This window comes from Phragmites australis, chromosome 6, assembly GCF_958298935.1.
Source record: "Phragmites australis chromosome 6, lpPhrAust1.1, whole genome shotgun sequence".
Lineage (NCBI taxonomy): Eukaryota > Viridiplantae > Streptophyta > Magnoliopsida > Poales > Poaceae > Phragmites > Phragmites australis.
Window position 1 is genome coordinate 35,591,274 of NC_084926.1, and position 71,729 is coordinate 35,663,002.

Consider the following 71,729-nt stretch of genomic DNA (forward strand, 5'->3'; position numbering starts at 1 on the left):
TCTTCTAGCTAACTACCTTTAGCGTCTAATAGAGGTGGTAACGGATGTATATGCTCTAATTCCTCTGTAGCCCGTTGGCTCCATGGTTTGTATGCAACACCGCTTCACACGGCACGTCGACACTCGTTATGTATGTACTGTAACCTGACACCATACTAGCTTTGCACATCTCACACGTACACCAGCCAGTATGCGGCGACCTACACAAATACACTAACTATATGCAAAGGAAATAAACATGTTAGACAATAGGATCCTCTATTTTCGGTAATGTAGCACGTTAGTTAGCACGCCAACCTCCTCCGATCCTATTTCCATAAATCGGTTATAGAGATATGGCTAGAGCCTGGCTATATATGTAACATTGCTCCTCAATGGAATACATCGCGTGATTATCTCTCTAACATGGTATCAGCTTTCTACGCTCCTGCGATCGCTTCCGCTCAACCCTAGCTTCTCTAACCCATGGATGCCACCGCTGCTCGCCGCGCCCAAGAGGCAGCTGACGCCCGCCTCGCGCATGCTGAGCAGGACGCCCGTGCGGCCGTCCGGGACACCGATGCTGCCTTGGCTACTCGAGAGGCCGCGCTCGCCGCCAGGGAACGCGCGTTTCAGGAGGCCTGCGCCCACGCCTCCTCATCCGCGCCGGCCCTCGATTCCAGTATTCCCGACGTGCATGCCGCTATCCTCGCGGCGCGCGTCGCCCCATCCGTGCCTGAGCTCTCCGCTCCAGACAGCGCGTCATCCGCTGTCATCGACGCCCTTCACGCCCAGACGGTTGCCGTCCTCAACATCAAGGCGCTCGTCCCGGTGATGCTCGACCTTCGCTCCTCCAACTACACGATGTGGCGTGGCTTCTTCCTCGTCACACTCGGCAAGTATGCACTCGCCGACCACGTGCTCACCGCAGCCGCAACACCTGATGCCGATTGGACTCGCCTCGACTGTGTCATCCTGTCATGGCTATACGGCACGATCTCCGCCGAGCTTCTTGAGATTGTGATGTCTCCTACGGCCACGGCACGCTCTGTTTGGTCTAGTCTTGAGCACCAATTTCTCGGCAACCGGGAGAGCCGTGCCATGCACCAGGAAGCCGAGTTCCGCAGCTTCCAGCAAGGAGATCTCTCCATCTCGGATTATTACTGCAAGATGAAAACTATGGCTGACGTCCTCGGTGATCTCGGCGAACCCGTCAGTGAACACACTCTCGTCCTCAACCTTCTTCGTGGACTGAATGAAAGGTACTCTCACTTGGTCACGTTGCTACCCCTGTAGCGTCCATTCCCCTCCTTCGTTGAGGCGCGCTCCATCCTCCTACTGGAAGAAATCACCAAAGGCAAACCCTCCGGTGCTCCCTCCTCTGCGTTCATCGCCACGGCTCCCGCCGAGCCCAAGGGGTTCGGGGGCGCTTCTTCCTCCACCAGCACCAACAATGGCACGTCCAGCCAAGGCTCCGGCGCTAGCCACTCCTCCGGCAAGCGTCGACGCCGTGGCCGAGGCAATGGCAGCAGTGGCAATCAACACCAACAGCAGCAACCCGGCGGTTCAACGAGCTGGCCTCTTCTTCACCAACCCTGGGTCGGCACCGTTCTGGTCTGGCCTGGTCCGGGTCAACCTCGGCCTGGGTCACGACCGCCACTTGCTGCGCCGCGCCCTCACGTCTTCTTCGTCGGCCCTGGAACCGTGCCACCCCAGCACGGCACATGGGGACTCAATCCCCATTGGTCGCCCCAACCACAGCCGGTGTGGCAGCCGCCCACACCACCGGCTCCGTCGGCCTGGGAGCCCGCCACGCCGCACTCCTGGAATGGCTCTTGGGATCAGCATAGTCTGGTCAATGCCTTCAACACTATGACCCTCACTCTACCGACATCCAGTGAGTGGTACATGGACTCTGGCGCTACATCTCATATGACGTCCGACGCCGGTATTCTTTCCCATTCCCATCCTCCCACATCCACCACTCCTTCCCATATCATTGTCGGCAACGGGTCTTCTTTGCCTGTTACTTCTGGTGGTTACTGCTCCTTTAATTTACCTAGCGGGCAACTTCATCTTCATAATGTTTTGGTCACTCCTAACATAATCAAAAATCTTATTTCTGTTCGTCAATTTGTTCTTGATAATTGGTGCTCCGTCGAGTTTGACCCATTCGGCCTTTCTGTGAAGGACCTTCGCACCAGGAACGTAATCGCCAGGTGCAATAGCTCCGGGCATCTTTATCCTCTCCGTCTGACTGATCCATCAGTGTTTGCCCTCACTGCCGGCGCTCCTTCCTCCAACCTTTGGCATCGACGCCTTGGTCATATTGGTTCAGACGCCTTTTCTAAGTTAATCAGTTCAGCTGTTATCTCATGTAATAACAAAGACCCCCCCCCCCCCACCCTTTGTCATGCCTGCCAACTTGGGCGGCACATTCGGTCACCTTTTATTTCCTCCAATTCTCGAGCTATCAAAAATTTTGATTTAATACATTGTGATCTCTGGACCTCACCTATGGTCAGTGTGTCAAGTTACAAATATTACCTTGTTATTCTTGATGACTGCTCTCATTATCTTTGGACATTTCCTCTACGGCTAATGTCTGACACTTTTTCTACCATCTCTCACTTTGTCGCGTATGTTGCCACGTAGTTCGGGTGCACCATCAAGAGCATTCAGTGCGACAATGGTGGAGAGTTTGACAACTCCACCGCTCGCACTTTCTTCCTAACCCACAGTGTCACACTCCGCATGTCGTGTCCACATACATCCCAACAAAACGGTAAAGCTGAACGGACCATTCGCACCACTAACAATATTGTTCGCTCACTTCTGTTTCAGGTTAGCCTCCCCCCCCCCTCCTACTGGGTTGAGGCGCTTCATACTGCCACCTATCTCCTAAACCGCCACCCTACAAAGGCCCTGAAAAGCAACACTCCGTTTTTTGCTCTCCACGGTACTCATCCGTCCTATTCTCACCTTCGGGTTTTCGGTTGTAGGTGTTACCCTAATATTTCCGCCATCGTACCTCACAAATTACACCCTCGTTCCACGTCGTGTGTTTTTCTTGGCTATCCTTCCAACCATAAAGGATATCGGTGTCTCGACTTGTCATCCAACCGCATCATTATATCCCGGCATGTTACCTTCGATGAGTCGTCCTTCCCGTTCTCCAAGTCTCACACACCACCTGCTAATGAGGACTTTGATTTTCTGTTTGAGTTCGGTTCGGCACCGACCTCTATTGGTCCGCCTCGCCGTGCAGGTTCAAGCTTCACACATGGTGTTCCTGCTGCGACAGCTCCACCACTTGTGTTGGCCCCAGCCCCTGCTGTTCGGGTGCCACCGGCCACCTTGCCTGCTGTGCCGGATACTATACTTCGGTCACCCACGACATCTTCACCAACGACTACATCGGCAGCTTGGGCTGGTGTGCCCATGGCACCGGCGTCTCCTTCACCCACTACGTCGGCAGCAGGGCCTAGCGTGCCCATGACCGCCTAAACAACCAGGCCCGGCGCGCCTCTACCATCGACTGGTGTGCCTCTGGCGTCGGTCCGATCACCACCAGTGCCCGTGTCCATGGGGTCTTCACCATCGATCGGCTCAGTGCCTCCATCCGCTGTACCGATCACACCTGTGATCAATGACCACGGTATGACCACCCATGGAAAATCAGGGTTTTGTCAACCTAACCCTCGGTTCAACCTCCATGCCGCTCCACTGTCGCCCATCCCAAAATCTGTTCGGGGTGCTCTTGCCGACCCAAATTGGTGAGCAGCCATGGATGAGGAGTTCGAGGCGCTTCAACAACATGGGACTTGGGATCTCATCCCGCATCCTCCCGGTGCCAATGTTGTGACCGGCAAATGGATATTCCGCCATAAACTCAAGTCAGATGGCACTCTTGATCGATACAAGGCACGTTGGATTCTGCGTGGATTTACTCAACGTTCGGGTGTTGATTTTGATGAAACTTTCAGTCCCATGGTCAAGCCAGCAACAGTTCGCACTGTTCTTAGTCTCGCCGTCTCCCGTGACTGGCCTGTTCATCAACTCAATGTCAAGAATGCTTTTCTCCATGGCACTCTCACAGAGACTGTTTACTGCTCACAGTCCACTGGCTTTGTGGACCCTTCATGCCCGGACTTCATCTGTCGTCTCAACAAGTCTTTATATGGACTCAAACAGGCACCACGTGCATGGTACAGTTGCTTTGCCACTTACTTATTGTCTCTTGGATTTGTGGAGGCCAAGTCCGACACCTCTCTCTTTATTTATCATCGTAATAGCGACATTGTCTACTTGCTTCTATATGTTGATGACATTGTCCTGACAGCATCTTCGGCGAATACACTTCGATGGGACATTGCTGCCCTCCAACAATGGTTTTCTATGAAGGATATGGGACAGTTACATCACTTTCTTGGTGTTTCTGTCACTCGCTCTGGTGGTGTTTGTTTCTCTCTCAACGCCAGCACATGACGGACATTCTTGATCGTGCTGGCATGACAGATTGCAAGCCCTCCAGCACTCTTGTTGACACTCATGCCAAATTGTCTGCTAATGCTGGACCTCCTGTTAGTGATCCCTCACAGTTCCGCAGTCTTGCTAGTGCACTCCAGTACTTGACGTTCACTCGGCCTGATATTACCTATGCAGTTCAGCAGGTGTGCCTTCATATACATGACCCACCAGAACCTCATCTTACCGCCCTAAAAAGGATCCTCTGCTACATCAACTTTACTCTTGATCATGGTCTTCATCTTCATCGGTCCGCTTCACAAGACTTAGTTGTCTACTCCGATGCCAACTGGGCAGGTTGTCCTGATACACGCAAGTCCACCTCAGGCTATACCGTGTTCTTAGGTGATAACCTTGTCTCCTGGTCATCCAAGCGTCAGACTACAATTTCTCGTTCCAGTGCCGGAGGCCGAGTATCGGGCTGTGGCCAATGCAGTTGCCGAGGCCACATGGTTACATCAGCTCCTGGATGAACTTCACAGTCCTCTACGTCATGCTACGTTGGTGTACTGCGACAACATCAGTGCTATGTACCTGTCCACCAATCCAGTACAACATCAACGCACCACGCACATCGAGATTGATCTTCATTTTGTTCGGGATCGTGTCGCATTGGGAGAGGTTCGTGTTCTCCATGTTCCGACCTCCTCTCAATACGCGGACATCTTCACCAAGGGACTACCAACATCGGTCTTCACTGAGTTTCGATCCAGTCTCAACGTCTCACCCGTCGTTTCAACTGCAGGAGTGTGTTAGACAATAGGATCCTCTATTTTCGGCAATGTAGCATGTTAGTTAGCACACCAATCTCCTCCGATCCTATTTTCATAAATCGGTTATAGAGATATGGCTAGTGCCTGGCTATATATATATGTAACATTGCTCCTCAATGGAATACATCGCGTGATTATCTCTCTAACAAAACATGCAGAGATACAAAGTATCAAGATTAGTTCCAACACTCACTGGGGAAAGTCGGTATTCAGTTATTCACAGCGACGGCGCACACCAGCGTGGGCTCACTCATTGCAGGTTGGCCTGGTCGCGGGAGACGGCCTTGGAGCACGCGACGGTGAGCTCCTGGTAAAGGAGACGTAGGCGGGCTAGAGTGGGCAAGTTACAGCCTCAGATTTGAGATGAGCTCGTCGAGCTACTACGGTTCACGGGCCTTTGCAGTTGGTCAGGCACACGACACCGAGATGCAGGTTCTTCGGCGGCGACGCGGCTGCGCACGTGCAAGCACAGACTGGAGGGTGTTGGCGCAAGCTCCATCTCGAGCTCGATCTGAACCGGGGTATGGAGAAGGTGGCGTGCGTTCGGGTAGGAGGGCGGATGATCTTGCTTGCTACTTTTGAGGTGGTGTTGTGAGAGAGATAGGGAGAGGACAAGAAGTCCTTGAGACTTGAATGCAGGAAAGAGGATGTGATAGGAGCACGAGGTGGAAGGTGGCCGGTGGACTTTTTGCCGCCATGGTGTGTAAAGATCTGAGAGGTGTGAAATGAGAGAGAGCTGGGCTGATGGCTATGTAGAGGAGAGAGAATAGAGAGATCAGAGAGATGAGATTCTTTGGATGAGGATTCAATTGTACGTAGATGAATTTACAAACTGGTTGTAATAATTCAAATGAAATTGGATTTGGAACAATTCAGATAAATATATTTGAATTAGAAATTGGATGTATGATTATTTGAATTATGAGATTCGAACTTAGAACTTGATTCTAATCGATTTGAACTTAGTTTGCGAAGCAATTGAATTGGGAAGAATCGAATATATCTCAAAGACTCGAATTGCATGTAAATACGAATTTGACGATGATTTGATCAAATTTGGATTCAGATATGATTTGATACTAATTCAAACGAGTGCATTTGAATTAGGATCTAGTTTGGATTTGAGAGAGGTTCAAATCAAATCTCCACTCAAAGAACCATAAGAGCAATTAAACCAAAAATGCATATACTCAATTTATTGCAGGGAATAATTTAGAAGTTAACTAGGTGCACTTTGGAATACTTAGCCACAATAATATATTTGAATATATACATAAATGTATATATATACTTAAATATATAATTCCTTGATTTATGATGTTTAAAAAGTTTTAATTTGGAGTGAATTTTACTATATTCTATATGCTAAAACTCAGGAGGTTACAAAACATATCACAAAGGAGTGTAGAAGTCGACATTGTTATCTTGTGTGTATTGAAGTAGTGCTGAAGCTTTCACGAAGCTATTACCACGGCGTATGCCATTTTTTTACATTTTAGAATAGAACTTCTTTGGCCCTGCCAATGCCTCTGACACATAGTACACTGGAAATTGTTTCAACTTCTCGTTGAGTTGCTTTTCTTGCACAAGCATGGCACTTACCGCCGAAGAGGAAGCTGCTATGTAAAGCAATAACACGTCCTTCAGATCCAGGCTAGTCAAAGCTGTGAGCTTCATCAAATACTCTTTCAGTTTGTTAAAAGCATTCTGTTGCTCTGCACTTCATCTGAAAGGGTCGGAGCCCTTGAGGGCTTTGAAGGAAGGCAGGCTTCGCTCAGCAGACTTGGCTATGAACCGGCCTACAGCTACCAATTTTTCGGCCAACCTCTGTGCCTCTCTTCTATTCTGTGGAGGCCTCATATCAAGTATTGCTTGGAATTTTTTTAGGATTTATCTCGATGCATCTCTTCAACACCAAAAATCCCAGTAATCTCCCTAAGCACACACCAAAGCACATTTCTCTGAATTCAATTTTAATCTCACACTTCACAAATTGGCGAAGGTTTCACAAAGGTCATCCAGATGATCCTTCTCCTTGTTGCTCTTCACGACTATGTAGTCAACATATGCAGATACATTTGTGCTTAATTGCGTACTCAACACAATTTGGACCAATCTGGCGAATGTTGCTCTGACGTTCCTAAGGCCAAAAGCCATTCTTACATAGCAATATATTCCGAAGGAGGTTTTGAAACTTATTTTTGCTTCATCCTCCTTCGCCATCTAGACCTAATGGTATCCAGAATATGCGTCAGGAAAGCTTAGCATCTCACAGCTAGCTGCAAAGTCCACAAGCTGATTGATGTGTGGCGATCGAAAATCATCCTTCGGGAAAGCTCAGTTTAAGTCCGTGAAATCAACTCACATTCTCCAACTGATGTTACTTTTCTTGACTAACACCGGGTTTGCTTACCACTCCAAATGCAGTGCTTCACGCACGACCCTGGCGTCGAGCAGCTTCTATACCTCAGCCTTCGCAGCTTCTTCTCTCTCTTTGGAAGTTTTATGAAGCATTTGCTTTTTTGGCTTCACGTTTGGGTCAATATTCAGAATATGCTCAATGATATTTTACTGACCCCTTATATATCCTTTGGTGTCCAGGCGAAGATATCCTTATTGTTGTGGAGGAATTCTATCATCCTTCGTTCGACTTCTCATGTCATTTTGTCTCCAATGACCACTGATCTTTCCGGCCTATCCTAACACAACAACACTTTTTAGTTTGGCCCTCGGCCTTGGCCCTCGGCACTTTTTGTACCTGCTAAGAGGTTCAACTTCCTGAGGCTTCGACAGTGGTTCTATTACAACATGAACATTGCAGTGGCCCAGAATGTATCCCACTTCAATTCTACGGGCTACCTGTTGATCTCCCAACATCGATATTATGCCTCCGGGGTTGGGCATCTTGATACATAGATAACCATGGTGCGGTACCATGGCGAACTTGTTCAGCACCCCTCTTCCGAAGATGGCATTGTATGGATAGCTCATATCAACCACATCGAAGGTGATATCTTATGTCCAAAAATTGGACCCTTCGTCGAAAGAGACCGGTATTTGTACCTTGCCCAAAGCATTATTGTTTTTCCTCCGAAGCCTAGCAATGGTGATCTAGCCTAATATAAGACACTTTGCTCCAATCCCATCCTATTGAAGGCATCAGCAAAGATGATATCTACCGAGCTTCCACCATCTATATGGATCATATGGACCTCGCTTCCTAAGATGTTAGTAGTGATGGCAAAAGCATATCTGTGTGGGTAATCCAAAACCCACATGTCCACCTGTGAGAATGTGATGAGGACATGGGACCACTTCGAGTGGATGTAGGGAGGGTTTACACCGACATGGTGAACCCTTCACACATACTCTTTCTGCTGTCTCTTGGACTATATTTTCTGATTTGAGCCACCAGTGATTGCCAAAACCATGTTTAACCTGTGGGTTATCGTGTTCACCGATCTGCTAGTTTTTGGTAGGGCTTCAATTGTATGCTTTGGCAGAGGTGGTTGGAGTGCTGCTTGAAAAGCCGCTGACTAACCATAGGATTGGTCTAGTGGAGCCGAAGGTGCTGGGACATATGGCTCCATCAAAGCCATTGATCGCCACTAAGAAGCAAACACCAAAGGGTTTAGCCCATGAGGTTGAGCATGGGTCTGTAGAAACTGCCACGCACCGCTCAGCCTATATGGCGCGGCATGATGCACTACCTTGGCAGGATCGAAGAGCTATTTCCTTAGGCTTTCCTTCATGGCTACAACATGTGGACACTGTTTTGTCATATGATCAGCACCTTCGCTATGTAACTCATAGTACAACGTGCTTGGATCACGCGGAGCTCATCCTCCTCGACCACTTCGGCCTCCGCCGGTCTCTACCGCTTCGGCCTCCGCGGGTTCCACCTCCGTGGGCCTCGCTAACATCTATGAAGGCATCTTCTGAATCAATTTCTATCTGGTTAACTTCTTTTTGTTTGGAGTTATACCCGAAGGTCTCGTTCTTCTTCGAGTGCTTTGGCATGTCCTTTGGCTGGCCAGCATTTGTTTCCTTGTTTGAGGGGTAAGTCTTTGATGTTTTCGACGCTGTCATTTCGCTTTTCCTTCAATGATGGTCGACCTCAGACCTTGCATACTCCTTCATTTTGTTGAAAAGTTCATGGACACTCTGCGACCTCTTGCACGTCAACTTTCCTGCCAGCAGCCCTCCTCTAATGCCATGGATAGTGGCATCAATAATCATGTCTTTGCTCAGGCCCTTTGCCTTACAACGCACATGTATGAAGCAGCGCATATAATCTTTCAGTGACTCTATCGGTTGCTATTTTACTGTGAAGAGGTCTCCGAATATGATCTTCTCGGCTTGATTTCCTTAGAAGTTACAGAAAAGGGTATCGTGCAACTGCTCCCATGAGTATGTGGACCCCGGAGATAAGGTGGAATACCAAGATCTTACTATCCCTTTTATCACCAGCACAAAGACCTTCGCCAATGTTGAGTCATCTCCACCGGCAGATTCAACTACCGCCTCAAAACTCACAACGAATTCCCTTAGATCTAATTCTCTATCAAACATAACCACTCTCGGCATCTTGAAACCCGAAGGCCATGGTTGGTTTTGCAAGCCAATGGAGAGTAGTGATTCTAGATTGCCTACATGCGACCTATGCGAAGATCATGCATATGTCGTACTGTAAATGATGACGAAGGGGTGATGACATTCTGTACTTCTTCGCCCTCTCGTTGTAGCATGTTAATTTGGTCCAGCATTTGCTCCAGAGTTCTTCTGGCTTCTTCTCCTCTCCAACAAAATTTAGCCACCTTTCGACTTGCTTCTAAGCTCTCTTGCGTACGCTTCTTTTGTGCAATTTGTCTCTCTAGGTCCTTGGCTTCTAGGCACGCAACCCTTTTTGCTTTGGTTTCTTCTTCATCATCGTACTCCTCGAGTTGTTTGAATTCCTTGAAATGAGAGCTTCCTTAACCCTTCGTACTCCTCGAGTTGTTCGAAGTCCTCAAAGCTTTGAAACGAGAGCAAAGGCCTTCCTCAACCCTTCGTATAGAGGCATTTGCATCTTCTTGGTAAGTTGGGTCTTCGCAGTTTTGACCCTCGCCATCGGTCACCGTAGCCGCCTCACGTTCTTCTTCTTGGACCTCTTCATCTACCTCGATCGCGGTGATGTTTGGCTCCACAACTACTGAAGGGTTGGTCGTGGTCCCCCCCCCCCCCCCCTCCAAAAGTTGTTGCATCTGGTGCGACGATTCTTTGACGCCCTTCGGCTTTTTCTTGGGTGGCATGTCTTCACAATCCGTTCGATCCCCACAGACGACGCTAACCGTTCAAAACTCTCGTAACAGAACAAGGAAGGGGCCTTTAGCCCACTGGAATGGTCCGGAGGCAAGGTGAGAGACACTCATTGAATGGGGAACTGTGTATTGTAATTAATGTCACCCACTTTTTAGGTTACATCGCCGCCCTATTTGTAGGCTATACACAACCACTCTCTGTTACAATGTGCAATAATACCCCTCTAACTACCACAATCCCACCATATTCCTAAGTGCATGTACCCTATTTAAAATAATACCCTTATGGGTCCTCGATTGCCAGCATCGGTTTCGCCTCTGTTGTACTCCCGAAGGTCTACGGTCGATGGCACCTTCGGAACACCCTCAGTCTTCGCCTTGCCTCCGAAGGCTTGCCGAGGGCTTCGCCTGCGATGACGCCTCCGATGTCCATTTGGTTGACTCTCTCGCGAAGCCCATCAGAGATCTTCGGTCAACTCCCGAAGGCCCACCAATGGCTTGTCCAATACTAGCGTCTGGACATGCTTTGGTGGCGCCGAGCGTCCGCAAAGTGCCTTGGGCTTGTCCAAATGGTTCCTGCAACATGTCAAACCCACAACAACTGTAAGCTGTTAGTAGGCAGTAGTTGCAGAGGCCTTTGACCCTTTTTCGAAGGGGCCTGTGAAACCATCCCCCAACGCCAACTAAATCTAGACTCAATTAGGTTAAACTACTACTCTTAGCCTTTTTTATCGTACGGTCAAATAATAAAAGAGAGCATATGTTATTCTAAGAGACATTCATCTCCTTGTGACACTTAAACTAGAAGGTCTTTAATCTTAATGTTCACATTATTTGATCGTTCAACCATTCAATTAAGTGACCAAGATCACTCAACAACATTGTAAACTAATCTTTTAATTACTCTTCAAAACAAACTTGTTAATCACAATAATATGATTATCATTAATTACTAAAACACTTTCATTTACCTAGGGGCCTAGATACTACAGTGATGTACCTGTTGATAGAAATTCGTCCGTGATGAATTCGTCAATCTTCAAACTCTGTATCTCCAGTCTTCAGTAGATGTTGTATGAATACGTATGTGATAGTGTGAGTGTGTCGTTAATCTACTAATTGTAATGTTGTTTTAAAAAAAAATCGCTTTGCAATTGATGGCAGGCGCGTCCGGGCTATACCAAGGATCTCGTGCGGCGGTGGAGATTTGTGAGGCACTCCGTGTGGTCGCGATCACAGTTCTGGAGGCTTTCGTGGTTCGGATGCACTTGTTTACGGTTTACCAGTGGAGCATTATTGATTAGTGATTCCTACTGTTTGTTCATCTCTGTTAGGTTAGCTTAAGCTAGGGCATTCTTGGTTCTAATCAATCCGGTGCGAGATTTATACATTACTATTTTTTTATCTAAGTTAAGAACACTTCTATAAGACTACTTGAACTTATTGACTGGCAAGCTCTACGTGCCAATGTAAGCAATTGTTCTCGTTTCTGCATATGTGCAGCGATCTATAAACATGTCTTATCTCCGTAGCGCTTTTTAATTGATTTTTATGCAATATAGCAAAAGGTATCAGAAGAGAATGTACCTTCTGATGATACATATCTACTTGGCCACCTTCGAATCTGAAATGACACTTCATTTTTTTTAAAGGGCTATCGTAGTTTGCTTCACGCCAAGGAAACGAAGAGGGCGGGTTTCGATCGGTGATATGCATGGCGTGAAGATCTGAGCGTGAAAATGAAATTACTCTTTCTTCAGATTATTTATCATGGCTATTTAAAAAAAACAGACAAATAAGATACAAAATTAGTAATATGTTGTAACATAGCCCGTCACTTATAATAATAAGGACGGATCGTAGCATGACCTGTCATTTATGAGTGGTGCAAGATAACTCGTCACCTATGACAAGTAATAAGTGACGGGTCATACTTTGACACGTCACTTATGACTGGTCTAAGGTGACACATTACTTATAACAAGTAATAAGTGATGGGTCACCTTGGACACTCATAAATGGTCGGTTAATTTATGATCTGATATCAGTGATGGATCATGTTATGATTCGTTACTAATGATAATAGTCATAGATACTTCACTAATATTTTTATTTTTTTATTTTTTTTCTTATTTTTATCACTAAGAAGCATTAGAATAAAAATATATACAATTTTTGCTCAAGTTTGATGAAGGGATGGTGGTTATAGACACAAACACGTGTTCCAAAAAAGATGCAAAAATTTTAGGGGAGGGAGAACTCAATCTTCTAAGCCGTCTTTGGCCTCAAAAAATTCACCGAACTCGACAAAGTTGGAGAGAAATGGATGTAATTTTTTCTGTAGATGTCCGTAGAGTCAAAAAAAATTCAAAGTCTGAGTTCGTATGCAAAAATTATACCGTTTTACCATATGCATTTGGGGGCACCTATCAAATTGCGAACATTTTCATGAGATGTTCAGAAATTCATAAAATATCAATACAATTTATAGGTAAATTATAACCAGTCACCTATCAAATTTTATATGTAAATATTAATCCAAATTTTATATGTAAAATTAAAAAAATCAGTCATTAGTGACGAGTCAATATTACGACCCGTCACCTATAACCTTCATCAGTGACGGGTCACAGTTATAAATAGCGACTCATCACTTTCAGTTATATAAGAACCAACAATGCGAATGTATCATTGTCGATTCTTAATCTTTCATGCTCGAACCACATTGAAGCCGTTAAAAACCGGCTCTGATACAGAGTATTAGTATCGGTTTTAAATACGAACTGGTATTGATAGTATCACTATCGGTTTTAAATACGAACCGATACTGAAACATATTTTGGACCTAAAGTTTCAATGCAATGGGGTTTTGGCTCGTCATCTGGCGTTTGTTCGGCTCGGTAGCCCATGTTGTCTCTCTTGACCTTATCCTCTCTCTCACCCTCACGTCCTCACCCCCATCTCTCCCCTTTGTCTTCTCTATGACCCTCCCTCCCGATCCAAATCCGCACGAAGGGTGTGAGAGGAGGGAGAGAGAGGGAGACGCTGGAGAAAGGCCGACTAGTGGATCGTGGGCGTGTGAGGCTCGAAGAAAGAGAGAACAGAGAGTGAGAGAGGAGGGAGAGAGGGCTCATCGATGACGTTATCTCCACGCATGCGCGTGAGAGAGAGAACAGAGAGAGAGGGAGTGGAGGAAGACGTCAGGGAAAAGAGGTCGATCGGAGGGGAGCCAACCGGTGCGGCTGGATCCGTGGGGTCATCGGATCTGGGTGGTTGGATCCATGGGGTCACCGGATCCGTTAGCACCAGGCTCAGGTGAGCATCGCTTAATAGTGGCTCGTCGGTGGCGCATGAAGCTAAGGCAGCAATGGCGGCGTGTCTGTGCGAGGCAGTGGCGGCGGCGGTGTGTCCGTGCAGCGACGACGTTCCTCCGTCAACTGAGAGCAAGTCGTCGTCGCCTCTCTCGCTCTCTGCCGCATCGGGGAGCTCGTCGTTGGCCTTCGTGTGTGTTGTGGTAGCGGCCTTCGTGCTACTGCCTTTTCTTGTGCAGGGCAGGATTGAGGCGAGGAGTGCGATGGCGGGTGGATCCAGGCGAGGGGCATGGTGGTGGCGGCGGGATGCAAGCGAGGGGCACAGTGGCGGCAGGATCCAGACACATGACATGGTGGTAGCAGCCGAGCGGGCGCAATGGTGGAGCGCGCTTTGTGCCGATGGGATCCAGGCATCGGCTCTGGCTCAACCGACTCGACATCAAGCCAGCTCGATTCATTTTTTTTTCTCCCCATAATACTATCAAAGCCAATTGTAGATCTGACAGTGATAATACCATCCTGTCGGTTTTAAAATTGATAGTGATAAGATTTTGAAATAAGATTTTGAAACCGACAGTGATCATGGTTTCTTCAGTAGTGCGTGACTGTCCAGTGAGTGGTAACCGATAATAAACGTGGTACAGATCTCACCACATCATGCATATCGACCGAAAGAAGACGAATATGAGAGGAAAGGCTGGCGGAAGAGAGTGGCAAAGCGAGCACAGCAGCTCACGAAACCGGAGCATACGGAGGGATTAGCAGCGCCGCAGAACTTGGAACCGACGTCCACAGCCAGAAGGCGGTATGTGTGTGTCAGTCTACAGCTCCGCAACCGCGATCGTGAGCTGCTCCCTCCGCCGAAAGCCAAAAGCGCCGCCGCGCCCGGCAATTGTCACAGGCCCACAGCGTCACGGCTCCTCCCTCCGCTGGCCCACAGCGTCACGGCTCCTCCCCATACGAATATTTTAGAGCAACATCTATCCCCTTTCGCATCATATAAACAAGTGAAGAATTTATTTCTCTGATGCAAAGTTTTATTTCACATCTTAAAATATGTGTCGTATCTAAGTTTAAATTGGTTCATATTTATTCGCTTGTTTCATACGACATATAAACGACATATAACATAGATATTAAATACCATAATACATTTTTTAGCTTATTTATTGTGTTTGATATTATGACCGGCTTATATCTTATGGAAGACAGCAACTCTCTCTTCTTTAAATCTTTGTCACATCATCAGAAATTATGATCATTTAGATAGTATTTGATTGGAGAGCGAAGTGGGATGAGATGAATTTATTTATATATTTGAGAATGAGATGATTTCATTCATATATATATACTTATTTAGTGGATGGAATAGAATGAGTCTATTTTAATAACTCGGGTTCGCCGTCAGTATCACGTTCAAAGTGGAATGGCTGCGTTCCACCATTTCTTTTTGAACAACTCCATCCCAAATTTTAAAAAAATATTTATTAATTTCGAACTATTCCATCACACTGCTCTCCATCCAAACTATAAAAACAGAATAGATTCCATCTATCTTATCCGGTTTCACGAACCAGATACTATACTTAATGTTAAAAAACAAATCAAGTTGAAATATTATGAGTGGCCTAACTCCACTATAACCTCCCAATCAACGCACGGTTTTAACCAGCGCTCATGGTTAACCACGTGGTGATTAATCAGTTTGTTAGTGGGTGATCACTGAAGCGAGTGTTGGTAGTCTCTATCTATATCTCTGTCGTCGTGTCGCGTCTCGATTGTCACGCACTGCACAGCCAGGAGTTGTCAGGAATTCGAGTGACCCGGAGCAAACTTTATTGTTAAAATATTAGACACGGCATAACTAAACATCGAACCTAAATAATCATTAAACATAGGTTCAAGCTATCATACTTTAACTATCATGATCGAACAAATAGGAAATAAAATAAAAAAGATTCATATGAGTACCGATTAGGAGTCAAGTTTGCCTACTTTGTATTAACATTAGGAATCATATTTGAACGAAAAACTATGATTGTTGAGTCATACGTGGTGCCTTAATGATGCACTGCACATTGTTCACCGCGCCGCACGGCCGCATCACCTTGACATGGATGCTCTCAAATTCCCAATCCTCAGTAAACGATGGCAAGTGAAATGTGTTGCGGCAAATGAATTTGTCTATGGTGCGCTTGTCGTTTCCCAACCCAAGAGCACCTAGGTTAACTTTTTTCAGTCTTGTGATCAAAATATAGAGCGCTTTCGACCTTGGTTAGCTTCGTTGCATCAACAAGGGTCGCCATCAGGACCTACCTGCTAACTCCGGCGCACCCGGGGCAGCTGCCCGGGCTTGCCTTGCCACCTGCTAGCTACGCCCAGCACGGGGCAGGAGGAGACAAAGATGGATGGTCCAGTGGAGCCCGGCCGGCTCCAGGCACCGGCACGCTCGTCCGCCCGGCGTCGGCACCGCATGGCCTCGCCCAAACCCAAACCGTGTTGACCTTTGGAGGTTCGGGGTATGAGTGTCCAAATGGGTCTCTCGGACCGGTCTGATAGGGGCACAACAAGGCACGGCCTGCTATGGTACGGTCTGATAGGTTTATTTATTGTAATGGTCTGTACTATGCTAGTTTGTGTGACATGCTCTTAATTCACGGTATAGTCTGTCATACACCGTTTCGTGTCGAATTAACTCGAGCACGATGCACATATCAGTTCAGCAATACTTTGAAAATATAATTTTTTTAAAAAATAACTATAAAATCAAAGAATTATAGAAAATAGGTAAAATCAAATCTAATCGAATCAAGTCGTGGTCGTGTCCGTCTGGACTGGACCGTACCTATACTGACACAGACACAACCCGTAGCTTTATGTCATGACAACTCAACCCAATTTATTTCAAACCATGCTTACAGTACGGTGCATCTGACCGATTCAGTAAGCACGGCTAATTTAGATAGCACTTGTTCGAGGGCACGAGGCAGCCACCGCTCCAAAACAAAACGTCTCTGTACGGGCAAATGCTTACGTGTACACGGGCGAAATCGACAAGATCTAAACACACCTGCAAATACCGGCAACCGTTCTCCATGCGAGCAGATGTCGGCTCACTAGGAATTTTGAATTAGTCTGCGCGTTGATTTTGTTTAAGGTGACTCTTCTCGCTTCACCGCAGTACCTACTCGGCACCTGATGCATTTTTGGATTTGTTAAACATTTATGGTTTGATGCTTAAACTAACTCATCCTACGGCAGATTGGTTCTTGGAACAAATATATTTTAGTCTACTCGTTTGTACACTCGACATGTGTCTTTTATAGAGTTGCAAGTTTCTTTTTTAAGAAATATGCTTGTCTTTTTGTAAGTACCTTTCTTCATACTAATGTTATATAAAGTTGTGCTATTGCCCAATTTGACATGCCTTTTCTCTGCAAGAAAGAGGGTAATTGAGTTCCTTCTAAGTTTCATTATTATGTTAATAAAAAATAATAATTGAGCTCCACCCATGCCAACATGCATTTGTTTAACCATGTGACAATCTTGTGTGAATCTTAGGCTCAAAACCAGTAGATTAAAAATGTAATAAGTTATATGTTTAGTTAAAGCAAAAATCTAATGAAATGCAGGAATATTACCAGATTAAAAATACTATGTTAATGGTGTATACAATTTTTGCTGATATCATCTAGGCTATATTATTATCTGATTTTAGGATGCAATTTATAGTCCATATATATCTTTTTCAATGACTCGTCATGTGCATATCTAGTCCATGGGAACATATATAATGCCAAAGCAATAAAAAGTAGGAATTCACCTCGCAAAATTAAATCAAGCAAATGAATGATAAAATCAAACCAGACCAATGATTAAACACTTCATTAAGAAAGATTAGTAAAGGTAAAAAAGATAAATGCTGTAAGATTTAGATGAATCAATTTTAAACACATTATAAGGCACTTCATTCATTGGGCATTTTCAATCATTAGATTCCAGCCCCACTTACGACACTGTAGGCAGTTGGTTTATTCATGTGGCCTGTGGGTGGTCCTAACAATATCTCCCCAGCTTCCCCTCTTTTTTTAGCTTTCCCCAACTTTTCCTGGGCCTCTCTCCAAAACTCTCATGGAATCCATAGGAACGCAGCACCCCTCTGTCTTCCCCACAAAAAAAGTCAGAGGAGATAGAAACAAAACCAAGAAAAAATAGTACTAAAACACCTTGACCTTTTCCCATCCTCAGGGCACTTAACTTTTTTTTGTCACTTTTACAGGATGAGTAATAACAAATTTATCACTTTGATCTATATTCAGTGACTTAGATAACTCCAAATATCAGTGAATAGTTGAATTAGCACACTATAAAAAAATAGCAAATAGTTAAATAATTCTCCCTCCTCCACTGCAGCCAGCAGCCAAAGCACTGGGCACAGTTCACACACACCACACAAACAAATCCATCAACAAAATGGCAAAGAACAATAAAAAAGGCAAGATAGATAGAGAATTAGAGATCTCAATCCTGAGAAGAAAAGGTAAAAATTGTCATTAAAGGGTTCTCTTCAAGCTTACACAGCACAGGAGAAGCTACATGCATGAAGCAAAGTTGTTGAGCAGAGAAAGGAAGAAACAAGAAGAGCCACACAAGCACACCATCCTCTTTTTTTCTTTTCTCCCTTTATTTTCTCTCCTTTTTGTTGGTTCATCATCAACTACTTTCTATTTACAAATGCAAAAAAAAAAAAAGCAGACACCTAAGGAAAAGAGATGCAAAGTCCCAACCATGCCTAAAAAAAGAGCAGGAAAAAAAATGCAAAGATGTTGTGATCAGTGAAGAACTGCTAGAGGATTGACGATGGATCAAGCTCTGTACTGGACTGGACTGCCGATGCTAAAACTAGTACTAGTATTATGATGCTGCTAGTGGTCGATTAGAATGGTGGATCCGATGCTCTCTTCTCCTCTCTTCCTTTCCCTTGATTTCATCTACAAGAACGGCACGTCATGGTCTTAGTCAACTCCCGGCGCCGGCTGCTCCTGCGGCCGGCTCGCCGGCGGTGGCCATGGTCCACGGGGAGCTCAGGAAGGGCTCGTCGACGGCTTCGAAGAGAGAGGACATCGGCTCCAGTTGTGCAGCGGCGTCGCCGGCGTCTCCGTTGAGGAACAGGAGCTCGTCCTCGCCGGCCATCTCCATGTCCTCCACGAGCAGTTCGTCCTCCTCGTCCTCGTCCTCCTCCATGGACGGCGAGCGCAGCGGCGTCGTGGGCGAGAGCCCTGCGGTCGACGTGAACGTCGGGCTCGGGCTCGGATGCTGCTGGTGCTGCGCCTCGCCGGGACCGGCCACCACCACGGACGGCGGCGGCTGCTGCGGCGACGCTGAGGAGGGGAACTTGTGGCGGGTGGTGCCGGCGAGCGAGTTGCGGTGGGTGGGCGCCGCGTGGTTGTGCTCGTTGGTGTAGGTGAGGATGAAGGTGTTGGGGTCGGTGCGGCTGCGCTCCACCTGCTTCCGCGCCGCGCACCCCTTGGAGCTGCTGCACCGGTAGTATCCCCTGTTCAAGAAACAGAGCAGCTGGTGAGATCGATTTGTTCGGACGCCGGCGGCGACGCTTGCCGGTCTCTTGCTATGAGAAGCTAAAGGAGGAGCAAGCGACTTGGCTGACCTTGGGTAGGGGGAGCCCTTGATGGGCTTCTGACCGTACTTGCGCCATGCCCACACGTCGGAGGACGAGCCGTCTGCCGGAACGTGGCACACCACCTTCTTCACCTGGTTCTTCCTGGAATTGCACAGCGGCGAATGGAACAGAGTTAACAACTCGTAAAAATCTGAGCTTGAAGCCCAAGAAACGAAGAATCGCTGCCATTTCCTTGCAGAGCACTCAGTGAATCTTACCTTCTCTTGGATCTTGGCACGCCGCCCGGCACCTGCCGCCCGCTCGGCTGCGCCCTCGCTGGAGCGGCGCGCGCCTGGATGGCCACGTCCGCCGGTGTCACCACCGGCCGCTGCTGTTGCTGGGGTGGTGAAGGCGGAGTCAGAGTCGGCGGCGTTGGCAGAGGAGGCAGCAGGGGAGGATGGGCGGCTAACAAGGCCCTGAGGAGCTCGTCGCCGTCTTGCCCGTCGCCGCCACAGAGGTCCGGAAAGCGCCACCCAGCATCTGCCTCCCGCTCCTTGGCAGGCTCCGGCGCCGTCTTCGGAGCAACAGGCGTCCCCTGCTGCGGCGGCGGAGGAGGCGGGAACGAGGCGAAGGGGTCGTTGGCCTGCTGTGGCGGGGAGAGGCGGCGGCGGCAGGCTAGGCGCACGACGGCGTCCAGATCCCAGTTGTTGAAGCAGTGCTCCTCCTCCATTGGCAGCAACCGGACTGTAGAAGAGACGCGACGCGGAGTGGCTGGGTTCTTGGCTTTGGAGGAGAGGGGAGGAGATAAGGGGGACGCGCTGACTTCTGCTAGTTTATTGATTGTTTTGGAAGAGAGAGGAGACCAGGGGAAGAGTAAAAGGAGAGAGAGTGAGAGGAGAGAGAGGGGGCAATGGTGGGCAAAAGCATTGGATCCTGTCCTAAAAAGGGTGAGGGCTACTCGTCTATGCTGTGGGGTTTTTTTCTTCTGGTTTTTTTTCTTTCTTGGGGCTTGGAGCTTTATAGAGGTGCAGGCAGCCCACTTGACTTGTAGGATGTCAAAGGGGAGAGAATTTAAAAGGAGAGAGAAAAGAGAAGGTACTTCTATAAATGGAAACTAGGAAAACTTAGGCACTCTTCTCGCTGAGATTTCTCATATTCGGTTAAAATACACATTTATAATTGGTTTAAATGAGATACATGTACTTCTGTATCTACAATATTTTGACAATAAAACTTTCAGCTTGAATAGGATATGTACACGTTGGCTGCGATATTTGTCTGCAATTTATAAACTAGGTCGGATTATACTAAAATATCAATTGTTAGTTGACGTTTGAATATGTATACGTATGTATTTGCAGTATTTGGTAATAATTTACAAGTTACGATGGACTGTATCATACTTATGTTGCTGGTTGATGCTTGAATTGGATATGCATATGTGTCTACAAAAACTGGCTATGATCTATTAGGCTGGATTTTATAAAATCTTTCATTGTTGTTTTATGCTTTAACAGGATATGCACATGTAAGTATCTACAACATTTGGCTACAGCTTTTAGGTTAGGATGCAAATCATCCCTTGTCTGTTGATACTTGAATAGGATATATGTATGCATGTGCTGCATATTTGGCCACAATTATAAATTAGGCTGGGTCATATCGATCTTTTTTGTTGCTAGTTAACGCTTGAATAAGATGTGCATACCTTGCTACTTTTTATTACTTAGGTCGGATTGTATCAAAACTTAAATGTTACTTGATGCTGAATAGGATATGTAATGTATGTGTCTGTGATATTTGGCTACGGTTTATAAATTTGGTTAGATTGTATCGAAACTTCCACTGTTGGTTGATGTTTGAATAGGATATGTATAGACACGTAAGCATATCTTTTCACAGTTTATTGGTAAAATTATGAATGTTTATTTCAGTTTTAGCTTATTCACGAGACACCAGATTGTATAAAATATCTTTTTTATGGTTGATGATGAACGAGATATATGTGCGTGTAGGTTTGACCATTGCTAAGACTTTGAGGTTAGGGCCTCTCGTGATGAATTATTGTCACAATCATGATAAATGCATAGATAAGTATGACTTTGGTTAGTGACATGAAACATCCTTTCTAATGTGAACATGTTGCTCACAATTTTTTATCTTAGGTGGAACTTCACTATGAAGCCACATGGTGGTGAATATCTTTTCATAGATTCATGGTAAATGCATGGAAGAAAGTATGATTGTTCGGTTGCTTGTGGCTTATTCATTAGACCACATATATAAATAAAAAATAAAAAATCCTTCGTTGGTCGATGACTCAATGTCTTCCTTGATTTTGAGACTCAATGTCTTCCTTGATTTTGAAAGTGACATGCGCCAATGACATTGTCTTATCTTGAAAAGTTCTACGATTATGTTGTTTCCAAACAATCTATTAGAAATAAATTGATATACCATAAAACTCACTTCTCAAATGCTTTGTACCATTTTGTTTGGCCCTTGCCACCGCTCCTTGATTGTGGAATGGTCACTTAAGTTTGACATCCTATAATGCCAATCCAACCTTCAATTTCGCTCAGACATTGTTGGTGAAGGTGCAGTATTTTTATAGGTGAACGGGTGTTTCATTATCTTGTCCACACAACTTGCATGTTTGGTCATGCGGACAACCTCGGCATATAAGATTATTAGCGGTTATAATCTTGTTTTGTAGAACTTTTCAAATGTTATATACTATGTACTTTTGTAGTAGTGAAGTTTGTCGGTATAAATGAACTCTAGAATACACATTTGCAAAAATAGAACTGAATAAGAAATTTAAAACATCGACACAAGGTCTCAAGATGACACTTTGACCAACAATTTCTAAGAAAATATGCTATTTCAAATATAATGAATGGTATATTAGAAAATACTTTTCACGATGGATCAAATACCACTAATCATATGTTGCCACTCTACATAATCATTTATATATTCATGGTCAAAATAAAAAAGTTTAACCAACACAAATTTAAAATAACTTTTATTTTGGGTACGAGGGAGTAATAGAGTAAATTGAAACACCTCATGTGTTCCTACCATCAAACATACATGCAGTCGAAATAATTCCAATAGCCATATAGTTGAATTTATACTATTTTATAAATACCCAAAAAAAAAAGTCCAGCTATTGCACGCTTGATATTATCCATGCGCAGCATTTTTTCAAACCCAACGGCCATGTGCTCAATAATTCCAAATTTATAACTAGAATCGGTCTTCTGAAAGATAAAATCTATAATGGCATGGTGGTGATTTATTAGGACTATGATAATGTAAAAAAAAAGAGCGGATGACATATCGCGGTTTGAAAAAATGAACAGCGACATGGACTTGACACAATTTTCTTTTTTTGGTGCAAGTCAAAGCGCATTGCATATTTGCATCCTTCCTAATCCGTATGAACATTAATTCCCAAGTCAAATCGCATCTCCAGTTCTCACAAGACCATCGCAGCCGATTGCCCCCGCACGCTTGAAGTGATCAGGAGAAGAAACAAACCCGGCAGCAGCAGTGAACGGCCTCCGTACTTTGGGATGGGACTTTGACATTTTAGCAGAGACACGTGGGCTCCGTACCGTGGGGCCCGGAGGGCAGTGAGAGGAGGATGACCTGGGAGCAGGTGAGCGGGCAACGACCTCGAGCTGAGGGAGCGGCGTGGAAAAAGTCGCACCCTTTGACCCGCTCCGCGTCTGCTTCCGCGGCGCGCGCCCACTTGGAGGCCGTCGCGTGCGCGCGGGAGGACCACCGTTTCCACACGCGTCGGCGAGTAGCGCCCTCCCGCTGACAGGTAGGACCGGCATGTCGGGTGGCAATGGCGTAAGCCTGACGCCGCGGCTCGTGAGGACCCGCGGGCCCGCGCCCGCGGTGCGGCGACTCCGCTCGTCCTCTTTTTCCAGGTTGGAAGATGTTCGGCCAATAATATCCGCCGGCTCAAGAAGACATAATTTTTTTGCGTATAAATTATGTTTGCAACGCGAGATTTTTTTTTTGATTTTGTGGGAACTAAGTAGACTTTTTTACACACTTTTTAATTTTCAGATGCCTGAAATTTATGAGGTGCGATCAGGCGATCGTGTGAATATTATGAATGCGCGATGATCGTCGTGGTTAGGACTCTGAGATTGGCGATGGCAGCTTCCTGTCAGAGATTTATCTATTGTCAAGCTTAAAAGGAGGTAGGTGGACGGCAGACCAATCCGATGGAGAAGACGAGCACATGGTAGAACGACGAGGTGAGGGTAGGGACAAGGGTAGCGCTAGCCGTGGATAGCGGAAGATGATCGAATTGGTGGTGCCAAGGTGGGGATGAGCGAAGACAGCCAGGCAGAGTCAAGTTAGCGTGGCAGTGGGCAATATCGACGAATCTGGCTACGGGAGCACCGTCAAAGACGGGTGAAGGAGGACAAAGGCAGTGACAAGCATGTAGAGGGTGAGACACCAACGCGGTGAGAGAGGAGGGCTGGGAGAGAGTGGGAGTTTGAAGAAGAGCATGCCACCGTCGGATATTGATAGGACATTGCTGAAAAAACAAGAAAAAAACAGACATGTGAAATATAGCATAGGTCTTTTTTCTACTACATTTGTGGTCTCCAAACAAACAATGTTTGTCCTAGGCATAAGAGTATGAATGGCTAAAGTTAACTGCACTTGTAAATTGCTGCTAGAATAGGGATATTTGTACTAAACACAAATTAGATACCTAGATTTGAGCCGGATAAGACACAAAATTGGATTTTGTTGGTTTTGTACACCTTTGTAGTGTCAGCTATTAACTAATTTAGCAAAGTGGATCCCTGCCCACCAAATGCAATAACAGTACACCGTTACATCAAGAATATAAGGGGGGATTAAAAGAATATATGGAGGAATTTTACATGGAAGGCAATTTACCCTGACATCATGTATCTTTCAGTGGAAATGTGCCGAATATGCAGGGTCTATTCATCGACATTCTTCAAAATATATGCATAGATTTTGCCTTTGTTTTTGGTCTACTCATACATTTTCTTTTCACTTCAAAGAAGGACAAAGAATATCCTCTGATGCATGTGCCTTTTTACTATGGGAAAAAGAGCTACACAAATTGCTCCTTCTTTTCTATAAAAATCATCTACCTAAAATGTTTATGGTTTTCTTAGCTATGCTCATCTTAGTTATACAGAGACTAAGAGTGTAGTCTTAATTTGTATCACTTGATATAACGTTAAGGGTCAATAAAGCTTCTATTATCGAAAAAATGTTCACGGTTGTTGATCCTATATGAACAATGTTGCACTTGCTGTTCATCGCATTATGTTGTAGGGAAAGAAAACATAAGGTGCATATGCAGGCTGATGAAATGCAGGTGGAGTTATTTGCAAAAGAGAGAGAGGGGAAAAAAAAGAACAAAAGAACAAAGAACAAAAAGGAAAAAGAGACTACAAATTTATATAGTATCTTAGACCATCCCCAACCATATTCCCTTCATTTCGTTCCCTTCCTGATTCCCTTCCCCGTTTCCATTTCCTTTATTTTCTCTCATCTCCAACAGCTTCCCTTCGAGGAGAATCACGAAGGAAAAGGAGAGAGAATCCCGTCCTGAAAGGATTGACCCTGAGAATCCTGTCGTAAAGGGAACCGTGAAGGGAAATTATTGGAACGCTGAAGGAAACAAAAATCCCTTCACAACAGGAATCTCGCCCGCGAAGAGAATCCCTTGGGTATGACCTTACCTAAGCCACATGGGTGTCCCTAGATGTACGTCGAATTGTGTGCTCAAGCAATTCAACAAGGTTGTCCATTGGCTATTCTAAAGACTCATGGATTGAGGTTCGGAACCGTCATTCAGTGTGGTAGTAAAGATACGAGGGTTTGACTAATCTAACAAAGTTCAAATCATGGTGTCCAAATTTTACACATATGTGAGTGCTTAGTGTTATTATTTATAGATGTGTGATCCATATAAGTGCACATTTGGATATGCGTACTTATGTCACCTTGTAATCACAAAACATACATAAATACCCACTTTATGAGCATAATTGTTACTAACAAGCGAGAGAAGCTTTTTTTCCCCCTTACTTGTGAGTAGATTAAAGCCATGAATTAATTCTTGCACATCTAAACAAAAATGAATCGTTTCTTTCAAAGAAAAGTGCTAAACCTATAAGAGGAAGCCATCAAGATAAGGGGTGCAGTTCTTTACTTTGTGATGGAATGAGCAGCTGAAAGAGCTTACCATCCGATTCCTATAGCATTTTTTTTGTCAGTTTAAATGAAACGCTGATATGTTTTCTCTTTAGAATTCTTTCTGTCCTGACCTGCTTTTGTACTGCTACATTTTCTTTTTGAGGAAGCAATAGAGGACAAAGTGCCCAGTTGAATTGAATTACTCGCGACAGAATAATCTGCCCAGGCAGTACAAGAGCTGGTTCAAAGCTCGAAAGCAAACGAATCTAATTTAGTCTGTTTCTGGTTTCTACTTATATTAGAAATACATAAGTTAGAAATTTAAATAAACTGGTTTGCTAAAAAGTAGTTTCTGAGAAGTCAGAAACCTGTTTCTGAGAAAATAAATTAGAAACTGAGAAGCTAGCTGAGAATAGTTTTTCTAAAAAAATAGTGTGATGAGAAATTAAAAAAATTATTGTAAAATCAAATAGCTAAAATCGAAAAGCAGCTTTTCAGAAAAGTCAGAAACACAGCTTTTCAAAGAAACCAGAAACAGAATCCCAAACAAATATATCCTAAATTACTTCGCCACGAGTAGTGTATTTAGTTCAACATTCGTCCTTGTGATTCAGCAACCAAGATATCGTGTGATCAAATCTTGAAACCTTCACAATAAACTCATCCGACAGATAAATAGTAGAACTTGAACCACGATGTCACTGTAAGGTTGGACTATGGCAACATTTTTCCCAGCTTCCTGCTGTTATATTGGGTTTCAATTGAATTGTCGTAACAAGGGCTCTTACACGTGCTACTACATAGAAAAAGAAAGAATCGGGGATCAAATTTCCATAAACACCGGTGGAGCTATTGTTCTAATTAAAGATAATGCAAGTGGACCAAGTTGTCAGACGTAAGTGCTTACGATCGAATCCCCCAGTACGTGGCGCAAGAATAATAGTCATTGCGTCCAGACAGTATACTAGTGTACCACATCAGCTACCGCAAGAAATAGAAATTAGTCCTAGTAATAGTAGCGTATCTAGCAGTGCTATGGTGGGTCATGACCATACTAAAATTTGCATCAGTTCTTAAATTTTACTGTAGCTCTGATACCGTAACACGATCGGTATGTTAAATTATATTCAATTGAATCACCCTTATCTACAATTCTGAATCCGTCACTGCTAATCAGTACACTAAATGAATACAAATAGAACGATATTGCTTTGTGCATCAGACATGTTCTCTCTTCCCGTATAAACCAATGTTAGATATGCTGCTGCTCCGCATTGAATTGCTACTGTTGCGAGATGCAAGGCCTCCAAGGTAATGATCAGAGCAGTAGCACAACCAATGGTGGAAATAATTCAAAAACTGGATCTTTAAAATTTACGAAATTAAGATAAGCCGTTGCCGGGAGGCTATCGGTATATTATTAGTTTATTATGGCTACGTATTTCTGTTTCGTTTCTTTTACACATTTGTCGCATGATGTTTTGTCTTTTTATATTCATTACCATCGAGATAGAACATATCACCTGTAACCGGCCGGTGTGCATGGTATATACCTGTTACTGCACGTACGGATCTGCGGCCCGTTAACTTATTTTATATTTTATGCCTACTTACATTTGAAAACTCGATCGATCATGGATTCAACGATAACGAAATTATTGTAGGTACGTAATAGTTTAAGTAATCGGAATATTCTCATCCTTCCAGTGGTTTCATGCATCCGTAGATGAACATCCAATTAATAATACTTCAGAAAATACTACTGAAACACCTTAGTATGTCAATATGTTCGGATGAATCCGTGCAAAAGGGCATAGTTGACGTTGCATATATAAGAAAATGGTGTTGTCCGATCCGTCCGTACGTACGTAAACAACAGCGTGATGATCCCTTGGATCCTTCGGCGGCTCTAATAATTAAAGCTAGGTATTAACTCTAACCATTAGCACGGAGTGCATCTTAATTTAGGTCTGTGTTTTTTCTGCTTCTGCTACTGGCAGAAGTCAGAAGCCAGAAGTCAGAATAAACGGGATTCTGAAGAAGTAGCTTCTAGAGAAGTCAGAAGCATGCTTCTGAGAAAAATAAACTAAAGTTGAGAAGCTCGCTGAGATATGTTTTTCTGAGAAGCTATGTGCTGAGAAGCTAAAAATTTGTTATAGAACCTAGCAGCCTATTTCCAAAAGCAGCTTTTCAGACAAACCAAAAGCACAGCTTTTCAAAAAAAATTCAAAAGCAGAAGCTCAAACAAACAGACCTTTAGCATCTCTTTTCTATGAGATATGAAAAATTATAAATGGTAGGACCTGTATAAATTTTGAGAAATATATTCTAATAGTTAGAGCTTGTGTGCTACAGAAATGTTTTAAGGTCGAGAGGTTTACTGTTTTTATTTAAGGTCGAGAAATTATAAGAGAAATTAGCGAATAATCACCTCCTCCTTCATCGAATCTCTAGTTGAGCTCCAATACCGATAAAAATACATTAGAAATTAATTTCTAATGAATTTAATTAGAAATTCAGCTAACTCATGCATCCAGGACATTAGAAATCAACGACAGAGTAATTAATTTCTAATGGTTAAAATTAGCATCTAGCTTAGGGTTGTCCTAAAGCTTAGACGACTAAGGTCATCTCCAACGGAGTCCTCAAATCTGTAAATTCCAGTGCTACAGTACTTTACGGTTTACTGTAGCACTAGAAATTCATCTCCACCAGATCCTCTATCCAGTGATACAGTATTTCTACAGTGTTAGGAATAGGAATGCTGTAATAGTGATAGGGGATACTGTAATAGTATTTTGAGGATGAAAAATTTAAGGTAGCTATTGGAGATGGTACGAGGTAATTAAAGTGCATGCACCGTGCCATTAGAAAATAATAAAAAAGTGTCAAATGTCCTGTATTTTAATAAATTTGAAGTACAGGACCTGTACTTTGCACACAGGTAAGCGCGTACAACTACGTCATGTGTCTGTGCCGTCATGGATACGGTATCCAAATGTCCTTTTTTTCAGACAATGGAAACTTTATTTCAAAATGAAATAAATTGTTCACCGTACACGTAGCTAATACATTATTATCACTGCAAGAAAAAAAAGTAAAGAATAAAAAAAGATTGAAACTCAGTATGCACTGGATCAGGCAACGAAAAGGCCCTGGAGGCCTCGACCAACCTCCCATGTGAATTTCCCCCTAAAAAGGCAGCCACTACACCTGGATCCATCATGCGGCTTCTGTCTGAATCGTCGATGTCCCATCGTTTTTCCATCAGGATGCAGCGGATGGATGCACGGCCAACCAAACCCCAGCAGGAGCAGCAGCAGCCTCCCCATCCAGAGGCCAGACGCCTCGCGCTTGCTCGTCCACCGGAAGTGCCCCTGCACAGTGCATGCGTGCATGTGTGTGCACACTCCACTTGGTGCGAATTATTGTGGAGTTGTACCGCCTGATCGGTCTTTCCATTCTGGACTGCACATAGCGAGATCGAGAAAAAGGATTTGGGAGAAAGAGAGAACATCTCGATCGCACCAGGTGAAAGCGCAATGGCATGATAGTTTTTCCTCCAGAGAATGTACCTGCTTAGGAAGATTCTCTGTTCTATCTCTGCCACCATGCACCTAATAGCTAGTGCTAGACCATAATGTCCACTTGTACATGGTTAGATCTCATGTCGGTTTTTTACCTTTCTCTTAATTTACGTGGCAGACGCACACATCAGCATACCACTTTGCATCCAGGCCACACCCATAAGGCAACTGCACTCTTGGCTAGAGATCGAAAATGCAACGTTATCGAGCGATTCGTAGCTATCCAGCTTACCGGTTCGTACTGATTTTATAATACGAGTGATTATCCTAGTGAAAGCGTAATGACATGATAGTTTTTTTTCTACAGATAATATACGTGCTACAAAAATTCTCTGTTCTATCTCTGGCACCGTGCACACCTAATAGCTAGTGCTAGACCATAATGTCCACTTGTATATTGTTAGATCTCATGTCGGTTTCTTTACTGTTTTCTTAATTTATGTGGCAGACTCACACGTAAGCACACCACTTTGCATCCAGGCCACACCAATAAGGCAACTGCACCCCTAGCTAAGGTTTGAAAATGTGACGGTTATCGTGTGATTATCGCAGTTACTGAGCTTACCGGTTCATACCAATTTCATAATACGAACGGTTTTTGAATATAAATTTAAAAAATTCAAAAAAAAATAAATCCTAAAAAACTAGAGACAATTCTAAGATCTTAAGTGAATTTTTTTCAAAAATAATGCCGTTTGCATCCTATTTTACAGGGAGGAAGTTTGAAAAAAAATAAGTTGTATGCAGCTCATTTATTAACTGATGTTAAGAAAAAACTTAATATGCAACCACATATTTTTCTTGCGTAGAATGTATCTTAAGATGATCTTTAAAATTGGTTCACATCATTTAGAGGTTTATTAATTTCTCCATGATTTTTACAAAGGTCACAAGCATAAAGTGAATAGGTTAAGAAACATCACTATAATTAACTTTATCATGTCTATAATTATTTTTCCTACATAAAGCATAGTATAATTAAACTAATAAAAGTGGTTTCACTAATTTTTATGGTGTGATGTGTTAGTTATGAATTAATCTAGTTGCAAAATATTTACACAATCCTGCATATTACAATAACTATTTTATGAGTTCATGTAATTTTAAAAGACATAGGATCATGTAAGAAGACTAACAAAATTGGTTTCATGATTTTTAGATTAGCAAAGAGTTAACTATGCATTTAACTAGGTTTAGCAAATACATTTCCTCACAAAAAATATTTAACTTTTTATGAGTATAAATACTTTTATCATGTAGATCATGATACAAGAAAACCAAAAAAATTTGTTTCACTTGATTTGAATTTCAGATGAATTAGTTATTGATTTTATAAGATTGAGCTATTTTTTAGTTTTTTGTTGAACTTCACTGAAATTCGAGAAAACTGCTTGATAAATCGGGAAAATCAAATGATTGCTGAGAAATGTGAAAAATTCAGAAAAACCAGTTGATAAATTGGTAAATCGCTCGGTTATCGGTGCAATTCTACGGTTACTTAATGTCGATTCGATCAATTTTTTCTTCGATTTTCAAATTTGATCAAAAGAATTTTAAACGAATTCCCACCTAATTTTGAGTAATTTTCACGATAGCCACGAATTTTCGGTTATCATCAGGAACTGGTTTTCAGGATCAAACGATATTGTAAACCTCGCTCCTAGCACACTCTAAGGATCAACATGACCGATGACAATTCTATAACCTCACGAAGAGTGGATACATACCCAGAGAGAAGCACTTACGTGTGTGTAAAAGCCAACATTGGGAATTTGAATAATGGTGGGTAACTCCATTTACATGGCTCCGCAAATACACTTGCTTGTTATTTGTGACGTAACGTTGTCAATGCGCATTCTGTCGCATTTTAATCTGAGGAACTTTTTAAAGATGATTAAAAGTCTGTTTATTTTAGGTTTAAATTGTGGTTTTTAATTTTTACAAGTTAAAACAAATAGACAGTTTTTCTATAGCTTTTTATAATCCGTTTGTTAGATTATAAGAATTTAAGAAACTAATTTTTCTTAGCTTTTCATATATTGTGAGTTTATTTTACTGAATTGTCTTTCAAAATTTTTTAAATCCACAATCTAAAAGCTTTTATCAATTCAGCTTTTTACAATCTACTTTTTAAATCACTAATTGAAACAAACTGACTCTTAGTCACCATTTGTTTCAGCTTACAGATTGTGGATTGTGATTATAATCTATAAGTTGAAATAAACTGGTAGATTGTGCAATTCTGTTTTTAACAATTCAGCTCCTAGATTGTAATAATCCAGCAATTTATCTTTCAACAGCTTATGCAAATTATGTCATATAACTTTTATAATCTAACTTTTTACAATCTATAATCTACGAACTATTTTACACAATCATCCGCTAAAACAAATAGATCCTTAATCAGCGGAATTTTATAATCTAAACAACTATTGCGTCTATGTCCACCTCTAATGGATTTTGCCTAGGGATGGACATGTATATTCGTTGACCCACTCTAATTTAACTTAAATAACTATCTAGATAATTTTTCTAGCTCATATTATCTAATCAGTTGAATATATTGAACTAGCGTGGATCAATGGATTGATCTATACTCATCCCTAATTTTGTATTTTGTATTTTTATTTTTATATTTCGAAAATAAAAAATTGTAAAAATATATATCTTTTTGAAAAATTACAAAATAGGCTGCTATTGCCTATCGCCTTTGAAACGGGATAAGTTTAAAAAAAGTTAAAAAATAAAAATACAACATTTGAATGCTCTCAAAATTTAAAACAATATCAAAATAGTCATAATTTTTTTTTGAAATTAAATTTTGGTGCAGATGATGCTATAATATAGCTTAAATTTTTTAACTCAAACAATTACTTTATAATGAGAAACAAAAAAGATACATTTTATTGTACATAGTCTGACAGACCAGACCGTATACATTAAAATTTATCTTTTTTTAATTTCTCATTGTAGAAATCATATTTTTGTCTAAATTTTTTAAGAACTGGATCATAGTATCATGTACACCATTAAATGTTTTCAGATTTTTTTCATGATAATTTCAATAGTCTTTTGAATTTGAGAGTATTTCATATTTTTTGAGTTATTAACCTATCGCCTAAACCTATTGCCTGTTGGATGGGTGAAAGTTGCCCGTCGCCCTTTCAATAGGCGACGACAGTCTACTTTTACAATTTTTTCAAACCAATACCTATTTTTTTCTCAAAAATCGAAATGTAAAAAATAAAAAAGCTCCTAATTTTGTGGAGGTCTGCAGCCCATGAATCCGATGAGGAAGCTTGGGCTGGGATCTCATCGGAGATTGGGTTCCTCTTCCCTTCCTGGCCCGTCTTGTATTCTCGCTGACTTTCTCGAGGAATCATTTCCTGCACACAGCAGTACATGTACATCTCTCTAGGCTACGGGCTACGGCTCAAGCAATGTAGCACGGCCCTAATTGGCTAATTACCATTGCCCGGGCCCCGGGGTTCTACACTGTACGCCTGTATGCTGCGTGTTAACTGTGTGCAAAAGGCCTCTCAAAATAAAAAATAAAAAACTGTGGTTTTTAGGTCCCCAAGTCCCAGATGTTCTAACACGATAAGTTTAATTCCTTCATGTGTGCTATTCGCACATCTTCATCATCTGAGAGCCTTTGTCCCTTCAGACCAGTAACAGTAGCACAGCCTCCAAACATCACTAGCATAGTCAGCGGGCATGTATGTATGTATGCTTTGAAACCCTGCTGCCTCCTGTTGATATGTTTGGATAATTGGATCAAATAGCCCTCAACTGTTTAGGAGCAGAACTCCCAGTACCGGTAAGAGCGAACCCAAACAAGCCTCTCTCGTAACTGCACATCATAAATGTTTAATATCTCAATGTATTTTAAGATGGAATCCACATATGCTGATTTGGCTCCCCCAACCGCTGCCGCCACCATCCGACCCCCTCCTTCTACCCCTCCGACGACCTTGCCACCTGTGAGAAGGAGCCGGGAGCCATCCTCCTCCTAGATCTAGTAGTTGTAGTCATTTTAACCTCCAATAAAGTCATTTTTGTGGTTATAGCCCTTGTGGTGGTTCTTCCTCCATGGATTCCATTTGGCAACTCTTCATCTCCTCTTCGCCGTCACAACCATCTTGAGCACTAGAATGCTGTTTTGCGGAGGCTTCTTCACTAGCAAGGTCATTATTGTCCCGAGCTCCACACTGTCATAGATCTGGGACTCATGGTCACCTATGTCTTGGTGCGACCATAGCAGCCCAACATGCCCGCCACTCTGCTCCCCATCTTGCGCGTGGATAGGCAATAGCGAGCATGAGCGGTTCTCAACCCTCCCCAACATTGCAACGATGACAACGCTGGGGCATTTCCTTGGTGGCCTCTCACGGTGCACCGAGGTGAATTCACCATGTCTGATGGTTAGGAGGGCCAAGGTCCTTCTCATCATTTGTCTATTCGTGTGGCTCACCATCGTACCCATAGGCACTCCACGACGCACGCGTTGTGGAGACAGCAAGAGGGGGGTGGCAGGCCAATCAGTGGTGGGACGGCCGACAACACCACCGAAGAAGACTCACACCCACTCGCCCACTCACCGTCACCCTTCACCATGCTACTGCCATCCCTACTGTCATTAAATAGAGCATCGCTGGCCGCACTAGCTTCCGTGTCCCTGGAGGCGTCTTGGAGTTCTGCAACATGAGGAAAAGCCAAGGTCCTTTCGCAATCGCCTCAAGCTTCGACCATCCATGACTTCAATTTGCATGGAATTGTTGCACGATTAGTAAATTCTCTAGCTATATCTCCTTTGAGTCTCTACTGCTTGAAACACTGCTTCGGGCAGTCCAGTTCTCTTAGATATGGCCACATCTTTGCTTTCAGTCAGTTGAATAACCAGTGCCTAAATAGATCACCATCGTTGAGTGCTAATCACCAATGTCATATTGGGTTGTCATCATTGAACCCTAGATTTATTGAGAGCATACAACTTTGGCTGAGCCAAGTAAAGCTCGTCACATATCCACAGCTCAACACACTCCAATCTCATATTCATAATCCGAGGAGATAGCCGGGAAGACCGTCGGCAGGTCAATCAGGAAGCACAAAAGGGGCCCTAAGATGTCAATGTCATGATACGCTTGGTGCCTTACAACCATAGGCGACCTCTACCACTGGTCCTTGTCGAAGACATCCGCCATGGATGCTACAAACCGCCTCGGTGATTACTTGCAACACCACTTTGCTCTGTTGTGCTATCTACAACTATCAACCATTGATTAGATGGCTGGATGCAATATGCTCAAGTTTATGTAATCTAGCCGAAGATTAGAGATGCAAGTTTTGTATTTTTTGAGTCATTGGGTTGATCTAAAACTAAAAAAACAAACTAAATGCTAACCCAGAACTAGATACCCACTTGTATCCTTACGAAAATGGAGGATCGACAGCGGTATACTACTATCGCAACTATTCTTGTCACCGTCAATTAGTGCTAGATTTGTTTACAATAGCAAATAAGATAGTATTTAGTTAGAGAGCAAGGTGAAATATGATGATTCCATTAGTATATTTGAGGATGTGATGTTTTTATTCCTATATAAATATTTATTTGGTGTATAACATAGAACGAGTTTATTTTAGTATCTCAGGTTCATTGTTAGTGTCACGTTCGAAGTAGAACGACTGTGTTTCACCATTTTTTAAGAACATCTTTGTCCAAATTTTTTAAAAATATTATATAATTCCGAACTATTCTATCTCACTTCTCTCCTTCCAAAGGAGGGAAAACATAATAGATCCCCTGTGTTCCATCCGTCCCACGGACTGACATTATCATGATGTGATCCATCATTCGCTATATCCAATCCTGCCTTATTTGCTAGCCTTTCAAGCAGCCTAGTTCGGCCCACCAAGATGATGCGGCACGTCGAGTTCTTCTCGCTGGGGCCGCAGAGCGGCGAGTGGCGAGCAAGTGAGCTCGCTGCCCCTGCACACCGAGGACGAACGACACGGATAAACGGCGAGCTCTTCTCGTACGGGCTGTGGCACAAGGATGCCAAAAATCCTCTTCAGCCTCGACAACGCCGACAAGACCCGCTCCTCCGCATGCTCACGGTCGAGGTCAGGAAAAGAAAAAAGAAAAAAGTTCCGTTCTGCTCGTCTGTGCATTCTTTTGGGTGGATCGTTGATTAAGTGATCCTGATGCATTTCCGTTTGGATTGGGATGATTTGTGTTTGGGAGAAATCATGGCCTTTTGGGATCCAGATGGAGCAGCAGCGTCTAGTCTTCTTCCAATTCTTGACTTCTTGTTCTTCCTAAGTGAGCAACAGTGGCTAATAACGAGTTGACGGCATGATTAGTCCGGATAATTGCGTTGGATGTTCGAAGTCAGACGACTTGTCCCACGGCGCACGCTGGCGCGCCCGAGGGGGTTCAAAAATGCGACGGTAACCGTCCAAAAATCGCGGTTACCGACCTTCCCACTGCGGCTCGGTTTCAAAAATTGTTCGGTTACCGAATTTGAATTCAAAAAATTCAAACCGAATTTGAAAAAAATAAAAAAAATCCAAAACAAATCTGATAAAAAACTAGAGGTAATTTCAAGAGTATCTGTGAAAACGAAACTTGAAACAAATATCGTTTGGATATCCAAATTGATGGGCAAACTTTGGATATATTTGTAATGGGCTCGTTTCTGTTCTGGGCCGATAAACAGTGGACTTTGGCCCATTTGCAGCCCACGGCGAAGGGATAAGCTGGCGTCGGATTGGAGCGTCCTGGCAGCATTTCACTTTCCCCACCGCGAATGCAGGAGCTCCTAGAGTGGCGCCGGCGACATCCCGACCAAATCTGTGGAAGGACGGCACGATTCCGGTGGTCGAGCTTCGGTAACCGACGGTTTGAACTCGGTTACCGACCGAATTAATTCGGTAACCGACAGTTTCAACAAGTCGGTTTTCGATCTCTCGGTAACCGCCCAAACCGCTCGATTTATTGAGCAAACCGCTCGGTAACCGGTCCAAACCGGTCCGAGAGGGAAAAATCACGATTTTTTCGCAAAAATTCAAAATTTGTCGAATGAATTTTCTCCGATTTTTTTTGAATTTTTGACCGATAACCGCAGTTATCGTGATTTTTCGATTAACCGACCTCCGGTCGATAACGTGAACCCTGCTCCCCTCCCCAGCACGGACGAAGATCTCCAAATATCACGTGTTATCACTGACTCGTGAGATCGAACTCACAGCGATAACAACGAAGTCGATCCCTGCACATGCCTCGCACTACCCTAGCGCACCACGTGATCGCCACGCGCATTGCCGCCCTCCCAATGCCAGTGGGCCCGATGAGTCCCGGGCCCGCACGGCAGTGTGACGGGCTGGCCCTCCGCCGCCCGCTCGCCCCGCGTAAAACACATAGGATCTCCCGCGCCCCTGCACGAGACGCTGCCGGTGGGCCCGTAAGTGAGACGGTCGACTGGGACCCGCGGGTCATTCAGTAAGAATCTGTACCGGCTGTCTCTTAATTATAGAGGGCGCAGCCACGTCGCGGAGCCCCTAGGCTTTTGAGAGGGAGGGCCGCAGAGAGAGGTCGCCTCGCTGCGCTGGCTGGTGGCCTGCCGTCCCTTCCCTTCCGTCGCCGGTGAGAGCGAGCGAGAGAGTCTCGGAGAGGAATGGCGGCGGTGAGGGCTCCCCTTGGTGTAGTGGCGGTGGCCGCGCTCGTCGTCGCCATCTTCATGCCGGCCGCGGCTGCGGCGCAGGCCCCGGCGCCCGCGCCCACCAGCGACGGTAAGAGGCGCCGCCTCCCTCCCCGTCTACGGATGCTTCCCCAGCCATCGCATTGCAACCCGCATGCCGCATATCTGTGCTCCGTTGGTTCTCTCGATCCGCGCGGCTGGATCGTGGGCCCTGCATGTCGGTCGCATCCTCTGTTCATTCCCCCATTGTACCAAAATCTCCGGTATCCGTCGATCTGGTTGCTACTGGGAGGGAAGAGGAAGAACGAACAGAATTTTGTCCCCAATACCATCTCCATTGCGTTAGATCCTCATGTTTTGACGTTAATTTCAGTTGCTATGACGCGAATCTCCTGAATGTGCTTTGTTCTGCGCCTGTAGTGGTCAGGACGCGTTTATGTGGAAAAGTAGAATTAACAGAAAACGTTAGGCCCTGGAGAACGCTACCACCTACCTAAATGCCATGCAGAGATTGGAAATCTCCCTCATGCCCTCTTTCAATCCCAATTCTCTAAGGCAGTTTCCTTTGAATTTCAATTTCTAGGCAATTCGTTGTAGTGGCTTTTCTGCATATTATTGTATGAAAGTGTCTCTGCATATTTATGAGAGCAATCCTGGTCTTCAGATTTCAGAGATGTTCACATCTTTACCAACTGGTGCCAGATTGTCTTTGGTTCACAAATGGATTTGTAGCTTGTAGAAATGTTGACTGTGGCTATGGCAATCTCCTTGCATTAGCTGTCCCATAGGAGTCAGCATTCTTTTCCTTTTTCATGGAATGCCACTTTTGTCTTGTGTTTGTTACTCAATTTAAATTAAATGCTATATTGCCCAAAGAAAAGTATGAATATCTGATGTGAGACGAAAATTGTTTCCTATTATATCAATAGACTGTTGCAAATCTGTTGGTGGTCCTAGATAGATCTAGTGATGGTCCTTTGTGAATCTGTTGGTACTTTTAGATAGATCCATAGATGGTCCTTTTCTTGTGCAAGTTGAGCCAACATTCATTTCCCTATCACCGTTTTATTGTTAGTGGTTGCTGGTGTAGTTTTCAGTCGATACTTGTCACCTTCCTTGTACAAAAATGTCTTTAGTACGACGGGGCTTTTTTCTGTGTGAAAATGACTGCAAATTTTTGAAGAATTTGCATACGAATGATTAGAAGAACGTGCCATTTGTATGGACAAATTGGTTTAATCGTATGTACTATTGGTCGTCATAACCTAATTAGAAATAGGGAGTACTGTGCTAGGCACCAGACATGCTACAAACATGTACGTAGGAGTTAGGACACACAAACCTTAAAAAGAAAAGGTAGGATGCGTATGAAATTCTCATTGCCAGTTCCGAACACTATGAATTCCTCTCAGTTCTCTGACATTATATATTTATATCTATCATACTGTACTGGATCTACTAATACTAGCCAGTTTCAAGATCCAGCAATGGAGTAAATGCATTATGCCATTTTGTTTGCTGCTACTATTGAATTACCACAGATCACAGTGAGCAATGCATGCAGTGATTTTCCTCACGTGCAGGATATTCTTCGTGTTCTCATCTGATTTGCAGGACTAATATGTGCAATTTTTTTCGTGATTGATTCACACAGGCACATCTATTGACCTGGGCATCGCTTACATCTTGATGCTGGTGGCCCTTGTGCTCACCTACCTGATCCACCCGTTGGATGCGTCCTCTCCCTACAAGCTCTTCTAGTCCTCCTTTCTCCATGATGTTATGAGTCTGATCGGATGTTAGCCGTGCAAGGGAGATTAACCTTTAATCGAGTACGGGAGGTTTGGAACGATTATCTGATCTTAATTAGTTTTTGATGGTCTGGTTGGTTGGATACCTGTATCGGATTCCATGATTTCGTGCCTGGTTGTGCTTGCTGTTGCTGGATTCTGTTTCCGCTGGCCCCGTGCTCATAGACATGTGCTCTGCTGTGGTGTCCTTGCAAGTTGCAACACCAAACATGTGAACGACTGGCACAACTGACACGATGATGGTCTGGTTTCGTTGTGGGCCTATACATCTGTTCATTTTTTTCCAAAAAATGCGTGCAGGCAAACTCTTAAATATAATAAATAGGCTTATGTCACATGGGAAGTTACTGAGTACTAGGTTACTGCGGTTCACGGTAGTGTTGTTGCAAGACAGTATGTTAGTGTACACTCCATTGATTTCTGATGGTGGAGGGTTGTGAATAGATGCCATTTTTCTTTGTAAGAAGTCCATTTTACTGACCTAATCGTTTAATTTCCACGTTCTAAGTTCAAATTTAGAGGGGTGATAGTCTCAGAGGCAACATCTTAACCTATTCCACGATAGAGATGCCCAATTCTTAATACAGCAGCATCAGATCCCTAATAAAAATGATTATCAATGATGACCGAACAACAAACAAAAAAGAGGCTGGAAACGCCGTCCGTGGGGATCGAACCCACGACCACGTGGTTAAAAGCCACGCGCTCTACCACTGAGCTAGGACGGCTCTGCTTTGGAAACATTTTATATACCACTTGATAATTATAATGTTTTTTGCAAAAGAGGGCCCAAATTACAATGAGAACCAATGTAACCAATTCATGAAGTGTCCAAAGAGCGCCCAATGAATTGTATGGAGCGCTCATTCCTGTGTCTTTGGGCTTCATGAAGTCCATACAATTCATGAAGTCTTTCCTCTCGTTTTTGGGTTGTTTGTGTACATACCCAACTGTAGGACACCTCATCATTGGTTTCATAGCACATACTTATATGAGTTATTATATAATAAGTAACGCCTGGAAAACAATTCTTTGTAAATCCACTTATCATTTATCAAGACACTGAAAGCCGAGTTCCTTCTTAGTTCACACTTTCCTGATTGAGAAAGACCCTACACACCATAATAACCTTGGCTTCCTTCCTACTTTCAAAGAACTGGCTACCATTCTTTCTATTCTATATCCTCGCTTTAGGTCTTATGCTGCTTCTTAAAAGGGGTTAAGCCACTCCTGAGTCCATCAATTTTAAAGGAATGGACAAAGACAGGCAGGGCAAAGTGCTGATTTGACTACTATACCGACAGCCGACCAATGATCTATTTCATGGTCTGCGATTGCTCAGCCAATCCCTAACGACATCGCATGCTTCCACAGAGGATACACTGTCAACTTCCCTTTGATGAACCGTGTTCATGCTCTCAGCTATATCCAGCTGTCCTCTGGTTTTCAATAATCGTCTGATTTATTCAGATATACAAATCTAACGCTGAAGTATCTGCTCAGCTGAACATTTCCCTTCAGTTTATCATAATCAACATTAGCTCGTTATGCAAACCAAGGACGCAGACATCATGTAGATCTAAAACATGTTCCTCGCCTGTTTTAAAGGACTTCATCATTCTGCGACTCCAGAGACTGAGGACCAAAAAGATGTCCACACACATAGACCTGAGTAAGGACACAGGGCAAAAGAACCAATGTATAATGGAAGAAGGCAAGGTGCCACCGTATATGATGCCACATAATGTATGGTGAACAATTGTACCTATTTCTGAAACTCTGTTCGGTGCATCGCAAGGACCAACATCATGGTCGCAGGCAACTTACACGAAATTAGCAGCATCTGAAGTTTCCTCTGTAAGGTGTAGACGTGTAGTCAGTTCAAGTGCTAGATCAGATCATGAATTGGAAGATATATTTACAGTTCCCTTTTACCAAATATATCAATTGAACCAAACCAAGTCATGAGTGAAGAAAATACAACTATCTGATCACCAAAAAGCCATTCTTCGACCTTACAAATAGTAGCTTCTCACCAGATGTAACTCAAATCTCACCCCTGCTCGCACAGCTCCTCAAACCTGGCCAAGCTGCAAATAAAAATAAAAACTATTTATATATCATTCATACGAACAGATTACTCTTTGATCCTAAGCAACTAATTATAATGTAGTTCGAGCAAATAAGGCTTATCATCTACCACAATTTTGTTAGATGATGCAGTAACATGTCTCGCAGGCATAGAATATTCTAAACTAGACTCCTAATGTGGAATGGAAGGCTAAAAATTCCAATTCAATTATTAGGTTAACAAATGCCATTGAGTTGATATGCCAAAAGGAATTGAAGAGGCAAAAGCAGGAGCAGAAAAAGATTTCACTGAAGTACCAAACAGCACAAACAAAAAAACAATGCCATGATCATATAACAGACCTTCTAAGGAGAGGCTTTGGATTGTAAGGGAACAAACCCTTCTTTTGCAGATCTTCCACTGTTCTCTTTAGTGAAAAAAGACATACTTTAGCATTGAGGAAAAGTTTCTGTGAATTCTTGCCTTCTTTATCACAACCGGAACCAATCTTATACTCTTTACTTGAGCTGCCTCTGGCAATATCTATATCCCTAGAGGTCCTCTGCCTTTTACAGTTGAGCCTTTCTATTTTTATCTCGTAAACTGAATCATCAACAAAAGCATGCCAAGACTGCGAAACTAGGCGTAAGCACCTGTGTGCATGGGTGTGTGTGAGAGAGGTCGGTGGTTACATTGTGGAAGATACTATGTTCCATCTGAAGACATCAGTAAGAAAATGGAAGCAAGCTACTTACCTTAACAGGTACTGAGCACAATGCACACCAACATCTTTAGATATGAGATAATCAACAAGTACCAAGTGATCATAGTGCAGCTGCAGAATAGTTTTAACAAATGAAGAATTAATATTATGCTTAAAATAGGTATTATGAAGTGAAACAGAAGAACAAATTTGAAAGATTAAATAAAAGAAGAGGCTATGGGTCAGCAAATGAATGAGTCCTGAAGTACTGGATTTTGTTTAGTATATCCTATTACAAATGTTGTACGTGCGAATGTTGTCAGGTCTTCTCGATCATGATTACGGTGCTAACTAATTAACTTCCTACTTATTCTGTGGGCTATGGTACAAGACCAATGGCCCATACTATGAAGTCACTCACTTGCACCAAGAAATGAACAAGAACTGGGTATATAATTTCTATCTTACAGAAATCATTGTGCCTCTAGCAGACCTAGTAGAACAAAAGGGAAAAACATGTTGATTGACTCACCAGCAACAGCAACAGATGGAAAAGGTGAACTGGGTCAAAAATGCTTGAGAACAGTTCTGCACCAATCAGTTCGGTAATTTCCATGTTATCTCTGCAAGTTTGGACAAAAGGTCATAGCTTAAAGAAAAACCTATTGCCTGGATAACTTTTTCGTTGCTTCAGTAATGAATTATATCTTTCTACTTACATTTCCAGGACAATAAGTGGAGCATCTAAAAGCTGCAAGAGAATGCTGAAGAGCATGTCATCCTGAAATATGAATGAGTGTTGAACATATTATTAAGTCTTTTTAGAATTCATAAAGCCAATGGCCAGCCTTTTTCATTAGATTAGGAACGAAGTATGAACTTTTTAATATTAAGTAAATGAGTAACAATTAGCAGATAATTACCATCAGCATTTATTCAAACTTAGTCTGGACAGATAGAGAGTGGGAGTATATAGTACATAGATTGATTAGATTCTTAGTTAGCAGCTAGCATTAAGGGAAATTGGGCATGACGTTTCACTGAGATGCCCAACATATAAAGGAACTCACTAGCAATGTGCAATAATGTGATCCAAATGTCCAACCTTAAAGAAAGAAACTACCCATAGACAGGTCACAACTAACAACAAACCACTTGTGAAGACAAAAAGAGGTGGAAATGTTTAACTGATGTATACTACATTATCTAATAAATGTAAATAAAATCAACCAACTTAAAAGGAAAATTGTGTTGCCCTAGAACAATGAACAAGTTTATTTAGCTATCCATCATTTGGATATAATGCATACCTCCTCCATATACAATCGCAGAAAGGATAAGGCGAAATCTGTTGACGATTTTGAGTCAAAACTCGTGTCTAAGTAACATCTCTGAAACCAGTCTGAGATTTCTGATAAACCAAAACACTTGCAGTGATCATTGCAGCCTTGCACTTTGTGACCCAACAAACAATCATCCCTCTTGCATGAACATTGAAGTCTACCATTGTTTCTGTTGCAAGACAAACATATGCAAGAACTAAGGAACAAATAGACAGCTTGCCTTTGCAAGTGACGAGTCGATTTATCCTGACTCTCAACTAAACCTACCATGTTCAACAAGAATGGAGATCCTTCTAAACAATTATCTGGTTTAGCAATATGTTGCGAGATAGGTTCATGAAGAAGGTCTTGAAAGTATTGTCGAAGTAATTTCAGCCAACAGACAATATATGAGCAATCTTGCTGCATGTAAGGCTTAAGCCGCATCATTACCATCTGCATTAAAAGATGAAAGATATCCTGAGTCCTGACAAGTGTTTGGCTGCTACTTCTTTTTAAACAAAAGATTAAATGTTTACTGGTAAATAATGTCCATAATGCCACCATAACTAATACAAGTGACGCAGAAGAGCTCTGAATGTCTGAACTTACCAGAATTTTGTGCTTTGAGTATTGACAAAGGCTTTTGGGGCCATCATGTTGCTCTTGTAAGAAAGCTGCGATCTTGGGAACTATATCCACGAGTTTCACATACATATCTTGTCCATCTGTACCTTCCAGGCAACTTTGCTCAAGTAAAGAGCACAGTAGCTGGAGAAGACTGCCTGTCAGAACTCCGGACTGTACCAAATCATTACAGAAGCTAAATCTGCTATCCTTGGCACGGCTGACAAGTTCTCCAGCATCTAATTGATGAAAAGAGTCCCAAGGCATCTTCTGAATATGATGAATGGATAGACAAATGAAATCATCTTTCAATCCACTGTCGGTGTTTTTGAGGAACTTTACGATAGCATGTAATACTCGAAAGAGACTGGCCATCATTAGCCCACTGGTACTGGGACAATACAGGTTAAGTACTTCCATGAAGTTTGTGATACTTGTATTTGAAACAGTGTCACAACTTCTGGAGTCAGTTGTAGAAGGTAAAGCAACACATTTTGATGTTGCATGTATAGCTACCCAGACGAGCTCAATAAACTGAACCCAAATAGATTCCTAGGAATACAGCAACAGCCATGGAATAAATAGCTAAGTTGACAAAAAGAGACTGAAATCACCAAAAGAAGGAAAGAGAAAATATGAGAAGCATACAAACTTAATTAGGGTACTAGATATGGAAACCAAGATATTGCCGGCTGAGTGTTTGACATAGTCACTGCAGAAACCAAGGAAACCAACCTGAAAAGGATGGCATAACATGGAAATTTTAGTAACGTATTAGGCATACTTGTGACAAGCAACACAAAAAAGACAGTGCTAGTCAATGATTAAAATTGAAGTGGATAGTGACATTGTGAATGATTGATATAGTTTGCCAAACAAAAAGGTTATACCAGGACAAACTATAGAAATGTAACTCCAAGACAGTTGCAAACACAATGCCGCAAAAACTAGTCAGGCAGTGGCATGAAAATTGATGGATATGGTATAAAGGGAACAACACAACATTTAATACCGGATTGCTCCTTCAAGGAACAAATTAAAATGATGAAAATAATCCTAAGGGTATGGAATGCAATAAAATAGTCCAATACAGACTCAGTTTTGAATCTGATTTGAAGTAGTAAAAGTAAGTAAAGGTTACATGCAGTGGAGGCTAATGCTGAAAAACAACAAGACATTAATGCTTCTGAACAAGGTATTAGAACACAAAATCCTGCACATTGCTGAGCAGGTTAGTCAAGGATGGTGGTCACTTTGCTTCCTCATAACTTTAATTGGTATATATCAATAGGAAGAAGGTACATATATTTAGTCAAGAGTCAAAACAGCCGTTGCTCACTAACAGGTTAACATGTCTGCATGTCTAAATAAGTACAACACCATGAAAGGCAGAAGGACCATATGATGGTCCCACAAACTGATATTTTGTAGAAATAAGATGCATAAAGCAAGGAAACCAGCATATGATGCTTTTACCAATATGGAGACCATATTCGCCAGGCAGCCAAATTCATCATATGGATGCTGTTCAGGAGGTAAACGGCAACTATGAACCTTTCCGGAACATGAGTCAGTTCCCTAAATGAAAGGGGAAAACATGAATCTGTGTTATTATCTCCTGTGATAGTCGTACAGAGTCAATGGATGTGAAAACTAACAAGTATGGATACCAGATTCATAGCAAGTTTCAAGTCAATGAAACTTCACTGATGTCGCTAAACATAAAAAAAATAAAGACATAAATGTCGTGAAGTGTGATCAAATAGAGAATATCGAACGAAATTGTTGAATAAGTCAACACAAGACTTGATATCAGAATTTACTTACCATCCTTAATGCTTATCTTACATTTGGGCATTTTACAGGTTTACACAAAGAAAAGTCAACAGAGATACTTCCACCAAGAAAATAACATAAAGATATTTCATTAACATTACAATGCTCGTAAAGGTCACACTTGAGTAGAGCAACAAGTTATCAGACATTTTTTGCTAGTAGATTGATATTGTTGAATCAGCCTTTTTTTTTCCTTCTATTTTTTTTGGTCAGCTACCAAGTACCAACAAATTAGATGTCACTCAATCTTACTGCTTTAGAAATGGGATCTGTCGATTCCGCAGGTCTGAGATTGGAAGGTTATCAAAGCGTCAAACATAAAATTTAATATGGAGATTGACCGCATTATTTACTCCAAATGAAATAAATAAATAAAATCTAATTTCATCACACCAAGGTCAGCCATGGGCTAATTGATCTCATATAGAAATGGTGCAACTGTTTTCCGTTTTGTAAGCCTAACCCATCCTGTGCTGCTATCACAATTCCAAACCACTGTGAAATTTGCAGCGTTGGTCACATACTTGTTAATTGTCACTTTGTCAGTCCCCAGCTGTTCCATGAAGACATTACACTACAGACTGTAGTTATAGTACCAAAAACCAGGGGGCAGAGGCAATTTAGCAATGTACCAATGTGAATTACAAATCATACAACTACATCGGCCGTGTAAATCCAACTGGAACTGCAGCAGATTAACAATCAAACGAAAATATATCTCTTGAATTCGAAGCAATACCTGATCGGATTCACACCCTCTCTCCTCCTCCTCCTCCTGTTCCCATCCTCGAATCGCCTTGTTTACCTAAAACCATCCCCAAAACAAACCATCACGCCGCAGCCTCCCGGAACGCAATTAGACTGCATAATGATTGGGGTTACCCTGGAGAGCGCGAGAAGGAGGCGCCGCTCTTCCTCCCGTGTGAGCTGCCGCGTCGGCGATGTTTCTGCCTCCTGCGGTGCGGGGGGACGCGGGTCGGGTTAGATAGAGGCTTAGAGCGGCGCGGCGTTAACCGGAGCACAGCGTTGGTGTGCCTATTTGCTTGCTTACCAGGTGGGGTAGCAGAGCTGCGGCGACGAGGTCGCAGAGGCGGGCGAGCTGCTGCTTCTCCGGCGGTGGCCGCCGCGGCGCCATTTGCGTCAGATTCTCTCTTCACCTCACGGTGGATTCTAGATTTCGAACCGAGCAAATGGAATTTGGGTGGGCCCCACTTGAGGAACACGATTACGATTTGAAGAAAACCGCCTTTGCTGGAAGAAGGCGGGATTTATTATTTACTTTTGCGAGCGCACGAAAGCGGGTACCAATGTGAATGAGTTTCTGTATCTAGTAAACGTACGATTGTGTCTTTAGGTTTCGTTGCTCCTCAGGCTCGTTTGTGATGCGAGAACTCAGGCAAAAATGCTGCAGAAAATAATCGCCACAAAATTTCAGTAAATTTTATTGGATTGTTTTTTGACATTACATCTTAGAGCATGGACCAAACAGAACCTTGTTAACATGCATGCCATCAACGCTGAAGAAAGATGCTTGACACAGAACTACAATGCAATTGCTGCATCATTACAGCAGCGGTTCAGCCGTTTAGCAGCCAAAAACATGTAAGCAAGGTCTAAGTGAAATTTACATGTATGCGTATGTGTCAAACTCAATGTGTCAGACTCACTATCTTTTAATCCACTTAAGTTTGAGAGGGTGTTAAAGCTATTTCCAGCAGCTATCTTAAATTTTCATCCTCAAAAATACTATTACAGCATCCTCTATTACTATTACAGCATTTTTTATTTTTTTCATCTCCAACAGCTATCCTATTCCCTTCCTTCTACTACTCTTTTCCTCCTTTCAGACCCACTATCAGCCTTTTTAACAGTACTGCTACAGTTCCCTCCCTCCGGACCCATGCTAGCCTCTGTGAACATCATTACTACAGTGTTTGCGTACGGCTACAGTACCCTGGTAAAATTACAGCCCCATACTCTCTCTCCGCAAAGTTGTAGTGCTACTGCACGGTACTGTAGCACCGGATAGAGTAACTGCTGGAGAAGATTTATGGTGCTACAGTAGTTTGCAAAATCACTGTATTACTGTATTACTGGATTTGCAGAAGTTGGTCTAAGTATTAGTATATATATGTGTATGTGTATGATCTGTTGGGCCCACATGGCCTATAGACTATGTATATACTGAAAATAATGTTGGTCTCTTGTTTGTGCATTGGTGAAGAAATCTGCTACTTGAAGTTCAGATGGCACATATTAAAGATCAATTGTTGATTGTTAACAATGAGACCTTGTGAAAAATGCATCGACACCAATATATTTAGTTAGCTCATGCTTCACCGGGTCATTAGCAATTTGAATGATACTGACATTATCATATAAAAGAGGAGGAGGTTCATAACATGAAACTCCAAAACCAACTAACAAACAACAAGCCATACAATCTTTGCAGTTGTAGTGGCAAGAGCTCTAAGTTAAGCTTTAGCACTATACCGTGAAATTGCACTCTATTTCTTAGACTTCCATGCAATAGGAGTACCAAGAAAATATGCAACAACCAGTGATGAAACGATGAACAATAGGATCACTCACCCAAGTCGAGTTAGAGTAAGCATGAAGCTAAAGTTAACTTTATTTAGCATAAAACAATCGTCGTCATATTGTCCCCCATAAATACATAGTGAACAAAGGTAGGAGCACTGACAAATTGGCCGAGTATATGAATAGCATGAGTAATATTCGGTCTACTGGCAGTAAGATATACAAGACTACTAACATGATGATGATATTGAATTAACTTTGTGCCCAGGGGGATCAGACAAAGCTCCACTATGATTGGTAGGGGAATCTTAGTGTGCTGGCGCAAATGAGCAACAATAAGAATTTCACTTGTTTTCATGACCACTATAGTCGTGGTTGTTATCCGTCCTGTGCATGTGCCTCTGCCGCTCAATGATATGCTGGAGCATCCCCCCCCCCCCGCGGTTTCCCTCGGTCGTAGCTCCTCTGACGGGAGGACGCTCCCCACCTCCCCCTGTCTCCATGGGGTGCTGCAAGCATGCAATTGTGCACTGTCGGTCCTACGCACGAACCACAGAACCTTGCCATCCACTGGCCAACTCACCGTTGGCCGCACCCTCACGACCACCTGCGCGTGACACTACAAATCACGGAAGCTCGCAAGCCCTAGCGGTATTGTGCACGAACCATAGATCCTTTCCATCCACTGGCTGGCTCACCGTCGGTCGCACCCTCAAGCAAGACCACCTACTCGCGTCACCACAAATCACAGACACGGAAAGCTCGCAACCCCAAATGAGAAGAGATCAAACAAACAACACTGTAGCAGATCCTTACCTTGAATCCTTGACAAAGGGCTCCTCGTTGGATGCCCGCTAGTGCAACAGCATCCGAAGCGCGACCTGGGGCAGCAGATGGAGCGTGCTGGCGTCGCCACAGTTGGATGGAGAGGGAGGGCGAGCAATGTTTTAAGAAAGGGTTAATTAGATGTGGAAATTTCCCTCGTACCATTATAAAGATTTGCATCTTGCCAAAATACCACTGATGTCTCAATGATATGTGGGGTCAGGTTCCACATGTCATGGAGACAGTTTAGTGGTATTTTGGTAAAATAGGAGAGATAGAATGGTATGGTGGCAATTTTCCCTAATTAAATTATACCATTACTTCGGTTTTGAAATATACCATTGTAAAGGTCGAAATTAGAAGCATATCATTATTATTCAGTATCTAGCTGAAACAAAACATTTTGTAAAAATTTGGACCACAATGCTCTCATCTTCTCCTCCAGTCCATCTATTTCATCAATCCCTTCCTCATCCGCCATGCCCGCCACTAGCTGAGCCTAGATTAGAGTGGCATGACCGGCCATCGAGGTAGAGGTGGAAGCGAGCGGCGTCGGCGTCGTCGGCATTATGGATGAGCTCGTGCAACACAGTGGTGCCCTCTCTCCTTCCCAACCGAGTAGAGTAAAGTAGAGCAGAGCAGCACAGTCATGCCGCCGCTTTCTTCCCCAACTCTAGCGGCTTTAGTTTGGCCACATAGACGAACCGTCGCTGCGAAGCTTTCCCCAGCCAACCTAGTGCACGATGAGCTTCCCCACACCCTTCTCTTTCTTGTGCAATGCCGGTTTGGCTTAGGCCCGACGTCGACGCGCCCGTCCATATGAACCACTCGCTGCCGCCGCCTCTATGCTCACCGACGGCTATCTTCCGGCCAGGCCCATCGACCAAGAGGCACACCGTTGAGTTCGCATGCCCACGTAGATGCTTTAGGTCCCCTCGGTCCGACCTATTGAGCCGCCATTCGTCACTGACATTCTGGACCGAGCCACCGCTCGTAGCCGTAAGCCATGCAAACCACCTTTCGATCGTCGCCATCGGCAAAGAGTGACTCGAACGGGTTCACGTGTGTGTGATGATGCTCCTGCTACTTGTCCCGATCCGTGCTGTCGCGCTGTTTTCCGTCGGCAAGGCCAGACTGTGCCGCCTCCATGGTCGCCACTATGCTGCCAGGAGCGCCATCTTGGCGCTAGGGTGCGGGTTGTAGGGGTCGAGGAGGAGCACGTTGTGGATGATGGTGACGGTGAGTCCACCGGCGCGGCCAGCTTTGTGGAGAGGAGTAGCAAGGGAGATGGGAGAGATGGTAGGTTGAAGATAAGAGCATTTATGCCTAATATATGTAAAATACATACAACATATGTATATTAATGGTATGTTTTAGATTAGAGAAAAATTATAATGGCCCTGATCTAATTTTGACTTTTGTAGTGATATATTTCAAAACCGATAAATTTATAATAATATGAATCTAATTAACCCTTTAAGAAAAAGGCTGAAGACTACTTAGCAGTTCATTTTTTACGGCCGTGATCGTTCAGCAGAAGCAAAACAGAACATACGGGAGTATCAGCCTATGGGGTTGTGTGTATAAGAGGTGAATATGGCCGAAAAATGTTCCGAAACCATTCTAGATCACTTTCATTTTCATTGTTTTTATCAAAATCAAAATAAAAAAAAGCGATAATAGCGAAAACAAATACGACATCAGAGCTATTGGAAACGTCATAAGTGGAGTCATCATAGCGGAAAAAATACCGATATCAATCAGAACCAATAATTGAGATTCAAAACACTAGACTACGTAACTATAACTTCAAACGTTTGACTAAGCATGAGTGCACCTAACATGAACTTGTATAGCATATGACTCCTTTAAACCAGAGAGCAAAAAAAATTAAACTTCAATCTGTCAACTTTGTACTAAACAAAATGATAAAATCTAAAAATTATATGTGTATACTTTAGTCTTATGGTATGTATATTTATTTTGCTTCTAAAAGTATACAAAATTAGTTGCGAGTTTGAACCAATATGTTTGTAGCAAAATTGTTCACTAATTATTCTTATTTTTTATTGAAAAAGCTAAATTTGAATATCTAATATTGCATTTGAATGATTCTAATTTGTTCAAAAAATTTGTTGAACACCCGATCAATTGTCTTAATTTATTTTTTAAATTGCTCATGAATCTATTCTAATTTGCTTACTATTTTTCATAAAGTTACTTATATATCTGAATTTAAAAGTTAGACAAACAAATAGATTATTTGTTAAATGTTTTCTTGGTATTTGCCACATATGGAAGTGTGTCATATATAGTGTTCACTAGACGATACACGTAACAGGTGGTTACCCCGTGACTAACGCCCAAGCTATCTAAATAGCGACTAGACGGTCCAGACGATTTTATACTATAGCAGTAAAAATGTAAACTAGCAGTAGGATAGTGTTTTGTAGCAAGCTAGCAGTATCATGCAATAGAGCATGAACCATATATAAGGAGTAGCAAACTAGCATTATAGGTAGCAGAGCAAAGCACACAGGTCATAATAGGGGAGTAGAGCATAGATCTGAGGAGAAGAGCAAGTACCTGTCTATAGAGAAGAAGCTGGCAAGCATGGGAGTTATGAAGCGAAGGGGCGACAATACGTCTATGGGGGAGGGGGTGCAACCGGCGGTGCGATAGACGAGAGGAGAGACAAGACAAAAACGGCATATGCCAGATATGGAATGGATCGTATAGTTTAGGTTTTGCACAGTGAATAGTTTGGTGGGGCCAACGCATCGATAAAAAAATTCTTCTCGCGCGGACCCGCTAGGTGCCAATAGTATGCATCGCCAAGACGTCGGAATAGTCGCGTCCAGGAATAGTCTCACTCTGTCAGCTAGACCGTATTTGATCAAAGTTGACTGTCTAGACGGTCTAATCGTCTAGAGTTACGTCTATCTCATAGACTAGGCACACTAGACGATCATCTACGCGAACATTAGTCACATGTCTAGATTTTTTTTTAAGTTCAGATGTAAAAAAATTAAAAAATAAAATAGAATGCACATGTCCAGATTTTTTTTATAAAAAATAGTTATACATGTCATAAATCTTAAGTATACACGTATAGCTTTTAAATGTGTCAAATAAAATATTTGCATTCAACTTTTAGCCTCCGAAACCCTGATGAACTTTAAAAAAGTGGGGTTTGAATAAAGATGATCAAATGGGCTAATCGGACCGGCCCGATACGGGTCCAGCTCAGCATGGCCCGATTGGCCCATTTACTGTAATGGGCCGTGCCGTGCCGGCCCGTGTGCTAAGTCGTCGGCCCACGACACGGTGCTGGGCCGTGCCGTGCCGGGCCGGCCCACGGCACGGTCGACACGATGGGCCTGGCCGGCACGACGGGCCCGTTCGGCACGACAGGCCCAGTCGGCACGGTGGAGGCACGACGGGCCAGGTCGGCACAGGAAGGCACGACAGGCCCTGACGGGCACGGTGGAGGCACGTTCGGCCCGTCAGCATTCCGAAAATAGGAAAAAAAAATCAAAAATAATAGCTAAAAAAATCCAAAAAAATAATAAAAATATAGAAAATAAATACATAAGAGTTTTATTGATTGGTTGCCTCGTTAAAAACCTTTCTACTAGAAGGAAAAAAGAGTATAACCTATGATTATGCTCCGAAAATTACATGATTTCATTAGAAATCCCAGAATTTTGCTTGTAATATTTAATATGCTTCCTCAAGTGTCCCGTTCTATTTGGAGATCTGGCACCTAATTCTTTGCTGCATATATTACACTTAGCAATTTTTACCTATTCCCTGTTAATTTCTCTAAAGATATTTTCAAAATGTTGCCACACTCATGACCATGCACGCGAGTTCTTGGTATCTTGATCCATGAATTAAAATATGGAATTGGTTTCTTGATGTGAAGTGGCTACTGGCTACTTAGCTAGCAACTAGAAAAAGAGAGATGGGTGGCCGATGAGATCACATGGAGTTTGAGATGGTATTTATAGGCCAAGATGAGAGGAGAGGTGGGTGGGGGTGGGGCCGTGGGGGTTATTTAAAAAAAATAAACAAAAAACATGAATAAAATAAAAAAACTTAGAAATAATAGGGGCACATGATTAATTCTAAAAATAAGCTTTATTGATAGGTTGCCTCATTAAAAATCTTTCTAGCAAAGGAAAAAAGAGTACAACCTAGCTCAGAAAATTTGAAATTACACGTTCTCATCAGTATCTAGATACAAATTTTGGAATGATTCTTCAAGCTCAGTGTTTTCTACAGTGTGTTGCATTCGTGCTTCAGTTTGTTTCCAATCTTTTACTATGGTGAGTATTTCAACCATCTCACTTGACAAATTAGTTCTTCTCTCTTCGATTATCCTTCCAGTAAGACTGAAGGCAGCCTCAGAAGAAACTGTAGATACATGAACCGTTAACAAATCTCGCGCTAACAGTGAAAGCACTGGATAATTCGTCTTGTGCTCATGCCACCATTGCAGTATGTTGAAGTTTTTTTGTTAATGGCTGATAACGTCACTGTCGATGAAGGTAGTTAGCTCCCCTCCGGATGTTGAAATTCCGGTGCTCGTAGACGATCGTGATGAAGAGTCTGAACTTTTTGATGAAGAACCTGCACCAAATATTTTCCCCCACGTTGTCATCTTCTTACTTGTTGTGGGTGCTAGTGGAGGTCGTTGCAGGCGAACTCCGCCATACTTTGTTTCATATTTACTATAAACTTTGAATAACTTATAATGAACATTAGTATAATAATTAGAATAATCATGGCCAAGAGTATCACTTAGAATTGCGAGAACTCTACAGAAAGCTGCAGCACCGGAGGTTTACCGTCGGGTCCATCATCACCTGCAGCAATGGTATCAAAGGGGCCGTAGTCCCCTGTGAGTCCTTGGAGAAAAAAAATCATGATCTATAGATGTATCATGATCACCGGCATCCATGATCAATGTCGAATGACACTACAAAAATTACAAATATTCAAAGTTAGAAATAATCAAGTAATAAAACTAATAATAAAATAAGACTCAACAACGATGCAAAAAAATCACCAAGATTTCTTCAACTTCAAGACAGCAGGATGACGGTTTTGGAATTGCTCGGATTGTTTTGCAACAATTCAAACTAATTTTGCCAAATTATCGCTAATTCTCATAAACTTTGAGACAAGAATGAGAGGAGGAAACAAGAGAGAAACTGGTGTTGCTGGTGTGGAATGGAATGGCAGGGTGCTCCTCTATTTATAGGTGAAAAATGATGATTTTTGTAATTTTTTTGCAATTTTTTGGAGCTTAAACGATCACAAAACAGCTATAAAAATTCAAAAATATCGGGTTAATAGGTTAAACGGGCCGTTGTTGTGCCCCCGCGTGCCCTGTCGGCCCGTCGTGCCCCCCCGTGCCGGCCAGGCCGTGCCCCGCGCGGTGGGCCGTGCCGTGCTGGGCAGTCCATGCCCGGACCGTGCCGTGCCGATCGTGCCTCCTGAGCCGCCTCGTGCCCGAGCCGGGCCGTACCTTGCCGGCCCGACTCGGTCGGGCCGTGCCGTGCCGACCCGTCATGCCGCACGCTCGGCCCAGGCACGACCCGTGGCCTCATGCCGTGCCGGTCCGGCCTATCTCGGTTCGGGTCGGGCCGTGGCTAAGCGTGCTTACAGTGCCGTGTCTCGGACGAACCCAGTAAATACGATTCATTTAAACATCTTTAGATTTGAACACAGTCCCATCAGATTGGAACTCGAAGAATCTACTTTGAATTCCTTAAAATTTGGAAATCCTGTTGAACCAACGAACGACTCGTCAAACACTTCAGAGGCGCTTCCTCAGCACCACCGTTCTCCAACAAACACATCGGAGTCCCCTTCCTCCGTTTCCCTTTCCCTCCTCCTCCCTCCCCACCCAATCAAATCCGCGCCCAGAGAGAGACCCTAGGACCACGCGCGCCGGCGGCGATGAGGTGGGACGCGGCGGAGGCGGAGGCGGTCCTCGAGCGGATCTGGAGCCTCCACGACCGCCTCAGCGACGCCATCCTCGCCTCCTCCCGCGCACGCCTCCTCCTGCCCCCACCCCTGCCCGCGCACTCCGCCAACGGGGCCCACCGCGGCGGCGGAAGGAACGGGTGCGTCTTCGTCAAGGGCGGCGGGGAGCGGGGCGCGGCGCTGGCGGCCGCCGCGGAGGCGGTGGCCGAGGCCAGGAGCCTGCACGCCATCCGCTCCGCGCTCGAGGACCTCGAGGACCACCTCGAGTTCTTGCACGTGAGATTGCCTCCCCCTCTCTCGCACTACCGCTTCCCAGCTGGTCTAGGGTTTTGAGTTGATTTGTAGTGTGAGTTATTTCTGTTCAGGACCACGTCTGGGCTGTTGTTGTGATGAATGGGGAGCCATTTTGGGAGCTCCAGTTGCGTTGTTCCCGTGATTGCAACTCATTGCGTTTGGGCAACTCAGACATGAGAAACTGGCGATCCCTGATTTCCCATAATGCCATGCCCGCATTTGATACGCGTCCAATCGTTTCTTCACTCTCGAAGAAGATTGATTGGCGCATGTGATAATCCTAAAGGAGAGCTCGTGTTTGTTACTAGTTTGGTTTGATACTTACTGTGCCATGCTGCTTGATGTGAATATGTTATGCACTTTATTACCAGGGCTGTTTATGTAAAGTGACGGATGCTAGATTTTGCTTTTCTATGGCTGTCCGATTTGTTATTTTGTGCTCAGGTGATTTTGACTTAAAAGTGGTCTGTCGCTTACAAATTGAGGCGCACATAGGATGGGAATGAGAGCCATGTGGATGCTAAGGGTTGAGTGGCAATCCACATGGCTTTCTTGTGTTGTTTGCTGTCTATGAATGTCAATTAGGTGATTAATATTATCTTATTCTATAATAATTTGTCACCTCTTAAAGGGCGGTAGCATAGATACACAATTAATATGGTACTCTACTCACAGATGCAGTTTCTTGTCTTCTGGCATGAGGATGTAGTTAATTTTGCTGTTAAATCCCAAGATATAGGATGGAAGTAACTCTAATTTTTACTAGTAGTTTCAGTTAGATGAGTTCTGAGCATCCTCCTGCTATCTATGGCTGCAAATAATTTTTCTTGCTGCGAGTAGAAAGCTGCCTTTTTATGGATAGCTGAAAATAAACATGTACATGCATATCGACAATTTGGAGATCCAGGGCCTTTAGTTAATTCAGTTATTTCCCTCCTACTTAATAATTGCGTAAGATCTGTTTCTTACTTCTGTTATTGTTGCTGTACAGACTGTTCAATCACAACAGCGCGCTGAGTGGGATGCTGCAATTGCTAGATTGGAGCAGAGCCGTCTTGTCCTTGCTATGAGGTTAGCTGAACATCAGGGGAAGAAGTATAGAGTCATTGATGAGGCCTTGGCATTTGTGGGTGAAGTGAGTGTCAAGAGTCGATTTATCTCACCAGAAGATGTTCGTGCAACACATAGCCAGTCAGGGGATGATGCAGAGGACAACAGGGGTAATGTTTCAAGGATCATGGCAAACGTGGTATCTTGCAGTTTGTCTTTAGCCAAGAATTCATTTCGACTGGACAAGATTGGTGGGGCTCTTGGTAATGCCGCAGTATTTGCAGTAAGTACGCTTGCTTTCTTGCAGCTGCATCAAATTGCATTTGGAAGTAAAACTCCAGCCATAGAATACAGGAAGCGAATGGAGTACAGTTTTCAATCCGGGAGCTCACACCAGAATGACAAAGGAAAGCATCTTGAGGTGTACCTAGCCAGAGGCTGAGGGATCATCAAATCGCTTGCTGTTGGTTGTACAGAAAGTTTTGACCCAATATCAATTTTCGTCAGTTTTATTAGGGCATTAATCATTCTTTACGATGGACTGGACCATACTCCAGGCAACCAGAGCACTAACTGTCCAGTTTTTATGGATATATTGGACTACCTTCCAGGATACCACGTATTGTACCTCCCAAATTGTAAATGGATTTGGCCTCTGAGATGGATGGTTTGGCAGATTGTTTGTAAATTGTGTCCTTGTTCAAGCTAACTTCAATGACTGTTTTGAAGGCGATAGTCTTCGTCGCCATACTGTCTCCACTTTGTTACCAGTTTTGATCATATTCCACCAGGGCAGCTGCTGCTTGTTGTTCCCATGAGAGGTGTGTTCATGGTTCTTTTCTTGTCCGATAAGTTTGGGTTTGTCATGGCTACTGTATGAATACTTGTGATGCTTGTGGTTGTGCTTTAATGGAGTAAAGATGGCGGTTGCTTTCTTCTGCCTTGTGCTTGATGATGTTTCACTCCTTTGCTTTGTTGGTTTGGTCACATTTCGTGCCAAAGCTTCTTTGGTTATGTTAGCCCATCTCTCTTTTCCATATGTATCTGTATCCTGCTTTATTACTTGGACCATTGTCCTACGTACCTGACTCACCCATGCTTCTCCAACTGTTCGATTGAACTTGTGCATTTCGTCATTTGATGCGTGTTCTTTTTCATTTGTACAGTAATATGTTAAAGGGTTGAAGTAAATACTTCCTGATGCTCTACAATTCAGCTTATGCGTCTGTGTTGAGTTGAGAGTATGATAAAGTGCTAAAAACATATTACATGATTTCGGCTCAGAAAGGGGGCTGGTGAACTCCATTTGCAGTGGCTTTATGCTCATTGGATGCCTATTGTCAATACAAAAGTGATTTCGACTTTAAAAAATGTAGGTGGCAAACTGTGGATTTTTTTGGGATGCCTTCATCATGGAAGTTGTTTAGGTGAGTTCGGTAAACAGTTCATGATATTTTGAGTCAAAAATAATGCTACCATATATGTCTCTGTTTGTTTGGGTTTTGTTGACTTCTGTTTTTAGAAGCTAGAAGCTTAAACAAACATGCTGTTTTTGTTGACTTCTGACTGTGATTTCTGATAAGAAAAAATATTTTTATCACTGTAGAAGCTACAAAAGTCAGAAGTAGCCTTTTGCTGGTTTCTACCAACAGCATATTTTGGAAGAAGCAATAGCTTGCAGAAGCTTAAACAAGTAGGGTCATAATCTCTTATGGGCCCAATTATCAGTGGATACCGCAAGCGTAAAACTAAACGAGTTGTCTGTACCTTGATCACTTTAAACTAAGCATAGTCACAATCATTTCCCAGTTTTTCGTGAAATTGCCCTCATGTCGGAACAAAGAGATTTTTCATGCGTTGTTCCACTAGCGTTTCTTTCTCTCGAAATTTTGAACCAATAGAGTGAAAGGAAATCCTAGAACGGAATAAAGGTTTTGTCTCAGTCATTAAGCTAAAAAGAAACAACCTTTTCGACAAAAAGAGAGTTTCTGCTGTCTGCTGTCTACAACTAAATCCTTCCGCTGACAAGTTAATTGAAACGTTTTGTTCTTAATAAAATTTAGAGCAAATTTAGAGGCCTACCAAGCTAATTAAGAGATTTATGGAGCTACCTGGAACTTTGAAGAAATGTTTAAACATCCCAGTGATAGCTAAACGTGTTGTTGTAGCACACTTGATTCGTCCTATCACACCGCTGTATATGAAAAGAGCAAGTCATCATCTGTAAAAAGACTAAAAGATAAGTAGGTAACCCATCGTCCAAATCCTTCCATGCTTGAAGTGGATGAACAAAAACGATTAAATTGCAAAGAGAAATGCCTCTAATCCTTTATGCGAGTGCGACTAATTCACCTGACATAATCTCACCAAGACGCATCTAGTTATATTGTTCGATACATTCACAAAGAATTTTATGAATGTTGTCGCCTCGATGGGTTGCCATTCGCATTTCTTGATTCTCTTTTCTTTTCAGAAGCAAGTGGAAAAGTGATGCGAAAATTCCAAACGAAACTACAAGCTAAGGCCTAATACGGACATCACAGTCTTTGTTTCCCATATGAGCTTAAACAGAAACACTCCATTCTATTAACCAGAGTGCACGGCCAAATCGCCGGCCACCGCACGAGTTACAAACTCTAGGAAGTCATCCACAACAGTGCATTATTACAGGCTTAGGGCAAAAATAGACTCGAAAAGGAAATAAAAGGCATGCACGGTATGCTCATGAGCTAGCTTCCTGATCAGACGTCCTCAAGTGTGCGTCTTGTGAAGAAGTGAAGGTGGTCATCATCGCGTCCATTTCTTGGCATGGTCTTATAGCTTGGATCGGAGCCTTCCCTTCGTGTGAGAAACATGATCTTGGACCGAGCCGGACGACCTGTTCTTAGCATTGTTACCTGATATGGATAGGTGTCAGAATCTGATTTAAATTTAGACATCCGATTTGATAAAAAATTTGATATAAAATATAATTTAAAATTCGACACGAGTATCAAAATCTGACTCGAATTCAAGATGTCCAATTCGGTAAAAAAAAAAATCTAGCAAGGTCCAAAAGAGCCCATGAGTCGTCACCGCCTGGGGCAGGAACCGAAGCCGTCGTCCCTCAAGGCCGCGATCGTACAGCGGGAGCCATAGAAGAAGCGGTCCAGGAGCTTGAAGATCTCCATGTGACGCGCCACTGCCTATACTCACCCCACCCTCCAGGAGCAGCCGGTTGCAGCTGCTGTACAGCGAGAGGTGTAGCCCGAGGGTCAGCGCCAGGGCCTCGACCGCGCCAACACAGGAAGAGCAGACGAGGGCCCAAGGATCGTCGTCGGAATCGGCGTCCGGTCCTCCTCGCCGAGTGTGCTGTGTGCAGCAGCTGCAGCCCGCGCCACCCGCCGGTAGTCTGAAGTGAAGTCCACAGCGACTGTCCGCTGCTAGCTTCATCATATCTTCTGCCACAGCTGAGCCTTCCAAAAATGATCACAAGGCATGCTCTTCAGTCGTGCATAAATTCAAATGTATCACATCATTTCGAATAATGTAGGACGTACCTGTGCACAAATTTGAAACTTAAACGCGAAAACACTCCTTTGAGAACCTCATCATATCTATTGTTAGAATGTAGGGGCTTAGCCCATTATATTTATATAATTTTAAATAAATTTTAAAGGTTTATCCATATCAGAGAGGTGTATTTCTTTAGTCCCACATTGCTAATAGATGTAGATGGAGATCAACTTAAAATAGTTTATCTCCTCAACCCACTTAGCATGTGTGAATGAGAGGACTACAAGAACATATACGTGCACTTGCTTGCCTCGTCAGGCTAGGCGGTGGTCGGGGCGGAGGGCGCGGGCGCACGACAAACGCGTGAATAATCCACCAAAATCAGGTCTAGTTGCTTGTGCAGGTCCAACTTCTTATTGTGATTTTAATCCTTTTTACTACGTGGGCAAACGATAAATATATAAAAATCGTGTCAGTTAAGACTTCGATCGTGGCGGCGTAACCGACTCCGATCGTGGTGTGTCTCAACCGTGCGACTCTCCATCTATATATATCTGCCAGCCGCCGCACAAAGGTGAGACGCGAGTTGCATATTCGCAATTAGGGTTTTACCAATTTCTCTCTACTGCATCATCGCACGTAGACTACTCTATCCCGCTGCGCCAGCGTGCACCGGCAAACGGGAGAGCAGGTCTCTGGAACCAGTCGCTCTTAGGATCCTGCACTGGGAGAGGGCAAATAAGGTTTTTGGAAAGTACTCGCCGTGACTGCTCACGATCCGCTTCCTCTACATCATTGTGTGCTACTTCGTTTACATTGCCACCAGTGTCGTTGTCTACTATATCGACATCAACTTCTACTACTTTATTTTCGTCATCGCCTACTGCATCGACATCACGAGGGCTTCTGCATCTCACGCCGTCATTGGGTATGTACATTGCAATCCTACTCGAGTGTTTAATCGAGTGAACTAGTCGATATACTACTCGAGTGTTTTAGTCGATACATTTCTCGAGTGAGTTAGTCAAGATCCTTCTCGAGTATCTAGTCGAGACTGATTGGGGTAGGTCGAATTCTAGTCGATTCTACTCGAATCTTATTGGGGCTCATCCAAGCTAGTCGATAATTGATTATACGTATCTTTTCATTTTCATGTTATATCAGGAATTGAATTAAATTAAATCTGAAAGTGTTATTATTTCCAACAATCCAAAAACCTTATTATAGATACTTTGATTTAACGATGACTGGTTTTGCCGATGCACTGAGGCTGTATAAGTTTACCGGTGTGCACTTTAAGAGATGGCAGGTCAAAGCCACTCTGTGTCTTACAGCTATAAACTATTATTATGTTGCGTCTGGCAGGCCTAAAGGATGTGTTCTTAGCGCTCTTGCCGATCGTCTTTGTGATGTATATATGCACACAAAGGACGCAAAGGAGTTGTGGGACACACTGAATTCAAAATTTATTGCTTCAGATGTAGGCAGTGAACTATATATCATAGAGCAATATTATGACTGCAAGATGGTTGATAATTGATTGGTAGTCGAGTTGGCTCATGAGATTCAATGCATTGTAAAAGAACTCGAGCCCTAAAGTGTACCTTACTCGTTGGCTAGATTCATCATTGCTATTTGCCTTCCTCGTGAAGGAATTTTGCCACTGCTCTAAAACACAAGAGATAAGAGATTTCTGTTGAGAGTCTAATCGCGTCTCTTTATGTTGAGGAGAAAGCTCAAGCTAAGGATGTGCACAACAAAGGAGGCGATGGACATTCTAGGACAAATGTGGTGCCATAGTCCTCTAACAGCAAGTACAAAGGGAAAAATAACAAGGCCAAATAAACCAGCAACTTCAAGAAGAAGAAGATGAACAAAGATGATAAACCTTGCTTCGTGTGCGGCGAGGTTAGCCATTATGCCAAAGATTGCCAAGACCGTAAAAGAGGAAATGTTAATCAAGAGAAGAACACCAAGTCTATCAACGTGACCATTGGTAACACTGAAGATGGAACTAGTGGGTATGATAATCTACCTATTGTTCTTTCAGTGAATCAGTCTAACAGTTGGTGCTGGGGCTAATGTACACGTGTGTGTTGACAATTCAATGTTCACTTCTTATCAGGTTGCTTGGGATTCTTCCGTCTTAATGGAGAATAGATCTCATACTTCTGTTCATGGTGTTGACACGGTATATCTGAAGTTTACTTCGGGAAAGATCATGCAACTGAGGAATATGCAGCATGTCCCTTCTATAAACAAGAATCTAGTTAGTGGTTCCCTTCTCTGTAGAGACGGGTTTAAGGTGGTACTTGAGTCCAATAAAATAGTTATGTCTAAACATGGACTTTTTATTGGTAAAGGCTATGAATAAGGAGGCTTATTCTGCTTTTCTCTTTCTGATTTCTGCAATAAATCTGTGAATCATATTTGTGGCAATATTAATAGAGATGAGGCTAGTGTTTGGCACTCACGGTTATGTTATATAAACTTCGGTTGTATGACTTGACTTTCTAGCTTGAATTTAATTCTGAATTTTTTCATTGTCAAAGGTTCTAAGTGTCAAAGTTGTGTGCAATCTAAGCAACCTCGTAAGCCTTACTAGGTAGCCGAGGGGAGAAATTTGGCATCATTATAACTCAAACATTCAGATCTGTGCGAGATAAATAGTGTGTTGACGAAGGGTGAAAAAAGATATTTCATGACCTTAATTGATGATGCGTCTAGATTTTGTTATGTGTATTTATTGAAATCGAAAGATGATGCTCTAGACTACTTTAAAATCCATAAGGCAGAAGTTGAAAATCAATTAGAAAGAAAAATCAAAAGACTTAGGTCGGATCGTGGTGGAGAGTACTTCTTAGGTGATTTCGACTTATTCTGTAAGAAACATGAAATTATTCATGAGAGAACGCTTCCCTATTTGATCCAATCAAACATGGTAGCCGAGAGCAAGAACCACACCCTGATTGACTTGGTTAGTGCCATGTTAGATACTGCAGGTTTATCTAAGACATGGTGGGGGAAGATCTTGTTGACTTTGTGTCATGTTTTAAATAGAGTTCCTACTAAGAATAAGGAGAAAACCCCATATGAAGAATGGAAAGGGAGAAACTCATCACTTCCTTATATGCGCACTTTAGGATGCTAGGCAAAAGTCAGTGTACTAATAAGTAAAAAGTGTAAGTTGGGACCTAAGATAGTAGATTGTGTTTTTCTAGGATATGCTTATCGGAACATTGCCTATAGGTTTTTAGTAGTTAAATTTGAGGTATCTGACATGCTAGTCGATACAATTATAGAGTCTAGAGATGCCACTTCTTTGAGAGTATATTTCCTATAAATGATATAAATAGTACTTCTAGTCAAATCTCTGAGATAATTCCTGAACCTATCACACCACTCGAGTATTCTGAATAACTACTCGAGCTAGTTCCCGAGGAGGATGACAGTGAAGCTTCGAGAAGGAGTAAGAGATAGATGATAATAAAATCATTTGGTGGTGATTTCACTATGTATCGTATGGATGACACTCTCAAGTCGATTTCAGAAGCTTATGCATCTCTAGATATAGACTACTAGAAGGAGGTTGTTCATAGAAGGATGGATTCTATTCTCGCTAACGGGACTTGGGAAATCACAAATTGATCTTATGGTTGTAAACCTGTAGGTTGTAAGTGGGTGTTCAAAAAGAAGCTTAGGCCTGATTGTACTATCGAAAAGTATTAGTTTCGTCTTGTGGCCAAGGGTTATACCAAAAAGAAGGTGAGATTTCTTTGATACTTATTCACCTGTCGCTAGACTGATCACGATAAGAGTACTACTCTCTTTGGCTGCCTCACATGGTCTTCTTGTTCATCAGATAGACGTTAAGACAACTTTCCTTAATGGAGAATTAGATGAGGAAACCTATATGGATCAGTCTGATGGGTTTGTAGTAGAATGTTAGGAGGATAAGGTATGTAAGTTGCTGAAATCTTTGTATGGCCTCAAACAAGCTACTAAGAAATGGCATGAGAAGTTTGATAGAACATTAACATCTGCGGGCTTTGTTGTTAATGAAGCTGGTAGATGTGTGTATTATTGCTATGGTGGGGGTGAGGGAGTTATTCTGTGTCTGCATATTGATGATATCTTAATTTTTGGCATAAATCTTGATGTGATTAATGAGATCAAATCAGATCTGTCTCGAAATTTCGATATGAAAGATCTGGGAGAGGCTAATGTGATCTTAAATATTAAGTTGATCAGAGATGACAATGGAATTACACTTCCGTAATCCCATTATGTGAAAAAGATCTTGAGCCACTTTGTCTACATGGACAGCAAGATCGCTCGAGCACCTTATGAGACTAGCTTAATACTTTGAAAGAATAAAAGAATTGCTAGGGATCAACTGAGATACTCCCATATAATCGGATCACTCATGTACCTAGCTAGTGCTACAAGGCCTGATATCTCATTTGATGTGAGCAAATTGAGCTGGTTTACTTCTAACCCGGGTGATGATCATTGACATGCGCTTGATCTAGTCATGCGCTACTTGCTCAGCACTATAAATTTTGAACTTCACTATACTAGGTACCCATCTGTATTGGAGGGTTATTGTGATTCAATTGGATATTCGATATTGATGAGATCAAGACCACAAGTGGATTCACTCTTGGTAGTGCTGCTGTTTCATAAAGGTCTTGCAAATAGACCATATTGACGAGGTCAACCATAGAAGCAGAACTTATAGTGTTAGACACAGCCACTGTTGAGGCAGAATGGCTACGTGAGCTCTTGATGGATGTGCCGGTACTCAAAAAACCAATACCGGCTATCCTTATGAGTTATGATAATCAAACAGTTATTGTCAAAGTCAACAGTTTTAAGCACAACATGAAATCCTCAAAACATGTAAAGAGATGTTTGAAATCTGTCAGAAAATTGAGAAACTCCGGAGTGATAGCGTTGGATTATATCCAAACAGCTAAAAATCTGGCAGATCAATTTACAAAGAGACTATAATAAAATGTGATAGATAATGCATCGAAGGAGATGGGTATGAGACCCATGTGAGTTATACAGTAGCGGTAACCCAACCTATGTAATCGGAGATCCCATGAATTAGGACTTAGGAAGAATAAGTTATTGGTTAACTGAAGGAGAATACCACACGATCCACTCAAGTAAAGATGCAAGACTCTCAAAATCTATAAGCCAGGTTAGCTATTGACTTAATGTGTTCTGTTGGCTTTAATTAGTAAAGATGCTAACCTACATGGCATTCTTGAAAGAACACACTTATATGAGCTTGAGTGTTGGTCGCAGTCTATGAGACTTGGGTGATCTCTAATAAACTCATAAAGAGACCATGGAGTACGACTTATATGCTCCATCAACAGGGTAGCTTACTGGTAGCCAAGTATCAGTTATGACTTCAAGTGAAACTTGTTTGTACAAGACTTGCAATTCAAGGCTTAGTCCATTGTCCAAATTATGAATGAGTGTAGCTTGATGTTCTAGGTGGATGTTCAACTTAACAGGCTCCACTGAAACATTGGTATATCAAATAGTATTGAGAAAAAGGTAAATCTTTGTAGGACTTTGAGCTTTGTTGGAGGATTGTTAGAATATATGGGCTTAACCCATTATATTTGTATAATTTCAAATAAATCTCAAAGGCCTAACCATGTGAGAGAGGTGTGTTTCTTTAGTCCCACCTTGCTAGTGGATGTGGATGGAGACCAACTTAAAAAAGTTTCTCAACTCCACCCATTTAGCATGTGTGGATGAGAGAACTAGAAGAAAACACGCGCACTTGCTCGCCTTGCCGGGCTGGGCCTATTTGCACAGGTCTGGCTTTCTTTTGTGGTTTTATTCCTTTTTGTTACCTGAGCAAACAGATAAATATATGAAAATCGTGTTGGTCAAGACTCCGATCGTGACAGCGTAACTGACTCTGATTGTGGTGCATCTCAAACGTGTGACTCCCCCTCTATATATATCTGTCAGCCGTCGCACAAATGTGAGGCGCGAGTTGCACATTCGTAATAGGGTTTTACCAAATTCTCTCTGCTGCGCTATCGCACGTAGACTACTCTATCTCGCTGCGCTGGCATACACTGACGAACGGGAGAGCAGTTCTCCGGAACCTGTCGCTCTTAGGATCCTGCATCGGGAGAGGACGGATAAGGTTTTGGGAAGCGCTCGTCGCCACTGCTCACGATCTGCTTCCTCTACATCATCATATGCTACTTTGTTTACTTTGCCATGATCATCACCGTCTGTAACAACGAGATCAACTTCGACTACATCTTCATCATCGCCTACTGCATCGACATCACGGGGCTTTTGCATCTCACTCGCCATCAGGTACGTACACTACAATTCTACATGAATGTTTAATCGAGTGAACTAGTTGATATACTACTCAAGTGGTTTAGTCGATACATTTCTCGAGTGAGCTAGTCGAGATCCTTCTTGAGTATCTAGTCGAGGCTGATTGGGGTTGGTTGAATTCTAATCGATTCTACTCGAATCTTGCTGGAGCTCGTCCGAACTAGTCGATAATTGATTATCTGCATCTTTTTATGTTCATTTTATATCAAAAATTAAATTAAATTAAATCTAAATGCTATTATTTCCAACACCTACCACTCTTCGCTGAGTTGTTGTCCATTGTCGACTGCCATCCTGGAAGCACAGATGCAGAGCAGGATGCCATTCCAAGCTTCAGAGTGTTCAGATTTTTTGTACACTGTAATGATTGGTGAAAATCAGACCTGATATTCTTAGACAAAGAATTAATTCCTAACGAACATATGACAAGGAGAGGAAATATAAAAAGTAAAGCACCTTGTCTTCATGCTGAATGATGCATTGTCCACTGTAATGGTTTTCTCTCTTTTTTTTCTGATGCAGTTTTCATCATTTCTTTCGGTAATCTGCCAGGTCAAGAAGTACCAGATGCGTTATGGGAAGACATTCATTGCAACTACAAGTTCTTGATGGCTCTTTTGATAATGGAATAGAAATATTCTGGTCTCTACAACAAATTCTCGATGACTAACAGAACAAAAAGAACGAAAAGCTAACATTGTTGTGATTTTTTTTTCTCGAACACGTAGCAGAACTATGCGCCATTGCATTATAGAACTAAAGAAAGCAACGTTTACACGCAAAATCACTCGTAGCCACGCACGCAAACGCACACCGACAAAGACTTTAGACGTACAGACGCACCACGGACAAAACCAAAAGACGACCAGGCAAAAGAAACACGTCAAACCGATGATAGCCAGACCACGCGCAGACGTTTAGCTCCTGCCATGCGCCAGAGCATGGCATCAACCTTGATGCTCCACAACACCAACTGAACATCTGGGGGTGTGCCATCTAACATATGGTGTGCCAAGGAAAACCACACAATCTAAATCAGGAGTTACGGCTATGATAGTTGTGTCAAAGACTTCGGTACCATTGCTCATTGTTGACGACCACAATGCCACGCTAAGCTTCCAAAGAACAGGATGCCATGTTAAGCTTCAGAATGTTCAGAGAGTTGAACCTTCCTAGGGACTGGAGAAAATTGGAAGCGAGTCTTTAACAAATGCACTTAATTCATCAATTAAGAAAAAAATACTGTTGCATAAAAGTAAAGCACCTGTGCTTAATGATGGATGTCCCATCCTTTCAACTGTAATGGCCCTTGCTTCGTTTTTAATCAACTTCAATTAGTTGACAGTAACCTCCCAGTCGTATTTGAATGCGCTATGAGAAGATAGCTGCTACTTATGCTACTGATTTTTTGCAGTGAATGTAAAGCAGAACCATATAACAGCTGCTAGCTTTCTAGTGTTACAAGCTAGACAAATTAATACTACACCAGCGCATCCAATGATCCAAAAATATCCTGATCCCAACTTCTTAAAAGAAAAACTTGTCTTAGCTAGGTTGTCCATCTAAAGGAGAAAAAGATATGGAAATTAGTAACCATTACAGAATTAGTTCCTTAAAGCTCCAAGTTGACGCTGGCCATAAGCCGATACCTCACCTGTTCATTTTAGCAGCTGCAGTGATATGTCGTGAACGAGCTCTTGGACTGGTAGAATTTAAGATATTCTAATTCATGTGAGCGGTGTCTCATACCTCCTATGTTATTTGATACGGAGAACTGAGGTCTGACAAAGAACAATGTGCACATAGCACGTGACGGTGGTGGGATCAATCTTCAACCTTAATAGTGTTCCTGGAGACTTCAGATACCATAATGCTCCTGAGAGAATGAAGAACACCGAAAATAAAATTAACTAAGACTTTCCTCTTAAAACATAAAGCATGCATCACTGGAATGATAGGAAATTATGAACTTTGCACTATGGAGAGTCAGGTGCACCTTCTGTCACTTGTTCCATTCACAGGCTTGCTTCAAATTCTGAAAAACAATTATGTTTCTATTGTTCTAATATTTCCATGCAAGACACCTGGATTGCATATTTCAGCATGAAGATCCATGGGACTGATCTTCAAAATTACTAGCAGCTGCTACATGAATTGTGAAGAATATTTATTTTTCTAATTAAGAGAATATAGGTTAATGGGAAATAACAATGCTTGGGAAAAGTGCAGAAGTAGCAATTCACGGCAAGAGATTCACATAAGGTGAAAGACCGGTGCAATGAAATATGCCATTTCAAGAAGAAAAAGGCTGGAGGTAATATGATCCCAAACAAACGTTTCTGAAGCTGTATATATAAGAAATTAAATGTGTTCGTTAAAGAAACGGAGGTTGGATAAGAATTGTGAATGGTGGCGCCATTTGGGAGGAACCTGCGGGCATGGTTTTGGTCCTTGCCACCTCTGCGAGTAGATCCGCTGCTATAGAATAGGGCCTAGTTTCATCACATATCAGATTATAAACCTTCAGATTCTCGAGGTTTGATGTGATGAGAGGATTGAACTCATCCGATGATATATCCTCACAACTAACGGTAGCATCTGTTACGACGCAAGATGATCCACATGTGGACACAGAAAGGCTGACTAGAGCAAGGCGTCCTAGCGTGCATGTTACTGGACCGAAGTGGGTTAACTAGCGTCAGGTGGTGTCACGTGTGTGTGTCTGTTGCCAGCTGTTCAGTGGTTTATAAACCGACCTGGCGTGAAGAGGAAGAGATCATCGAAAAGAACACAAACGTCATTTGAACACCTAAACATTCATCTCTAAGCTTCCTTCCTTCCTCCATTCCTCTGTCTTCTTCTCTGCTTCCGCCGATCATAGTTGTTAGCCTGTTGTTGTCCGACATTAGTGCTAACAATTGGTATCCAGAGCCATTGAATCCTGGAGCAACACGAGCATTTCACCCATCTCCAACGCAAGCTTGGCGCCATGGATGTTGTGTCCAAGGTGGTCATCGAAGAGGTGAACAAGTGCTTCACCAAGTTCAATCTCTGGTGGGAGCAGCGCTTTCATGAGCACAAGCAAAGGAAGGATGAGCATGTTGCAGTGTTGGAGGTGGCGACCGCGGTGATCGAGACGTGGAAGCCGCACATCGAGTCTGTCGTCGATGACATCAAGTTCGAGGTTGGCAAACTCAATAAGCATGTGGAGCAGATCGTGCTTCCGCTATCGATGGACATGCCTGGTTTGTTGCTGAACCCTGGATTGGTGTCCGTGCGCTCACTTGCTGGAGTATACACTGAAGGCCCAGTGGGGCACCGCGTCGAACAACTTCACTGGGAGAGCGGGTTTGGGTCGATCTTTGGCCTAACTCACTTCCGAGTCAGAGGTACCTCCAAATTCATCTCTACACCTTGCATGCCCATGAATATGAGTCGACTTGTCGTGTTCTGGGAAGCACACGCTACTTGGACAAATCACAGGAGGGTGGAAGCTACCAAAGATGAACTTCCCACAGTTTGATGGTGAGAATCTGAGGCTATGGCAGTCATGTTGTGAGAATTATTTTGATATGTATTCGGCTGAGCCTTCGCTGTGGATTCAAGTAGCGATAATGTATTTCATGGGACCTGCAGCGAGGTGCCTGTAGTCAGCGGAAAGCCACTTGATTCATGCTAAGTGGGAGGATTTGTGCCGCATGATTAGAGAATGATTTGGGCGTGAAAAACATGAGTCTCTTATTAGGCAATTGTTTCATATTAAGCAAACGAGAATGGTCCATGAGTGTCGATAAGTTTTCACATATGGTAGATCAATTGGATACTTACTAGGCAGTGTTGGATCCTTTGGCTATACCATGTGTTCATTAGATGGTCTAAGAGGTGATATCATATCTGTTGTTGTTGTACAAAGGCCTTCGAACTTAGATTCGGCTTGTACTTTGGCCCTTTTGCAGGAGGAGATGACTGATGCGTGTCGCGCAAAGATTTCAAGCACACTAAATCACTGTTTAGTAACATGCCATTGCGGAAGGGGTCTTATTCATTGCCACCACCACCAAAATTGGACAAAGCTGACACTGCTACATTCAGTCATGATAGAAGGGGTCTGGAATTATCCAAGACACCTTCAACTGAAGACAAATTGGCGGCCCTCCGTGCTTATCGATGAGCTCAGGGTCTATCCCAGCGTTGTGCTGAAAAGTGGAGCAAAGACCATTGTTGTGGAACCATTGTATCTCTGATGTCGTACATGAAGTATGGGGCCTGTTCAATTGTGAAGAGGAGGAATGTTCTACATATCATAAACAAGCTACATATCATAAACAAGTTGAAGGTACATTGATGGCCATATCCAAGGAAGCTATGAGTGAATCATGTTATGCCAAGACTCTGAAGATGATAGATTAGATTCAAGGTCCTGAACTGCTTGTGTTGATTGATTCAGGAAGATCACACTCTTTCCTTAGCTGTAGTGTAGCACAACAATTGCAGGGGGTATCAAAGATGATCAAACCTATTAGAATCCGAGTGGCTAATGGCCAAGTTCTGATTTCTGATCAAGAGATAGTGCAAGCTAAATGGATACACTACTAAAGAGTAGGCCTTAAATGTTAGCCCATCACTATCGATTCCTTACGAGCCGACAGTGATGGAGTATCACTGCCGATTTGTATCAAAGACCGACACTAAAAGTCCATTCGAAAAGAACCAACAATGAAACTTGATAGTTCGTCAAGTATCACTGACGATCCGTATTACAAACCGGTAGTGATAATAGGTATCAATACTGGTTCGTGTTACAATAATCATAACAAAATTTTAGGAAACAAGGATAAAAAGAAAGCTATTATTATCACTAGTACTTTTGTGGTGGGATGGTAAGATTGTATCGCGCGAGCTGAGAGATCCTAGGTTTGAGTGCTATGAACCACACGCGTGCATATTTCACGCGACTTGTGATGGCACGGTCACGAGGGGGCTGCCTGGTGGGCAAAAAAAATTGATTTTTTGGGCAAAAAATGTTGATTCGAGAACCAACCGACTATCACTGCCAGCTAAAGGCTTCAGCCGGTAGCAGCTAATAGCGATAACCCCCTTCACTGTTGATCCCCAGGCCGACAATGATAGTCGGGAACTATCACTGCTGTTGCCCACTGCCGACTCCAAAGCTGGCAATGAAGGTGGTTTTGGAGCCAACAGTGAATGCACTTTTTGTAGTAGTGATACTTGATGGTTATGAGTTTTAGTCTACTCTGAAGATTTTGCCACCGTAGTCCTATGATCTTGTCGTGGGTATGGATTGGTTGGAGCATTAATTGGTTTCTCAAATGGATTTAGATCCCCTACAAGGGCAACAAGATCAAACTACAAGGTATGCTAAGTGATGTTCATGCATATGATTCAAGTTTTCAGTGTTTAGGATTTGTCAGCCAGTGAACAAGAGTTGATACAAGTCTTGCCAATTGAAGTTCAGCACTTGTTGAACAAGTATTCTGATGTTTTTTTACCACCTCGAGCATTGCCACCTATCAAACAATGTGACCATAAGATAAACCTCATTCCTGGAGCTCAACCAGTTAATGTCAAACCTTACAGGTATGCCCGGTTGCTCAAAACTGAAATTGAGAAGCAAGTTGCAGAAATGCTAGAAAGTGGTGTGATCAAACCGAATTCTAGTGCATTTTCTTAATCAGTGGTTTTGGTAAAGAAGAAGGATGGGGCTTGGTGGTTTTGTGTTGATTACCAGCACCTCAA

At 42.9% G+C, this 71,729-nt stretch overlaps 4 protein-coding genes and 1 non-coding gene across 10 annotated transcripts; 2 read left to right on the forward strand and 3 right to left on the reverse strand.

Moving 5' to 3' along the window:
* Positions 1-18,418: 18,418 nt before the first annotated feature.
* LOC133922314 (probable WRKY transcription factor 27) lies at positions 18,419-20,528 on the reverse strand. Its single transcript, XM_062367598.1, has 3 exons — positions 19,786-20,528; positions 19,556-19,669; positions 18,419-19,444 (listed from the first exon to the last, which is right to left on the reverse strand). The coding sequence occupies exons 1-3, from the start codon at positions 20,235-20,237 to the stop codon at positions 18,910-18,912; spliced, it is 1,101 nt and encodes a 366-aa protein (XP_062223582.1). The 5' UTR covers positions 20,238-20,528; the 3' UTR covers positions 18,419-18,909.
* A 16,350-nt stretch (positions 20,529-36,878) lies between these two features.
* LOC133922315 (arabinogalactan protein 41-like) lies at positions 36,879-38,969 on the forward strand. Its single transcript, XM_062367599.1, has 2 exons — positions 36,879-37,104; positions 38,668-38,969. Exons 1-2 carry the CDS (start codon positions 36,990-36,992, stop codon positions 38,772-38,774), a joined length of 222 nt encoding a protein of 73 aa, XP_062223583.1. The 5' UTR covers positions 36,879-36,989; the 3' UTR covers positions 38,775-38,969.
* A 511-nt stretch (positions 38,970-39,480) lies between these two features.
* Positions 39,481-39,552, reverse strand: TRNAK-UUU (transfer RNA lysine (anticodon UUU)). Its single transcript has one exon. It is a non-coding gene; the product is annotated as a tRNA-Lys (tRNA).
* Positions 39,553-39,809: 257 nt separating this feature from the next.
* LOC133922316 (uncharacterized) lies at positions 39,810-46,597 on the reverse strand. 6 transcript variants are annotated; one of them, XR_009910448.1, is made up of 14 exons: positions 46,435-46,597; positions 46,266-46,337; positions 46,123-46,188; positions 45,024-45,125; positions 44,196-44,282; positions 43,533-44,099; positions 42,909-43,376; positions 42,318-42,379; positions 42,131-42,221; positions 41,651-41,730; positions 41,258-41,548; positions 40,861-40,914; positions 40,590-40,679; positions 39,810-40,492 (listed from the first exon to the last, which is right to left on the reverse strand). XR_009910448.1 is itself a non-coding variant. In XM_062367600.1 (12 exons), the coding sequence occupies exons 1-12, from the start codon at positions 46,516-46,518 to the stop codon at positions 40,878-40,880; spliced, it is 2,007 nt and encodes a 668-aa protein (XP_062223584.1). In that variant the 5' UTR covers positions 46,519-46,597; the 3' UTR covers positions 40,686-40,877. The 6 variants fall into 6 exon arrangements, 1 of the variants encoding a protein (XP_062223584.1); XR_009910449.1 differs by having other exon boundaries at positions 39,811-40,459; XR_009910446.1 differs by having other exon boundaries at positions 39,811-40,459; positions 40,760-40,914.
* A 7,965-nt stretch (positions 46,598-54,562) lies between these two features.
* On the forward strand, positions 54,563-57,040 carry LOC133922317 (plastid division protein PDV1-like). Its single transcript, XM_062367601.1, has 2 exons — positions 54,563-55,022; positions 56,032-57,040. The coding sequence occupies exons 1-2, from the start codon at positions 54,720-54,722 to the stop codon at positions 56,530-56,532; spliced, it is 804 nt and encodes a 267-aa protein (XP_062223585.1). The 5' UTR covers positions 54,563-54,719; the 3' UTR covers positions 56,533-57,040.
* Positions 57,041-71,729: the final 14,689 nt, after the last annotated feature.

Excerpts from the sequence above, each read along its gene's own strand:
- LOC133922314 (XM_062367598.1), bottom strand. The coding sequence starts at position 20,237 with ATGGAGGAGGAGCACTGCTTCAACAACTGGGATCTGGACGCCGTCGTG. Across the intron at positions 19,670-19,785 it reads GTGCCAAGATCCAAGAGAAG|GAAGAACCAGGTGAAGAAGG; the intron begins GTAAGATTCACT and ends GTGCAATTCCAG. Across the intron at positions 19,445-19,555 it reads AAGGGCTCCCCCTACCCAAG|GGGATACTACCGGTGCAGCA; the intron begins GTCAGCCAAGTC and ends TTTCTTGAACAG.
- LOC133922315 (XM_062367599.1), top strand. The coding sequence starts at position 36,990 with ATGGCGGCGGTGAGGGCTCCCCTTGGTGTAGTGGCGGTGGCCGCGCTC. Across the intron at positions 37,105-38,667 it reads GCCCGCGCCCACCAGCGACG|GCACATCTATTGACCTGGGC; the intron begins GTAAGAGGCGCC and ends TGATTCACACAG.
- LOC133922316 (XM_062367600.1), bottom strand. The coding sequence starts at position 46,518 with ATGGCGCCGCGGCGGCCACCGCCGGAGAAGCAGCAGCTCGCCCGCCTC. Across the intron at positions 46,338-46,434 it reads CAGCTCTGCTACCCCACCTG|GAGGCAGAAACATCGCCGAC; the intron begins GTAAGCAAGCAA and ends CCCGCACCGCAG. Across the intron at positions 41,549-41,650 it reads TGTGCTCAGTACCTGTTAAG|GTGCTTACGCCTAGTTTCGC; the intron begins GTAAGTAGCTTG and ends CCATGCACACAG.
- LOC133922317 (XM_062367601.1), top strand. The coding sequence starts at position 54,720 with ATGAGGTGGGACGCGGCGGAGGCGGAGGCGGTCCTCGAGCGGATCTGG. Across the intron at positions 55,023-56,031 it reads ACCACCTCGAGTTCTTGCAC|ACTGTTCAATCACAACAGCG; the intron begins GTGAGATTGCCT and ends GTTGCTGTACAG.